This window comes from Antechinus flavipes, chromosome 2, assembly GCF_016432865.1.
Source record: "Antechinus flavipes isolate AdamAnt ecotype Samford, QLD, Australia chromosome 2, AdamAnt_v2, whole genome shotgun sequence".
Lineage (NCBI taxonomy): Eukaryota > Metazoa > Chordata > Mammalia > Dasyuromorphia > Dasyuridae > Antechinus > Antechinus flavipes.
Genome location: NC_067399.1, coordinates 655,922,643 through 655,993,086, shown reverse-complemented (window position 1 = coordinate 655,993,086; position 70,444 = coordinate 655,922,643). Strand labels below are relative to the sequence as shown.

At 44.0% G+C, this 70,444-nt stretch overlaps 2 protein-coding genes across 4 annotated transcripts; both read left to right on the top strand.

Annotated features, from left to right (window-relative positions):
• The first annotated feature begins 15,901 nt into the window (after window positions 1-15,901).
• On the top strand, window positions 15,902-35,883 carry VPS26A (VPS26 retromer complex component A). 2 transcript variants are annotated; one of them, XM_051982558.1, is made up of 9 exons: window positions 15,902-16,004; window positions 22,223-22,372; window positions 25,743-25,818; window positions 26,971-27,127; window positions 28,351-28,515; window positions 29,497-29,603; window positions 30,520-30,588; window positions 31,672-31,814; window positions 34,230-35,883. In XM_051982558.1, exons 1-9 carry the CDS (start codon window positions 16,002-16,004, stop codon window positions 34,341-34,343), a joined length of 984 nt encoding a protein of 327 aa, XP_051838518.1. In that variant the 5' UTR covers window positions 15,902-16,001; the 3' UTR covers window positions 34,344-35,883. The 2 variants fall into 2 exon arrangements, with proteins under 2 accessions (XP_051838518.1, XP_051838517.1); XM_051982557.1 differs by lacking the exon at window positions 15,902-16,004 and adding an exon at window positions 16,056-16,180.
• Window positions 35,884-44,398: 8,515 nt separating this feature from the next.
• SUPV3L1 (Suv3 like RNA helicase) lies at window positions 44,399-62,211 on the top strand. 2 transcript variants are annotated; one of them, XM_051982555.1, is made up of 15 exons: window positions 44,399-44,921; window positions 49,529-49,606; window positions 50,538-50,645; window positions 51,349-51,463; window positions 53,579-53,747; window positions 54,872-54,983; window positions 55,641-55,718; window positions 55,965-56,056; window positions 57,117-57,297; window positions 57,635-57,728; window positions 58,296-58,515; window positions 59,834-59,914; window positions 60,273-60,449; window positions 60,708-60,856; window positions 61,470-62,211. In XM_051982555.1, exons 1-15 carry the CDS (start codon window positions 44,660-44,662, stop codon window positions 61,891-61,893), a joined length of 2,340 nt encoding a protein of 779 aa, XP_051838515.1. In that variant the 5' UTR covers window positions 44,399-44,659; the 3' UTR covers window positions 61,894-62,211. The 2 variants fall into 2 exon arrangements, with proteins under 2 accessions (XP_051838515.1, XP_051838516.1); XM_051982556.1 differs by lacking the exons at window positions 44,399-44,921; window positions 49,529-49,606; window positions 50,538-50,645; window positions 51,349-51,463 and having other exon boundaries at window positions 53,636-53,736.
• The last annotated feature ends 8,233 nt before the right edge of the window (window positions 62,212-70,444 follow it).

The window sequence follows — 70,444 nt, the reverse complement described above, 5'->3', positions numbered from 1 at the left end:
CTCTGATCTAGAGTGAAGATAATGAGGTCTGTTGTGTATATCTTGAGGTGAGAGGCCTCTGGGGGGGGTTCAAGTGGAGACATCTTTCAGGCAGAACTGAAATTCACAAGAGAGATTTAAAGCTATACATACAGAATTGGGAGCCATCTGCATATGGATGATAATTAAATCCAGTAGAGCTAATGAGATAAATTATCTCAGAATGATTTCCTATTGTTGCATCTCTCCTTCCTCCCCCACTTTCTCTCTCTCTCTCTTTCTGTGTGTGTGTGTGTCTGTCTGTCTGTCTCTTTCTCTGTCTCTCTGTCTGTCTGTCTGTCACACACACACACACACACACACACACACACACACACACACACACACGATGCATTTCTCAGAAGCCCACAGGCTGGGAAAGCTCTCCTATCTTTTCTTGCTTTTTTTAATTCCTCCTGTGCTTTTCTCCTTTGGACAGCTGGGCAGAGCTATTGACTTTACCCGGAGCTTCTTCCTGCTGCATCAAGGAGAGGGTTGGGCTGCCACAGAGAGAGACATTTGAAGGCACTACTGCAGCTGCATTGGCTGATACTCTGCAGCTATATTAAGCAGAATCGATCCCAGCAAACTCCTTTGCCATTAAGAGAATCATGCACAAAGTATTTCCATCCTTCATTGAAATGTTTTTAGGGTAAATTAGTCCCATTCCCATCTCAGGGAAAAAGTAATTGCTTTCATTCTAATATCCTAGTTGTTAATGTTCTTCCCTCATCCCCAAATCTTTTTGCATTTAGACTGTATATATTTTATGTTTGTTATTTCCTTCCAATTGAATGCAAGCTCTTTGAGGGCAGGAACCAATCTAAATTTATTTTTGTATCTACCCCTAGAAGGCCCTTAATATGCTTGTTGAATTGAACTGAATTGAACCTAACTCCAGGTTTAGTGACGGTGTATACATTGTTGGAATATATTACATTAGCACAATGCCAGGCCCATGGTAGGTACTAAATAAATACTTGAATGGGATCAAATTGAATTGATTATATACAATCAATCAACTAACATTATCAAGTACCTTGGTAAATGTTACACACAAAAGGGATAAAAGATATGTATGTGCTCTTCAGCACCACCAGCCATCAGTTTCTCACCTGTCTGCTATGGCCCCTAGGAAGCAACACATGTGAAGTAGAAGTTCCAGCATAATTAATCCCTGGTCAGCACCGTGGGCTTCATGTAGACAGTGATAGCAATTAAGACAAACACTGCTTTATACTCTGGAGGATAAAGCGAGAAGCCTTTTCCAGGTACAGTCTTTTGAATGAACCAACAATTAACTAGAATATAGTTAACGAGAATATAGACATATGTAAGTTTTGCAGAGTTCCTTTAGTGCCATAGAGGAGGCCCTCATGGATCTATCACTGATTTGAGCTGATTCTATGTATTGATTTCCTTTTCCATGTGGGGACCAAGAGTCAGGGGTCAGACTAAACCAAATGGATTTCCCAACCTTATGTGTCTCTCTTTCCTTCTGTTTCTTCTGGCAACGGAAGCCACTGCTCTCTGACTTCCATTCTTCATCCCGTCCTTCTCTCCCTTGATAATTGCTCCTTGTCAATGACTTGTCCTCTGGCCCAGTTGGTCTGGTTAATGAAGACTCAAATGCTGTTTTCATCTACCAGTGAAATGAGAAACCAAGTTGACCCTGCTGGCATGAAAGTGGACACTGGCAACTTAGCCAGTTTTCTTCTCTATTCTAAAAGGGTGAATTTCACGTTGGCAAAGAAGATAGGCATCAAGACTGATCCAGGTACTTGGCAGCTGAATCATTCTGTTGAGACACTTCTGTCTGCTTCTGGCAACCTAATCCTACTGTTCTGACTTGCAAAAAAAAATTATTGCAATAATTCTGCTTAGGTCAATTCTCTTGGTGTTTATTTCCGTGGTGCAATGAATGACTGGGCAATTGGATCAGTAGAGTAAAGGTAATATCCATGGTATTCATCATCAGCCTTGGAGCCTGGGACAAAGCTGATCTTACTGACAAGGAAAGGTTAGTAAATCAACTCCTTTAGTCCTCTATAATAATCCAGTTTAGCACTTATTCTCCTGGTCAATCATCTTGGAAAACTGGATCTCCCATGAAGACAGGGCCAGTCCCCTTCTCCATCACAAGAGAGTATTCTTTCATGTTTCCATTGTCCACCCACCCCACTCTACCTTTAAACTCAATGGTCTCTGTATTCAACATTTCATCTCATACTTTCATGCTTTTGCACTCATTTCCCATTTCTGGAATGCTGTCTCCCTTCATCTCTGCCTCTTAGAGCCTTTAGCTCACTTCAAGGATCATATTAAGTACTACTTACTTTAAGAAGACTCACCTGATTATTAGTGCCTTCCATTCCTACCTTCTATCCTGAAACCACTTGTATTTATTTTCACATATATCTTATATTTACTTATTTGTGAACATATTGCATTCTCATAGTAGCTTGTAAACTCCCTGAGGATATGGACAGTATCACTTTTGTCTTTGTATTTCCACTGCTTAGCATATTACTTGGAAAATAGTAAATGCTGAGCAAATGTTTGCTGAGTGATTAATGAATGGATTAAACAAGGAACCAGAAGTAATTTCTAAACCTAAGTTAGAGTGAAGCTTCTCACAGAGATTCTGTTCTTAGCATCAAGGAAGTGCTAATTTTAAAAACAGCAAAAACAATAAGTCTGAGAGTACTATTTAAATTGTTCTATGAGCCAAAGAGCTTGTTCCCTGGGATAAATGATCTTTTGAAGGGGCAACAACTTTATAATCACAATGCTGAGAACAGAAAGATCTTCCTAAAATTAGGGGAAAAAATGGTAAGAATTTTTCTCCCTAATTTAATATGAGGGCTCTTTTTCTAAGAAATTGTTATAAAAAAAAAAACCCAAAAACCAAAACAAAAAACAAACCAAAAAAACCAAAACCCTAAAAGAAAGATAGCGGAGCCCTGTCTTCCTTTTGTAGGGAGGAAGTAGCATCTTAGCTGATAACTCCAACTGAAGCCAAAATCTGGAGGTACAGTGGAGCTGTCCCTGGTAGAGATTAGAGATGATAACAAGATTGCCCAAATCCTACAGACAAGGACTACTCCTAAGAACATCAGAGAATAGCATCCCGTGGAAGTTTATTAGCATGCTCACAAACCTGGCAAAGATAGCAAGCCCCTCAAGATGAGGAACAGACCCAGTAGGATTCATACAGTGGTATTTCCAGAAGACAGCCACAGCATGGCAGGATCAGAGGTACAAGTTACTACTTTACACATGAACCCTGATCATACATGTTTCCTGCTCATGTATCTTCCCTTTTTATGTCCATTCTTGTTATTTGGGGATGATTCCCCTCAAGTTTATGGGGAAAATATTTTATTATTTTTTCTACTATGCTATTTCATGGAGTGTCTTTCCTTTTTAACTCATTTTGATGAAGCATAATGAGAGTTAGAAGTGCTCCTTGGTGCTATATTTTCCTCCTATCTAATAAGAATAGAAACACAGTAGAATATAAATTCCTTGAGGATAAAAACCATTTATTTATTGCCTCTTTATTCCTAAAATCCTAAGACAGTTATTTTGTATACAGTAAGACTTAATAAATACTTGCTAGATAGTATTTTGTATAGAATAGGCACTTAATAAATACTTGCTCAAGTTACTTGAATTAAACCTACTGCTTTATCATTTCCATGTAAAACAAATATAATTCTTTTCCTTGGAATAGTTCTTCAGATTGCCCCTAACTTTAAAAGCAAACAAACAAACACCACCCCCCTCCCCACCTCATGAGACAGTATTTTCAGATTGACATTAATCTTATGGATTTGAAGAAAGCCAGTTCAGCAGTCTGGTGCTTCCTTGTGCACTATTCTCTCTAAAAAAGCTTCAGTGAGACAAAGTTCTTCCATTCTTGTCATGAATAAAACATTAATATGGTTCTACAAATGTTTTTGAAAATGCCTGGGTCCACAAAAATTGCCTTTGATATACACAGTATTTTTCAGCCTCTTAGTTACTCATACTTAGTTAAGCATGCATGGGCAGCTTAACTCATGGTCTTCAAGGCTAAGGACATAAGGACATGGGTGAGGGAGTGGACCTGTGATCAATCACTGGTATCAGAAACTCCCAGAGGAGCAAACTCCTTCTGCCAATGTGGGTTTAAAGCTCTTTTTTTTTTTTTGTCACAAATGTGTTATATCATTGAAGTTCTTTTCCCTGCAAGCCTCTCATTCCCATTTCTTTGAGTTTGTTTTTCTTGGAATATAGTCAGTAAACAAATATTGTATTTAAATAATACAGTAAATTTTTTAAAAATTGAGTGTACACACTCTCTCCCTGTCTCTCCCAAAGAATTTAAACTACTTGAGGGCAAGTTCTGCTTTTTTTGTCTTTGTGACTCCAGCCCCTAGGACAGAACCTGGCATGTAACAGAAGCTCAATTAATGCTTATCGAATTGAATTGAGTTGAATTAACTGGCAGGAAAAGTTTTGGATTGGGAATCAAACCAGTTTCCAGCTTGGGTTCAACTATAAATCAACAAGACTTTATTATGCACCTACTATGTGCCAGGTACTTTGCTACATACAAATACAAGGAATATAATATTAACTCATTGTGTGATCATGAGTACCTACCTAATCTTTGGGCTTCCGTTTTCCCAACTATAACGAGAAGGATTTGGGTCTGAAGATACCAGAAGTTTTTTCTAGCTTTTAGTCCTGGGAGTCCTCCCATCTGTTTATTGCCCCTCCTGAGAAGCCCCCAAGAGTCAGAAATGCTGGACCAATGACCAGAGGACACAGATTTAGAGTCAAAGGGTATCTTGGTGTTCATGTAGTCTAACTTCAATGATTTTTACAGATGAGAAAACTAAGGCCCAGAAAGGCTTGTCTCTATTCACAGAGCTGCCTCTTAAATCCAGTTTCTTAATGGCCTGTTGTGATAGTTTCACTCATCATATTGCCATCCATAATTATTTATCACATAAAATGTGGGGAGCAGAGTCAATAATATGTGAGTGAAGAGCCAGGAATTCTGGAAAACATATATAATGAGTCTTCTCCCTCCTGCTGCAGCCCTCTTAATAGAACAGTGTGGGGTAAAGGAAATGTCCAGTTGTTTCAATTATGTCCAACTCCTCATGACTTCATTTGGGGGTTTTCTTGGCAAAGATACTTGAGTGGCTTATTATTTTCTTCTTCAGCTCATCTTACAGATGAGGAAAGTGAGGTAAACAGGGTGATATGACTTGCTCAGGATTACACATCGAGTCTAATATACGTTTGAGGCTAGATTTGAACTCAGGAAGCTAAGTTTTCCTGACTCCGGCCTCTGAACTCTATTACATCACCAGTTACCCCAGGGATAATGGAAAAGGCCTAGTATTGGAAGTTAGCAGATGGCTTTGAATTCCAACTCTGTTTCATACTTCTGGGACTCTGGGCAAGCTTTTGTGATGACTTAGCTGCTACTAAAGCATAAGCTGCATGAGAGCAGGAGCTGTGTCTTACCTAAATATTGTATACCTCTTAGCATCAGGAACTCTGCAGAGGCACATGACAGGTTTTTACTAATGAATGCTTGTAACATTTTATGACAGAAACTGAATGGAGCCATTATCTTTCTCCCAAATTCTCCTCTGTTCCAAGCCTTCTCCTTTCTGAGGGTATTACCATCCTCTCAGTCCCCTAGGCTAAACGTCTCAAAATCATCCTTGATTTTCTCTCCCTTTCTATTAGAAATCCAATGATTTCTTAGTTCTCATCTGATCTTTCTAATTTCCTCTTCCTCAGTTTCCATAAAACTCTTCTTTTTTTTTCCAATCTAAATTCTCCCTCTCAGTCTCTTTTGTTAGATCATTATCTATCTCCTCCCCCTGCCTAAATGTGATATTTCCCCAAAGCATTTTCCTCTTTTTCTCCACACTCTCTTCCTTAGTAATTTCACTTTGACAGCTGTGTGAAGAATAAATGAAATGGGAAGATACTTGAGGCAGAGAAATCATATAGGAGAAATGTCAATAGTAGAAGGGAGAATGGAAAAGGGTTATTTGAGAAAAGAGAAGGAAGGAAACAGATTCAAGAGATGTTATCAAGATGGAAGTGACAAAATTTGGCAACTGAATGAGGAGTAAGGGTTGAAAAATATTGAGGTCTCAAGCCGAGGACACTGGAAAGATGATGGTGGTTTCAAAAGAAACTGGGAAATTTGAAAAAGGCGTAATTTTGGGGGACAAGGTAATGAGTTCTATTTTAACATGTTGCATTTGAGATGTCTCTGGAACATCCACTTCTAAATGTCTAATAGACAACTGAGAATGCAAGACAAAGAGAAGCCCAGAAGACTCGGTAGGGAGATATAGATCTTGGAGTTGTCTACATAAAAATGATCATTAACCCCATGAGAGCTGATGAGGTCCTAAGATAGAAGGTAAAGAACAAAGGGAAGAGAGGCCAGAACAGATCCTTAGAGTGCATCTATAGTTAAAAGGCAGTATTGTGTTTCATGGAATCTCAGGAGGAGTAGTCAGACAGATAGAAGGAGATCCGAAATACATTGTCACAGAAAGCCAGAAAGGAGAAAATGTGCAGAAGGGGGAGGCAAGCTGGCTCTGCTAAAAGTAGCAGAGAGCTCAATAAGAATGGGGGCTGAGAAAAGATTCTTCAGATTTGTCAATTAACGAATCATGGGTAACTTTGGCAAGACCTGCTAACCCCCAAGAGCCTCCAGATCCCAGAATTCTTCATGAGATATTGCCTGATTCTCCCAGTTGTTAGAATTCCTTCTTGTTCCAATGTTCATTGTATAGTATTTGTTGGCGTTCCTGTGTCTCCCTCTCTCCTCCACTAGAGTGTAAGCTCCAGGAATATTTCATTTTTGTTTTTGCAAATACAGCGTATAGGTCAGTCTTTTGCATAAAGAAGTACAGAATAAATGGTTTGGGCTTGTTTAATTAAGGTGGTGCCTTCTCATCCATGAGATATCTTACAAAGTGGTCCCCTACTGCTTTCAAGATTGGGTCATCTCCAGAAAGGAGTACACTTTCTTCTCAATAGTTCATAGAACCTATACAAAAACTGACCATATGTTAGGACATAAAGACCTCAAATTCAAATGCAGAAATAGAAAATGCATCCCTTTTAGATCACAATGCAATAAAAATTACATTCAATAAAAAGCCAGGGGAAAATAGGCCAAAAAGTAATTGTAAACTAAATAATCTCATCTTAAAGAATGATTGGGTGAACTACACACCTGTCAGATTGGCTAGGATAATAGGAATAGATAATGCTGAATGTTGGAGGGGATGTGGGAAAACTGGGACACTGAGGCATTGTTGGTGGAATTGTGAACGAATCCAACCATTCTGAAGAGCAATCTGGAATTATGCTCAAAAAGTTATCAAACTGTACATACCCTTTGATGCAGCAGTGTTACTACTGGGCTTATATCCCAAAGAGATCTTAAAGAAGGGAAAGGGATCTGTATGTGCAAAAATGTTTGTGGCAGCCCTTTTTGTAGTGGCCAAAAACTGGAAACTGAATGGATGCCCATCAATTGGAGAATGGCTGAATAAATTGTGGTATATGAATATTATGGAATATTATTGTTCTATAAGAAATGACCAGCAGGATGATTTCAGAAAGGCCAGGAGAGACTTACAGGAACTGATGCTGAGTGAAATGAGGAGGACCAGGAGATCAGTATGTACTTCAACAAGAAGACTATATGATGATCAAATCTGATGGACGTGGTTCTCTTCAACCAAATCAGTTCCAGTTGTTCAACAATATAGAGAACCAGATACACCCAGTGAAAGAACTATGGGAAATGAATATGAACCACAATATAGCATTTCCACCCTTGGTTTCTGTCCACTTGCATTTTTGATTTCCTTCTCAGATTATTTTTGCCTTCTAAGTCTGATTCTTCTTGTGCAGCAAATAACTGTATGTATATATATATATATATATAGTATTTAACATATACTTTAACATATTTAACATGTATGTGTCTGCCTGCCATCTAGGGGAGGGGATGGGGGGAAGGAGGGAAAAAGTTGAAAAAGCGGCTTTTAGCCATGCATATATCTTGTAAATAAAAAGCTATAATTAAAAAAAAAAAAAGAATGATTGGGTGAAACAGCAAATCATAGACACAATTAATAATTTCACCCAAAAGAATGACAATAATGAGATGGCATACCAAAATGTGTGGGATGCAGCCAAGGCGGTAATAAGAGGAAATTTTATATCTTTAGAAGCTTACTTGCATAAAATAGAGAAAGAGAAAATCAATAAATTAGGCTTCCAACTAAAAAAGCTAGAAAAAGAGCAAATTAACCCCCCCAATTAAACACTAAACTTGAAATTCAAAAAATAAAAGGAGAGATAAAATTGAAAGTATAAAAACTATTGAATTAATAAATAAAACTTTTTATGAAAAAAGCAACAAAATAAAACCCTTGGTAAATTTGATTAGAAAAAGAAGATTGAGTCATCTCTGCCTCTAAGCTCTTCAGTGTGGATTTTGCTTATTTCCCCAATGTTATCTTATCATATATCATTTTTTCTTTGCATGACACATGAGGGGCTGAAGAGTTCAAGGTCCAAATGTGGCTGGTTATCCTCTGCTGCTGGTTATGAAAATAGAAACATTGAAAAACTGGTTCTAGTTTTACATCTATCCTCTTGACAATTTCAGGTATGATAGATCTTAGAATGATGTGATTCATCTGGTTCTAGAGCTGCTTCAATTTCATTGTTTCTCATAGTTTTCTTTTTTCTTTTCTTTTCTTCTTTTTTTTTAATCTTCCTTCTCTTTCAGTCAAGAAAAACTGGGTTCAAATCCCACCTCAGGTACTTGGTAACTATGTCACGTTCAGCAAGTCACTTGATGTTTCAACACTTGTAAATTGAGAGGGTTGGATCTTATGGTCACTGGGACTCCTTTCAGTTTTAATCCTCTGATCCATGATTACAAGATTTTATAGATGAGTTTGTATTGCAAACCTATGTGGTCCATGACTTCCCTCTTTCTCCCCAGCAAGGAATCCAGTTTTTGCTGGCTAAGAATGTTACATACACCTTTCTAGACACTCAAGTTTGCAACCTTGGGGTCCTCCCTCTACTTTACCTTCACTCCACGCCATCTAATTAGTTGTCAGATTCTATTTTATTTCTATACCTTCTCCTTTTCTCTACTCATAAAGGCACCATGCCAGGGCATTTTTTTTTATATTACCTTTTACTTAGACTATAGCAATAGTCTTTTAATTGATTTCCTAGACTTAATCTCTCCCCTCTACTATCATCCTCCACTAAACTGCCATTCCTAAACTCATTTCCACAGCCCTTGTCTAAACTAAAATTTCAGCCAGTTCCTGAGCCTTCCAGGATAAGATACCATTTCCTCTGTTTAGCATTTAAAGACCTTCACAATCTACTTCAATCAACTTTTTTAGGCTTTATGCATATTTCCCCTTGTCACTCCAACATTGCTATCATGCTTATCATTATCATAGCTAACATTTATATAGCATCTACTATGTGTGGGGCACTGTACTAAGCACTGTATAATTATTATCTTATTTGATCCTCACAAAACCCTGCCAGATGGGTGCTTTTATTATCCCCATTTTACAACGAGGAAACTAGGCAAAGAGAGGTTAAATGAATTGCATGTCATACAGCTAGTAGGTTCTTCCTGACTCCTCACAAAGCTGCTTCTGTAGGTTACTTTCCATTTTCTACCTTCATGCCCGCAGAGCTGCTCCTCCATTCTTAGAATACATTACCCTCTATCTTCACCTCTAGAAGCCTCTTGTAATTTTTAGCTCCTTTCAGGATGCAGCTCTTGGTCCCCTTCCTACTAATTGTCCAGCTATTTCTATTTTTCTTCAATCCTTGCCTCCTCAAACTATTTTGCAAACATTTAATATTTACATACTTATGTAAACATTATTTATTGAAGACAAGAACTTTTTTTCTCTTTTGTCTTGGTGTTCCCTGGTACTTAGCACAGTACCTGGCACCAAATAGTAAGTGCTTAAACAATACTTATTAAATTGACTTTTTGGACGCTTTTGGCATCCAGATTGTGATGACTGTTTTCCAATGTTCAAACTTTTACAGGAAATGGGATAAGAAAAGTTAACATTTTTGTTTTTCTTCCATTTCCTAATTTGAAGCACCAATGGCTCATTTGAATGAGTCAGAGTGTAAGGTTGCTATTCCTCAAAAAGCTCCAATTGTGTCTCTTCCTTTTTCTCTTTTATTCTAGTTTGATTTTAACTTTGGCCTCTGCTCTAATGGAGATGGCATGTTAGCATAAAAACAGCTGATTGTGATAAGATTTCTCATATCAGTAATCAGTCATTTCCTGTCCTTTAAAATATAGTCAAGGGATCACAAAATCATAGCTTTAGAGGAGCCATAGAGGACATCTAGCTCAACTCCCTCATTTCATTTTTTCAAAAATAAAATTTTATTGCTATCTTTTGATTTTCTTTCACCTGCATTTCCTATGTATCCCTTCCATCTTCACTCTCAGAGAGTTATCCCCCCTTTTTATTTATTTTTTATTATATAGCTTTTTATTTACAAGATATATGCATAGGTAATTTTTCAGCATTGACAATTGCAAAACCTTTTGTTCCAATTTTTCCCCTCCTTCTCCTCACCCCCTCCCCCAGATGGCAGGTTGACCAATACATGTTAAATACGTTAAAGTATATGTTAACTACAATATATGTATACATGTCCATACAATTATTTTGCTGTACATCCCCCCTTTTTAAAAAGAGAGGAAAAGAAAATTCAACAGAACTAACATGCAGGGCTCTATGCCCATAGGTCCCTGCCTCTGGTAAAGAAAAGGGAGATAGAAGGGACTTTCTCATGTCTCTTCTTTGGGGCCAAGAATGCTCATTATCATTTACAACATTCAATTTCAGTTATTGTTCTTTCCATTTATGTTGCTGTTGTTAATGTGGATAGCACTTTCCTGATTCTTTTGATTACACTCTATATCAGTTCATACAAGTTTTCTCATGCCTCTCTATATTCATCATATTCCTCATTTCTTACAGCACAGTAATATTCCATCCCCAATTGATGGGCATCTAATTTGTTTGCATTTTTTTTAAACTATAAAAAGCACTAGTTTGGTGTATGTGGGACCTTTCTTTGTGTCCTTGATCTTGTTGGGGCATATGCCTGGCTCTGGGTCAAAGGATATGGCCATTTTTTGTCACTTATTTTGCAGAATTCTAAATTGAATTCCAGATTGTCTAGGTACCTGATTTTTAAGAATGAGAACTGAGGTTTGAGAAGTTAAGAAGCTGGCCCATGATCATGTAGGGAAGCAGAGACAATGAGAATTTGAATCCACATCTTCTGCAACCAAATCCACCTCTCTTTCTATTATACCACCCTATTTTCCCTCATCTAATTTTTTTCTCCTGCAGCACTATTCAGAGTTCACTACTTTCAGGGTCTTTCAATTCTTTTCCAGAAGAAAAATATCTGACATCTAGACACAAGATTTTCAAATAATCCATGAATCCCTTCACATCTTTCGTTTTTCAAACCAGAACTGTATTTTCCAAGATGTTATTATTCATCACTAACCTCTTCCTATCCATTGTGCTACCTTTCATCTTCTTCAATAGAGGTTTGTCCGGAAACTGTAATCATCTTCATGTGGATCTTTTCCCATGTATTTTGCAGATATGTATTTTTTACAAAATATCCACATATCTCCTGACTGAATGTTTCTTGTTACTTTTGGGTACACAATGAAATCCACTCTCTCAATGCCTTTCCTTGAAAATCTAAGAAGAATCCATACACCATCATGCTATTTTGCTACAACTTATTTTTGCATTTTGGATTTTTTTGGGGGGAGGAGAATGGCAGAGCTCGGATTTCACATAAATAGTTGATGAACTCATGCTATCAATGTAATTTTCTGTTGAGTCATTTTTCAGTCTTTCCTAACTTTTCTTGATCCCATTTGGAGTTTTCTTGACAAAGATACTGGAATCCAGTGGATTAAAATAGAGTTAAAGTGACTTGTCCAGGGTCACACACAGTAAGTATCTGAGACCAGATTTGGTTCAGATCTTCCTGCCAGAATCATCTAGAGGTGTTAGAGGTGATAAGATGTACCCAGGTTCTCCCGACACTGAGGCCATCTCTATCCAGTAATTATGAGAACATCCATCTTGGTGATTAATTTTTCTATAGTATCCATTCAGTGATCCTTGGATCATGGCCTTTCAGAGCAAGATTTCTTTCCTTTTTTCTATTCTTTTCTTTCCTTTTTTCAGTTTCAGAGCCCAATATGGCACCTGAAATACAGTGGATGCTTATTAAATGCTTGTTAATGGATTAAGACAATTAATTTACTATTAAATAATGAGATTTTGTGCATAGATTCTCATATTTTCTTCAAAATTTAGCTCAGAGGTCACTTCCAAAAAAACCCAACACTTTCCTGATCTATCCCCACTGTCCCACTCTCTACCCCACAGCTGTTAGTTCCTCTTCTGACTTTACATTTATTTTGAATACATAAAATATATTCTAGAAGTACATAACTGGATACTGGTCCATGCACAGAACCCAGCAGCTTATTCAATTATCCATATGGAAAAGCTAAGGAGTCTGCTTCTAGGAGAGTTTTCATGATGGAAGTGCCTTTCTATGACAGAGCCTGAAAGTCTGGCTAAAAACCTGGCCAAGAACTGACTGGCTGCAGGGGCCATTCCACAAGACAATCCATCCTGAAATGCTCTCCCTGCTCTGTGCTAACTATTGATCTTCCTAGCTTCAAGTCCTTCCTAAAATCTCATATTTTACAGGAAGTTTTCCACAACCCTTCTTAATTCTGTCTCCCTTATGTTATTTCCTATTTATCCTGTATAGAGCTTGTCTTGTATATATTTATTTGCAAGTTATCTCCTCCACTAGATTGTAAACTTTTTGAGGACAAAGACTATCTTTTACTATTTGGGGTTTTTTTTCATCCCTAGTGCTTAGCACAGTGTCTGCACATACTAGACACTTAATAAATGTTTATTGATTGAAAGAGGCAAAAAATAGCTGCTTTTTCTTTTGCTTATTCACCCTTGGGGTACCTTAGTGACTACTGCTGGGAGCTTCAGCTGAGAGATGGGGCTATAAGGGGAGAAGCTTAAGGAGTCTTTTTCCCTCTGAGGCCCTAAAGTATCTGTTTGTATTCTTTTACATTGTAGGTGAATGGAGTGGAGCCTCCAGCAAGTTGTGGGTTAGAAGCTGCTCTAGGATCTGAAATGCTGGATGCTGGAAGCATGCCAGAGTCTAGGTTCCAGAGACATTCCAGGCCCAGGGCCAGTGGTAGCTGAAGCATGGCTTGATCCAGCAATCATCCATCTATTTGAGCATAAAATTGGTGAGTTCCTACAGAGCTCAGCTAAATCACTCCCAAATGTTGAGGAGAGAGTGTTGGGAGAAATGATTGGACATTCTTTCCCTAACTTTGGAGTAAATACCCCTTTGTAAAAGTTTAACAATGGTAAGTGGTTAATGGAATTGGAACAGTAGATACTGGCACCTAAAAATAAGGGAAATATATCTGGCAGAGACTCTAGTCGATACCAATAGATACCCCAACGTCTTGAGGTTACCCCTTGGAATCATGAGGGGCAGATGTAGCATCCTGGCTCCAGGTGAGAAATCCAGAGCATATTCACTACTCATACATGTCATTTCCCAGATAGAATTAATAGTTGGGAAATATTCTGTGTTTGCCTGTCTCCTGAGCATTCAACACAGTGTTTGTTACTTAACAAATAACTTTCTAATTGATTTGTATCTTCTTCCTTTGCTGTCACCGAGGAAGCCCGAGGACTTATTCCTTTGGTTTATAGTACTGAAGAATCTGAGAGTGAGAAGAGATCTTGGCCATTATCTGGCCCAGTCCATATGGGAAAGGAATCCCTGCTCTAATATTCCCAACACATAGTTCTCCAGCCTCTGCTTGAAGTCCTTCAAGAAGTGAGACCCCCATCATCTCTTGCTGTCCTCCACTGGACTCTCCGACAGTTCTCATGGTGAGAAAGCTTTTCCTGGGGATGAGCCTAAATTTGTCTGCAGTGAAGTACTGGTTCTGCTCTCTGGGTCAACGGGAACAGATTAAGGGCCTCCTCCTCCATCCCACCGGCTTTCAGTTCTTGAAGACAAGCGGGCATTTTACCTCTGGACCTTTTCTTCCTCCAAGTTAAACCATCCCCCGCTCCAGCCCATCCAAATGTCATGGACTCCAACTTATTGATATCCTTTCCCCCCTTTCTTCAGATGTCCTTGATAGTTAATTTGGGTACTTATGATAATCACAATGACTTATTCACTCAAAGTCATTCTTATAACAATATTGCTATTGCTGTATACGATGGTTTCTTGGTTCTGCTTATTTTGCATTATTTTGTGCACGGTTTTCCAGGTTTTTCCAAGATCAGTGAGCTCATTTTTTCTTGCAGCACAGTTGTATTCCACCCCGATCTCATACCTTAACTTGTTCAGCCATTCCTCAGTTACAGGCAGCCCTACAATGTCCAGTTCTCCATCACCACAGAACATTTGAGAACATACGGGTTCTTTTCCTTTTCCCCTAATTGTTTTTGGATTCAGACCCAGTAGTGATATTGTCGGGTCAAAGGGCACAGGCTAGTTTAATAATTCTTTGGGCACAATTCCAGATCGCTCTCCAAAATGGTTGGCTCCGTGACAATTCCGCCAAGATGAACTGGTGCGTCCCAGTTTTTCCACATCTCCTGGTTTTGGGTAACAAGGTGTCTCAAGGCCTTCTTTCTCTGGTGGGCGATTTGGAACATTCTTTGACCTCCACCACAGCCCTTCTAAGTCGCGCTGCCGGAGGCAGACTCTGTGCGCCCCTTCTGTTCTGCCCCCCTCCCCCGCCCCCGCCCCCTGCCTCCGACTTCTAAAGCACGTGTGACGCCGCTGCCCTTTCTCTGCAGCACCCCGCGGGAGAGCAGTGACTGCGCTCTGGGGGGAGGGGTTGGTTTCTTGTGCCCCTAGTGCCTAGCACGGAGCCTTGCACACAGTAGGGGTTTAAGAAAGGGATTGGAATGGAATCTTACCGAATTGAGAGGGAGGGCCAATGTTTACTCCGAGAACAATCTTCCCCCCAGAGGAGGAGAGGGAGGCAGGGGGTGAAGAGGCGAGGGGAACGGGAAACACTGTCTCGGAGGAGCTGGATTCGAATTCTGCGACTTTTAGCAAGTCTCTTCACCTCCCTGAACCTCGGTTGCCCCTTCTAGCTCTAGAACCTACGCTGAGGGGGACCTACTTTTCTCGGGAGGAGAGGTGGGGGAGGACTCACCTACCCCCAGGGGAGGGAGGAGTGGAAGAGGTGTGTGGGGGGGAGGCCGAGGGAGCTCCAAAGGAAGGCGGAGCAAGAACCGTCCAGAGAGGCGGACGGACAAACAACCCCTAGTCCCACCTCCCCCCGGGGGGAGACCTCTAGGGCAGGCGGGGAGGGGCAACAACTTTCTTCCCAGGGTGGGGCAGGGTTAGGGAGGAGGAAGCCACATTTCCCCAAGGCGGGGCTGGAGGAGGGAGGGCCTACGCCAGGCGCGGCCCCGCCCCCGGCCCTGCGGACGTCAAGTCTAGCCCCGCCTCAGGCCCTGCGGACGTCAGCCGTGGCCTCGCCCCCGGCCCTGCGTTTGCCAACCGTGGCTCCGCCCCTGTTCCTGCGGACGTCAGTCCTGGTCCTGGCTCCGGCTCCGCCCCCCAGCCGTGGGAGGCGTGGCTAAGGACTCCGCCCCCGCGCAGCCTTCTCCGGAGGGGTCACGTGTTGGCGGGGGCGGCCGGCGGTCACATGACGGGGGCGCCGCTGGGCGGAGGGAGCCGGGGCTCGCGGTTTCCGTGCGGGGCGCGCGTGCGGAGCGGTGGCGGGACTGACCATGGTGAGTGAACGTCGCAGCCGGGCGCGGGGCACGCGGGACCAACGGCCGCAACTTAGCCCGCGGCGGAGCTGCCCATGGCCGGGCCTCCGCTGCCCTTCCCGGGCCGCTTCTGGGCCCCCTGGCTGCCCGCGGGCTCCCCGCCCCTGCGGGCCCTCCTGGCCGCCGCCCCCCCCAAGGTAGCCCCGGGGGCAGGGAGGGACCCCCTCCGGGACTTCTCCGCTGGTGCCTCTTTGGTGTAGTGACGGGGGAAGGCACGGGCGGATCGGGCAAAGCTGGAAGAGCCCCGGGACGGCGAGCACTCCGGAGGTGCCTAATAAGTGCTTCCTGGATGGGGCTGGGACCTTGGAGTCCTCATTCCGAGCTGCGGGGTGCCTCGGACCTTGGTCCTGGCGGATTCTTGGGGGTCGTCGAGCAGTCTGGACTGGGAGGAAGCTGAGGTCGTGGGCAGGGCGCATCCTGGGGTCCTGGGCTTGGGGCTGCTAGGGAGGAGCCCAGCACCTGCCCAGCGCCCTGGCGCCGCTTTAACCACTGGGGACCGAAATACACGCGTGCACACGGGAGGAGTGCGTGCGCTGCCGAAGCGCGGCTGCTCCGGGACCTTTGGGACACCCCGTGCATGTAACAATTTGGCAAACCAACCCCAGATGTTTGAGGAAGGCACCAGCCGTTGGAGCAAAGGATCGAGAAAGTCCTGGGCTAGGAGGTGTTGCTTGAGCTTTGAAAGAAACTAGGGTTTAAGAAAAGGCAAAGGTGAGGAGGGGGCGCCGTGCAGGCGTTAAAGCGAGGCCCGGAGACGGGCGGGGAGATGGCCCGTGTCCCGGAGGGGGTAGGTGCGACGTCTGGCCGAGCTGGGGGCCACTGACAGCGGAGGAGGGAAATAGGCTAAAAATTGGAAGCAGAAGCCTTGCACCCGAGGGCCAGACGCGTTTGGCGAAGGCTTTTCCGAACAGATCTCCATGGCCCACTTGTGTGAACTGAAGTCTGGTAGGAGGAAATGGCTCCAAAGACGGGGACACTTTCTTTCCCCGAGAAAGCTTCCTTGGTTGTGGCTCTGCTTTGAGGCGGGGCTGTCTTATCAAAGGGCTTGGTATTTGTATCCATGGGCAGCAAAAAGGATACCGGGATGCCCCAAAGGACTTAAAAACTGCCTGTTTAGCTGGCTGTAAATTACCTGCCTTCATAATGTCACTGCTTGAATTTTTCTGTTAAACTAAGATAACGTAATCGTTTACAGCTTAAACCATTTCATAAATCAAAAACTGAACTGTTGGTGGGAGGTGATTTCCCCAAAGTCCTCGGAGGTGGGATTTGAACCCAAGGCCGCCTCCTTCGGCTTCCCACCGTGCTCGTCTACTTCTGGGCTTGGCTTCCTCCCCACCTTCCTACCCTCCTTGTCCTTAAATTGCTCTGTTGTGTTTTAAGAGTTCTCCCTCACCTTTTCATCCTGTAAACATTCAAACTGTAAACAAGTATCTAGTACTTGTGAGCCACAGTGCTGAGTTCTAGGGAGGCAAAGAAAAGTACAAGACAGCCCCTGCTCTCAGGGAGCTTACAGTTTAGTGGGGAGACAGCGTGTGAACAGTGTACTACACAAACTGTGCAGATTTCTGCCAGAAATTATCAGCAGAAGGAAGGACCCTCCAAGAAAGGGGGATTGGGAAAAATTTCCCATGGAAGGTTGGGATTTTTCTGGAATATCCCTTTTAATATAATGACTAAGAGTGATAGGTGTAGGGTTTTTTTTTTTTTTTTTTAATGGCTTATCAAATACAAAACTTTATGGGCACTTGATGGCTCAGTGGATCGAGCAAGGAGTCAGAAAAAGTGAGTGCTAATCAGGGCTAGCTGTATCACCCTGAGCAGTCACTTAACTGTGTGCCTCAGTTTTCTTCTTCTGTAAAATAAGTTGGTGAAGGAAATGGCCAATCTCTCCAAGATCTTTGCCAAGAAACCCCAAATGGGGTTGAACATGACTGAACAAGAGGACATGCTTATTCCCTTTTATTAAATATTGAAAATGATAGTAAGGTAATGCCTATAAGTCTTAATTTCAAAAAAAAAAAAAAAAGTCACCTAATCTTGTCTTTATACAATCTTGTTTTATACAAAACATTCTCACACACATCTGACACACATCTGACCCTTTAAGAAGGTACATTCCCTGAAGGAACGATTGGATTACTATTTGTCCTTGAGCTTTGGCAGGATGGTTCTAACAGTGACTAGGACATCCCAGAAGTCTCAGTGCAGTGTTAAGCTTACTATTTCCTGAATCTCTTGCCCCCCCCCTCTTCCCCCCTCCCCCCCTGCAAGGGGGAAGGGGGGATTACTGCCTTTCCTTTTCTACTTTATTCTCATTCATTCGGTCCTAGAATGTTTCTCTTTGGTCCAGTGTTCCTTCTCTTCAAAGCCCTACATATAGCTTGCTTTTAAAAACTAAACTTTGAAGCTTTTAAATTTTGAAAATTTTAAGATCAGCCCTTTTGTTTTACTAAGTAAATTCAGTCTACTCTGTGACTTTTGAGAGTTTTTCTAATCTGTCATTTTTCATTGGATGGAGTTCTGAGGACTCACAAATTCAGAAAGCTAAAATTGAGCCTGGGATGGTGTGTCTGCAAAATTGTGCGGGATAGTGGGCTTCAGAATGAGGTTCATGAGTGAGTCCAGTCATTGATTTGGGTGTAGTTTGGGAAGAGACTTGTAAAAGTGGCTCCTCTCCAGGTACTCTATTTAATAATACTTTACATTTATTTAGAACTTTATTGGCTCACCACACTTTCCTGTCCCTGCTCATGTTTTATCTGCTCTCTGAGTTACTCTGTCTTCAAGTCTGGTCTTGCTTCTGAAAGCTGCCTCCTCTGCTGCTGACAAGCTTGCTTAGGACCAGTACTTACTTGGAAAGAGCTGGCTTCGTCTGGGGCCTTTGTATAGTTTCTTTGAGCTTCAAATAGGATCTCAAAATAGCCTTCTGTAATTTCAGCAATAGTCTATTAGCCTCTAATCGGTCTGCATGGAGGCATCCGAGCCCATTTAACAAACACAATTTCCACTTAGTTTCCTTCCTCAATTCCTTACGCACAGATCATTTTGTTTATCCGTTCTCTTACAGAGTGTTTACATCTCTGGAGAGACAAGATTGGTTCTTCATCTGTCTACCAAAATTAGACTTTCACAGGAAAATTCAGTCAGGCCCTCCATTGGCTCTGATTGGAGTTAGACAGAATGAACTTTAAGGTTCCTTCCAGCTCTGAAGCCCATGATCCTATTTTTGGAGAGGTGCATCTCCAAAGGAGTTCTAGGAAAAGCTTGATGAAAAGATTCTTTGGATCAGGAATTTTTTCTTGCAACTCGGAGCTCTTCGGGGCTCCCACTCTGTTATGGGGGAGGAGGCAGAAATGAGAACTGAGCTTTGAAATGATGTAGATTTTAGTTAGCTTCTTTTTTTCTCTTAATGTCTCTCTTATAAGCTCTTTGTGATTTGCCCAGGGTCACACAGCTGCATGTGTGAAAAGCTAGTGACTTGGAGTGGGGAAAGCTGGTTTCAAGAGAGGCATCAGTGCTTCAGACTGTTTTAAATTTAAGGTTTGCTATGCTACTTAACAGCTAAGCTATGATTAAGTAGAATACATCCTTTTTCATATGAAGAAACTGAGCAATTAAGTTCCTTGCTCAGGATCACTCAGTTAACATATATGAAAGGATCCTAAAGCTTAAGTCTTCAGTACTGTCTGTCCTCCTGGATGTGGCCTCAGGAACAGACAATTTCTTTGAACAAGACTAAATCCTGCAACCTCCCAATACAGACTGGGTTTTGGAATTAGAACATACATGCAAATCGGAATATTTTGCATTTTGTAGATGCTGAATTTTATTAGAGTGTGGAGAAAATTCTACATACAAGAAAATATGTATTCTTGCAGGCCTTGTATGGGGAGTCCCTAGCATAGGTGCAGCCCTGGGCAAAGGTTCTGGTCATTTTCATGACATTGTCAGTTTTCATACTTTTTACTGCTCTAGAATTTTATGTGTGAGGAGGCGAGAGAAAATTCTTTCAGAAAGGACATTGTGGGGGTGGGGTATATTGACAGCAACATCTTAACTAATTAGAAAGTTGGCCAGGCTCTTGAGGTTTTTAAGGTGTCATTTTGATTCATAACTAGTTTATGTTAATGTAGTTTATTTACTTTTACTGATTGAGTACTTAGTGAACTTTGAAATCATATATCCAGCTACAAATGTTACCAGAAATCTTAAGAAAGGGAGAAACAATTTGTAATTATTTAGTTTAGGTTTATGTAAAAAAGTGATTGTAATCTCAGCTTCCCTTGTAGTAACCAAAGCCAAGATATTATTAGAAAGTACAGGTTACAATGTTTTAAATACCAAGAATACTTTGAGATATGTTTTAATTTGGTTAGTAAATGAACAGTTTTCATTAGTGTCTGGTTTTGAAAGAAAAGTTTTTAAAGAGAGGCATATCTCTTATTGAAAGGATGTGTTTGTAAAATTAGTCAAGACAAAAAAATAGCTATTGGTCATCCCTATATATGATTTTGGAAGTTGTAGGAAGACATCTTGGAAGTCTTTCAGAATGCTGCTGCAGAGAGTTTGAGAGCTTAAGCTGTGTGTGTGTGTGTGTGTGTGTGTGTGTGTGTGTGTGTGTGTGTGTGTAGGTGCTGAAGGAACCTGGGTTGTGTCAGGGACCTGGGATTGAGAGCTCATCATTTTATAATTTGGGACAAGTTATATAAATATATCCCAGGTCTGTTTTTCTTCCCCAACAGAAGGATATTGTGACCCTTGGGGTCATTTTCAGCTCTAGAACTGTGATAGGATCTTCCGAACTTCATCACAACAAAAAGTTGTCAAGTTCATTGGTCAGTCTGATGGAAGGAAAGAACTCTTGTGACATTTAGGTGTCACCTTATGTTTTTATGTGTCTTTGAACTGGTTTCCTGTTTAGATTGTTTGCTTCTTGAAGATAGGGAATGACAGGACTTTTTATCATCCCAGTACTGGGCATAGTCTTTATATTCCTGAAAATATTTTCTGGTTAATAGTTGTTAAACACATTCATTTCTTTAGTTCTTGGGTAACAGCACAATTTTCATGAAAATTCACATATGGTTTTTACTTTAAAATGTTATCTTGGAATGTAGATTTATTTAGAAAGGCTCTAGCTAGCATCACAGAATTCTGGTGAAATTTTGTCAACTTGCAACCTAGAACTGGCCTTCCAGTTTCCATATTAAAATAGAGCTGGCTCATTAATAGGGCATAATGCTATAAGCTGGGACTGAGGAATCTTGTGAAATATAGGGAAACCTTGTCATCAGTGTAAAGGAAATATGTAGGCAGAAATAATGCTGTGAAAGTAGCATTTATTCTTTTTGATCCTTACCTACTTAGATATAGAGTACCTTTCTGTAAACTTTACTCACATGTCTTTTATGATGCTGCATAAAGATAGGCCGTTTCAGCGTTTTATAGATGAGGAAACAGGTGACTTTCTTTGGGTCGCATAACTAGTTACAGGGACTAGAATGCTATTTCCTGTCTCCCAACCCCAGACTTTTCCCATTATGCTGCTGTTACTTCCTGTGAAGAACATTCTTCTTGATGATTGTTTTTATGTCTAGTTCATTGATTTTTCTGTTATTGGAACACAATTGTTTTGCTTTCAGTTTTTACCAATTTTTAAAAAAATAACATCTATAGACAAAAGGTTTTAAAATCTCAATTGAAAGCCAAGAATCAAAAATGATGAATAGCTCTAATGTTGTTTTCATTTCCCACCAATATATTTTGACACCCAAATGTCCATGGGTATTAATTTTTGACATTGGTCATCAAGTAAATAAACTTATACCCTCTGTATCTTTTTAAAAAATGTAACCCATGAAAGTAAATTAGTCCTACTTTACTCAGGATGCAGTTTTATTTACTTTACATAGTAATATACAACTCTTGATGTTCCCTCAATAAGAAAAGACTGACATATAGATACATTTTATTTAAAAGTTTCAGTTACAGCATATTTGTTTTATTTAATTACAGATTTCTATTTCTCACCAGTTCTTTAAGCTCACCCGCATAAATCTTAATCTCTGTGGTACATGGGGGTGATGGATAACTTGATCCAATTTGAATTATGAACTTTGCTAGTGAGAGAAACTGTTCATTTGTTAGTAATTAGGATGATTTTCTTTTCATTTCAGAGTTTTCTTGGAGGTTTTTTTGGTCCCATCTGTGAGATTGATGTTGTCCTTAACGATGGGGAGTCACGGAAGATGGCGGAGATGAAAACTGAAGATGGCAAAGTAGAAAAACATTATCTCTTCTATGATGGCGAATCTGTTTCCGGAAAGGTAAATCCTTGGGATGGGACCAGAATTCTACTCACCATCTGGTAGAAGGAGGATATTAGCATTTATAGTTCCATGTTGACTGTAAAAGATTTAAAAATAGTGGAATTTTGAAGTGCGTTTGAAACCTTTTTATTTTTAAGCACAAATTTTACCCTTTTTTGGTTAAGTTGCTTAGAGTAAAATAGTTGAAGGGGTTCATAGGAAAAGGACATCAAAGGTTATCTAGTTTAGTATTCTTATTTTACAGAGGAAGAAACTGAGGGCTTTATTCTTAGGTTCTTAGGTATTCTTAAGATTCTTTCTCAAGGTTCTACAAACTACTGAAGCAGAATTTGAACTTGGGTCCTCTGACTTCCTAGCCTGGCCCATTAAGCCTTATTTCCACAAGATTTGGGTTACTCCTTGTGGTATGCTCTCTGTGTTATTTCTGTTGGTGCTTCCTTTTCTCTCTGTTTTTATCAAGGCTTAGCTGGCATTCCCTTTGTCCCCACCCTCCCTTCTGCAGTTACCTTAGTGTTCAGAAACAGGATCACTTCTAATCCGGGATGACGGGCGAGGGATGGTCAGGACACACATGACCAAGTGCCAGAATTGGCTCAGTGATCCTCATGATCTTTTCTACCAGTACCACCTATAGCCCCATCTAAGAAATGGAGGAACCTGCAGAAGAGCAAGCAACAAAGTCAGGGGGTGGGTACTAGATCTTGGTGTCGGGAGTCAAGCCAAGGCTATTGAAGTCTGCTCCTGGAGGCCCAACATCCAGGAGCATCTCCCTGACTATAAGAGGCCAGCCTAGAGAAGGCCCCAAATGCAGACAACTGCGTAGTCATCCTTGGTTTGCAAATGAGAAAACCGAGGCCCAGGGAAGGATTCCATCTAAGACACTAGGTGTCTGCTTGTCCGTCTTCTCTTCAGGAGATGCTGGAGTGAACCTTGTGGAGGGGGCACAGGGAAGGGAAGTGGTTGAATTTTCAGTGGGTTGAACAAGTATTCTTAGAGCGTGAGTTTTCTCTTTCTTCTCACTTGTGTTCATACAGAATCTTTCATGATAATGATTCTTGTCAGGTTCCTAACTGCTTCCAATATGGTTTATTTTAAAATTGTTTGCTTTGATGCCCTTTCTTTTTTTCTCACTATCATCTCTAAATACCATCTGTCTCTACTCCTCCCTTGAAACAAAGGTGTTCAAGCAATGGCTACAGTGCCAGTGACTTTTCTCCTATTATCTGTTCTCCAGGATCATTGGATTTTTAACTGACTCAGAATGCTGCTTCCTTTGTTTAGTGATCTTTTCATTTCCATTGTTGTAGGCGGAGCTGTTCTTCAGGATCTGCTGTCTTCATTCTGCATCAGTCCATACATCTCTTCTCATGTTTCTCCATATTTCTAGGATTGATCATTTCTAACTGTACCAATAATACTCTGTTCCATTGCCTTCCCGTCATTTGTGCTCTTTCCCAGTTGATGGGCACACATTTGTTTTTAGTTCTTTGATACCTCACTGCTACATATATCTTGGCACGTATCTGACCCAGGAATGGGACCTCTTGTCAAAGGGTGTGAATACTAAATAATGTGAAAGTATGTTTTGCATGATTGCACATATATAACCTTGTATCAAATTGCTTGCAGCCTCGGGGGGGATGAAGGGGGAGGAAAAGAAGGGAGAGAATTTGTAACTCGGCATTTTAAAAAATGAAATGTTAAAAATAGTTTTTACATGCATTTGGAAGGAAAATATTCTAAAAATGGGCAGGGGGAGTGGGGAAGTGCCAGGGAGGGACTGAGAGTGAAGCGTTTAGTGGCACTTGCTGGTTTCCCAATGATTTTAAGAGTGGCTGGACCAATTCGAAGCCCTGGTAGGGGACTGAGTGTGCTCGGCTTCCCTTCTATCATGTCTTGGGTAGTCTTGGCTGATTTTCAGGGAGTGGTATGAGGAAAGCCACCCAGGTTCTTTTAGTTCATTGAACTGTGAAGCGTGGCTTCATGTGGCATGAGGGAGTTTTCTTCTTCTGAGGATGGTTCTTATTTTGTCTAAATCTTTGGAGTGGTCCAGAGGACTAAGTCCTAGATGAGAGGATGGGCAGTTAATGACGGGTGAGTTTAGCTCTTCACCAAAACAAGAAGCAATCTTATTGCTTCCTTTATTAGGGTGATCAGGGTTAGTGCTTTTGGGGTAATGATTTGAGATTTAGTTTGGAGATCCTGAAGCATTAGTCAGAAAGCATTTATTAAGGGCCTGCTAGATGCCGGGCACTGTGCCGAGGGCTGGGGAAGCAACGAAAGAAAATTACGAGGTAATCCCTGCTCTTGAGGAGCTTATAGTCCAATGAGAAAGACAAGATATGTATGACCATGTACATATAAGCTGAATGGGAGGACTGGGAAAATAGGCCTTTAACTGAGATCTGAAAGGAGCCAGAAGCAGAAATGAGAAGGGAGAAAATGTTATAGACATGGGGAAAGCCAGTGAAAGTGCTTCGAGCTGGGAGGCACTCGGGTGTGGGGAAGGCCAGGGGTGCTGTATTGAAGAGGAGGTGTAGGACTGCAGAGGTGTGGGGGGGTGGGTTGGGAACACCAGCCATAGAATTTCATCTTTGATCTTGGAAGGTAATTAGGAGCCACCAGAATCTATTAAACGGGTTGTCCAATGTAGAGTTTGGTATTGTGTTTTTGTCTTAATTACTTTCCAGAGGGACCTTTCTCCCTGTATAAATCCCAAGGATTGAATACACCTTAGAGAGCACTGGATCCTGGGATCAGATACTGGCTCCGCAATTTATCATTCTTGACCTTGGCAAGTCTAACCAGACTTGTTTCCCCTGTAAAGTCAAGGAGCTGCACGAGATGACCTTTGAGGCCCCTTGGAGCTTTAAATCCCTTATTCTATATGAGAAGTTTCATAAATAGTGTATTGAGCGATGAGCTCTTTTCCTGATTTGTTAGAGCAGTGAATGTATTTTATATATTGATCTAATGTGGCAAATTCAGCCTAACGGCAAAAATCCCACGGAATTGCTGATGCCCTATATTGATAGTGTCACACACACACACACACACACACACACACACACACACACGGAAACCTTTTACATGGAAGTGCTTAATTATTATTTTATTTGCCCAAAGACTGGGGGCCTCATCTCCCCTTTTCTCTGAGACTGGAAGGAAGGAGGAAGATGCTGGTGATAAAAAAGCAAGTTGGATATTTCTGAAAACAGTTATATATTATGAATAGGTACAAAGTCTGCTGCAGACATGGAATTGAATTTGGTATTAAAAGAAATGAAAATGAATATGTTCTTGCCCTGGAAAAAGCTGGTTGTGATGGTGTCCCCTTAACATTTATTAAAACATTATGTCTTGGCAGGTAAACCTAGCCTTTAAGCAACCTGGAAAGAGGCTAGAACACCAAGGAATTAGAATTGAATTTGTAGGCCAAATTGGTGAGTTTTAAAACATTATCTTTTGTTTGTTTTTGTTTTGTTTTGTTTTTGGTCATTCAAGAATGAGAGGAGGGTTTATGTTGGAATTTTAAGTGACCGATTTCATGCTTCTCTCAGTGGAATGAGAATTGATGTTGTGGAAAGAAGATACAGATTGTAATGTGCTAAATATCATTTTAAGAAGAACAAGTCTTCCTAATCCTGGTCTTAGACTTGGAGATTAATTTTTGGTTTTTGTTACTGAAAATGAAACAAGGTGTTTTCACCACCAGCCTTGAAAATGGGACATTAAGTAACTTACTAAAGCTTTACAACAGCCTCCCCTTACACTTGCTCCCCATGTTGTTTGGGCTCGTCACCTCATGTTTCCCTGGAACTCAGATTTCCCCGGTTTCACCTAACACAATTGAATAGGCAAGATTCAAAAGAAGAGGTTTTTTTTTTGACATCGGCCAAATTTCTTAAAAGCTGGATTCTAAAGTAGTATCTAAACGTTTATAGCTTGAAGCTGTGTCCGCCTGTTTTCCCTTCCAAATTTCTTATTTATTGCAGTAGCGAATCCTTGAATTGATGCCGGTGGTAGCAGCTGTCACCTCACTAGCCCTATTCATACCCAGATCCCAGTGGCATTGTGTTGTGACATTTGACTTGGTAAAGCCCCTCATACTTTTAAGTTACAATTCCACAATGTAATGGACCTTTTTATATTGTTAGTTCTTAAGAATAAAAATTAGAGATTATTTTCCTCCCTGTTTGGTATTTTTAACTACAAGAGAAAAATTATATTCCTGACCTCTGTGGCATCTTGTTCGTGGTATTGAATATGTAATAGATTTATCAAGGTTGTCTGATTTCTTGAGGAACGCCATTTGTGACCTGAAAGAATAACTTCAGATAACTACTGGTGATTTTTTCACGTTATCACAATATGAGATCCCTGGAGGCATTTTTACATAGTGTTGGTCATTAAAATTTGTGCAATATGAATAAGATTTTTTTGTTAGGCAGTTATTATAGTGAAGAAGAATTTGATTCAGATTTTTGTTAAAGTGGGGAAAGACCCAGTGGACTGATTGGAGGTAACACTTGTAATCTTTATGAAGTTGGTGTTTAAAATAATGTGGTTGCTTTCTTTTTTTCTTAATTTCTTAGAACTCTTCAATGACAAGAGTAATACTCATGAATTTGTAAACCTAGTGAAAGAATTGGCCTTACCTGGAGAATTGACACAAAGCAGAAGTTATGACTTTGAATTTATGCAGGTTGAAAAGCCATATGAATCCTACATTGGTGCCAATGTCCGATTGAGGTATGGATGTCGCTGCACGCCTGGGACTGGGCGAGGTCTTAAATCTGAGCTCCTATTAATTAAAAAAAAAGTCAAAATCAGAAAGTTATCTAAGGCCAGTCTTTTACACGTCTTTCTCTCTCTTTTCTGCTATAGTCAAACAGTTATGGTATACTGATAGAACATGCTGTAGACAAGGCCTAAGCTAATACAGCTCAAGGGAAGGAGGAACTTGTTCTATCCTGAAAGCTTTCAGAATCACAAACCCAGTACTTCGAATTATAGTTCAGCTCTTTGGTTGGGAAGGTGACAGTTTGGATTGAGTTGTCATCCTTGGAGCACGAGGAAGGAAGTCTTAGGACCTTTCAGACACTGTATTCCATTACATAGTGAGTTAGCTCCCAGGAGAGCACTGATTTAGAGCCTAAGTGGACCCCAGAAGGTCATCTAATCCAGCCTCTTTGTCTTAACAGAGGAGAAAAGAAACACAGTAGCATGGCTAAAGTCACAGGCTTCAAACTAGACCTTCTGACACCCAAGACCAGCACTTTTTGTATCGGGCTGTGCTTAAAGTAACTTAGGGAATTTGTTTTCCCAAGAATTTGTGCAGGCCAGGGAGACAGGGAGATTGAAGAGAGGTTTAGGGAAGAAATTGGAGATGTGGGGAGAGACCTCCTAGATCTCCAAGGACTACGTCACAGAGAGGAGCCGCCATGCTTTTGGCATCCTAATCTGGAGGTGGAAGCCCAGGAGTTGCTGGGTTCTTACGTTATCTTCTGCTTCACAAGTGTTTCTGATATGGCTGGTGATAGGGTGGTATTTCATATTGTCTGATAACTTGTCCAATTTTATTCCTTTGTGTTGTTCTTCCTCCATAAAATGAAAAATCACTCCTCTTTTGTGTGACTGTTTTGGTTTTAGCTTCCCAATTTTGTTTCTGATTCAAATTTTAAACTTTTTCTTTTTTTATTCACAATTTTTCCTTACTCAGATTCATCCAAAATGTTAGAAACCTGAGTTAAGGGAAGATCTGGATAGGCTACAGAGGGGGTGCTATAACTCAGTTTTTGGAACCATTAACACATTATTTTGCATAAATTCTCAAGTTAGAAATTCTGTTAAGCCTAAAATAATTCTGGCAAGATTTGGGCATAAAGGTTGAATTCCCATCAGTGGTTTTCTTGATTCAGAATATTAAAATGACTCCTAGGAAATGTTAACTCATTTCCCCATTTACTTTGTAGGTATTTTCTTAAAGTGACAATAGTCAGACGACTGTCAGACTTGGTAAAAGAGTATGATCTTATTGTTCACCAGCTGGCCACCTACCCAGACGTCAACAACTCCATCAAGATGGAGGTGGGCATCGAAGACTGTCTGCACATAGAGTTTGAATATAATAAATCCAAGTGAGTGTCTCTTCCCCAAAAGTATGCTGCCACAGAATTCATGACTTTTGGGGTACATGTCAGTTATCAAAGGGTGAAATAAAGGATTGGGAACTATTAGAAAGCTAGTCAGACTCTGGAGGTATAAACATGTTAATGTTTAGAAATAGTAAAGAGGAGGTTTGGAGCCCTGATTTTAAGGTGTTTTATGTGATGCTTCTTTTTATGCAGAGATGTTTTAGTTTAATCATGAAAGTACTTGTAATATGGAATTCCTTGAAGGAAAAATAATAATGGAAGAATAGTAATAGAAAGAAAAAGGCCCAGTGGAGCTGAGTTTCTGATCCTAAATTGTTTTTGCAAAAAAAACCCAAAACCAGTAGATTCAACAGCTGGGCAATCCCAATATGGTACTTTATTAATTACTATATAAATACTCCAGAAAGAGAAATCATCTGCCTTCCTTGGACCTATGTTCCTTTTAAGTTACTAAGTTTTCTGAAATAAAAATCATTTGAGTATAGATTTAGGTCAGGAAAATTGAGGCTACCCTGTACCTTACAGATAAGAGAAATGGAGCACCAAGATGGGGTGACTTGCCCAGAGTCATACAGCCAGCCAGCAGGGCCAGCTTAGTGCATTTTGAACTACGTTTTTCTGATTCTTAAGTCCGTTGTCCTGAATGTGGCAGTATGCTGCCTTCCATTAAAGCAGCTTTGTGAATTTAAATATTAAATATCACTTAACATTATCTTCTTGGAGATGAAATGAAATGCTCTCTCCTTGTTGCTTTATGTATGAAGTATTATATGTTTAAATATATGACTACATAATTTTATTTGCTGTAGACTGAAGAAGACTGAAATTTCCAGGTTTGAATTTGTCAAGACAAAATGTGATAACAGTTTTTCATTGGAATGATAAAGATATACCATAGAAAAAGATTGTTAACACTTAAACCTAATGTCTTAATTATAAAAATATATCCTTTCCCTCCCAAAGGTATCATTTAAAGGATGTGATTGTTGGAAAAATTTATTTCTTATTAGTAAGAATAAAAATTCAGCATATGGAATTACAGTTGATAAAGAAGGAGATCACAGGAATTGGTAAGTTAAAAATACTCATCAGCTAAGTGTCCTGCCAGATCTGATAAGTGTACAATGCATATTTCTTAAATGTGGTTCATTTACCGTCTTAACAAAGGTAGCCCAAAGATTAAAATAGAAGGATCTCGGGTAGGCTTTTCTGTTTAGATCCTGCCACTTATACTGATGACTGTAAGCTAAGTCATCCTTAGACTTTTAATTTGCTATAAAGTTCTTTGTAGTTTTTCCTCTCTCTGGTTTGCTGTCCTCCTGAAAAAGAATGGGAGGTAACCCTGTCACACTTTTCAAGAGCTGTAGTTATAATTCCAGTTTCTTGCAGGTCTCTTGTTCTTATTTTAAGCAGATGGAACCTGTCCTGGAAAAGTTGTGATTTAAAATCAAACATTTAAGTTGAATGTTATGCTTCTAGGTGTCCATCTTTAGTTTTCTAAGTCTTGGTCCTTATAGTGTAATGTCAGGGTTCAGAGACTTATTTTTTGGGCAGATAGGAAAGTGAGATGGAAAACTTGGCATAAATCAGAGGGAACTGAGTGTTCAAATTGCAGTGGGACAGTTTTCCTCTGTCAGAATAGATATCTCTTTGAAAATCTGAGGGAAGATGGCTTTGTGTGTGGAAGGGAAATTTTAGAATAGTTCTTATCATTTCTATATGACTGCTTGCATAGCGATAAGAAATGTTAATAGTAGGAAGGAAAGATGTATTGACTTTTGGAGCAAAACACAAATGATCTCATTAGCAGATTAATTGCAGGCCACATGTGGTTATTGCCCAAGAATATTGTCCAAGGCTGGCTCCTCCTAAAATGAGAGTGCTGACTTGTCCGGATTAATTAAAATAATGGGAAAGTGTGAGGCAAGAGGCGGGGTGTATGTCTTGGAGATGTTCAAATTAATGCCTTTGCAATTGTGTGACCAGGGCCCAGCACCACCACCGAAACGGAAACCATTGCCAAGTATGAGATCATGGATGGGGCACCAGTCAAAGGTAACTTGCTTCTCTTTTTCTTCATTTTTCTTTTGGCTACAAACAAGGAATGGTAATGATTTTATTATGATTTTAGCATCTACCTCAGACCTGGATTTTGAAGTAATCTTTGTTTTTACGTCAACTGGCACAAAGCTCCTGAGAGTCAGTCCTGGATTGCATCCTAATTCCCTTTCCTATCCATAAGAGACTAAAGATGAAGGGTGACATGTGAAGGGCCAGCACTCTGCTCATCAGTCTTGTTCAGGTGGCTGTGTGCTAAGCATTATGATGGGCATTTGGGGGCTAGAGAATTACTTGACATCCTTGAACCCCCTTTTCTAAGGGTTCCTTGAGCAGCCTAAGATGATCAGACAAGTCTGCTGGTGGCTCAGTCAGCCCTGCTCCCAGGTACCAAGAAGTGTCCAGAGCAAGCTGGGACTTAGGGCAGGGAGAGATGGACCTTTTTAGGAAGGGAGTGTCTATTCTGTGCTTGGTTGGTCAGTCATGGTGCCGGGATTCCCTCCTTCAGCCTGCTGCAGTGCTAGGTCGTGATGGGCCGTCTGGGTCACTGTAATGGACCAAACCAACCGCGTCAAGTCAAGCTGAGAATCCACTACTGGCAATGGCCAAGCTTCCTTCTCCCCGTGGGGAGGCTGGCACCTAGAAGTGGGAGCTGCCCAAGGAGAACATTAAGACACGAATGCGGGGGGGGGCCGGGCTGGAGCAGCATGTGACACATGGATGAAGCATTTTCTCCTTTATCTTGGGCACCAGTGCAGGAATAAAGTAGGGGCCTGATATGCTTTTGATGGGGAGCCAGGAGTGTGGGTGACAGCCCCTCCTAGAAGCTAGCAGCTGGCTGCCCTGCTCTCCTGGCTCGTTATAAGGGTCATTGGACCCTCAAAACCAGCACAGAGTGCATATGACATTTTGGTTCTCCTGTTTAAAGTAAATTTAATAGAAACAGTCTCAGCCTGCACATGTGTTTCATTTGGTATTAGTACCGTGGGAGGCACCAGTCCTGGGTGACATGTGGCTTTATGTCATAACATTATTCATGACTATTTTTCTCCAACAAAAAATAATTATCTTTTTCTTAAGGTGAATCAATTCCCATAAGACTTTTTCTAGCGGGATATGACCCAACTCCAACAATGAGAGATGTGAACAAAAAATTCTCAGTACGCTATTTTTTGAACCTGGTTCTCGTGGATGAGGAAGACAGACGGTACTTCAAACAGCAGGTACGGTATCTTGTTCATGGTCATTTCAGAGGGAGGGGGCGGTGGGTTAAGTGAACATAGCACTGCGGGGGCCTGCACTATGCCATGTTCATTTCATTCAAAGTAGTGCAGGTTCATCCATCCATTCAACAGAGTTTTGACTCAGATGCTGCCACTTAAATCAGGGACTTTATTTTTCAGTGTAGAAATGAAGCTGTTGAATGTGTGTAGCTGCAGTTAGTTCAGGTGGTGGATATATATCCATCAGATGTATTTTTCAGCCCAGAGTAGAGCGCAATCTTGATGGCTGGGCTTTTATTTCAGCCATAAAATGGCTAATTTCATAGGTGTATGTTTTTAGTCTGAACCCTAAATAGGCTTTCTCCAGATTTTTAATAGTGAAAATTACTTCACGTGAAGTGAATTATATCTGCAAATACAGAGTCTATCAATTGGGAATTGTAGTCTTTTATGAAGACAAAATGAACAAGTATTTATTAATCATCTAATATGGGCGAGGAAAGGGGCTGAACATACTGCAAAGGAGAAGAATGAAACAAGTATATGACAAATGAATGCTGGCTTCTGAGAACGTCAGAGAATTTGGGAGGACAGTTACCAGGGCGTCAAGGCCGTTGTGATATGAGAATGCCTTTAGCCGGCACCCCAGGTGTGAAGCTTTGCTGGCTGCCATTGCTCAAAAAGTCTTTGAAGCCCCAATTTGGAAATTGCCTTTAGAGCATGAACAGTCTCAACACTAACAGTTTCCATCTTTTGAGGAATGGATTGGACTCGGAGAAAAGGCTAATAAGTCAGTCAGTCAAGAAAGTTTTATCAACTGTGGAGTGATCTAACTAGTCAAGATGGCAAAATCTAAACAAAAAGTAGCAAAATTGGGTTTTTTGTGGATGGCTTTCAAGCTAAAATCAGTTCTAATAAAGCAGCAACTCCAAAAATGTTTGTGTAATGGCAGTATTCTTGGAGTGAGTCCCTGTGCTGCCTTTGAAGGCCAACCCTCAGGGAGTTGTAACTTGTTTAACAAATGAGCCTTATCATCTACATGGTTCTAAGTATAAATAAATAATGAAAGAGTTCAGAGCTGGAAAAATCAGCATAGTCTAGCATATATGTGAGATTTTATGGATGAGGTAGGATTTTATTCCCTGATATAGAGGATTGAGGTAAGGGAAGAGGTCAGAAAGTCTGGGTAATATCTGGGGACAGCAAGTAAACCAAATTGGCTAAATTGGAAGGGTAAGTGTTGAGAAGCGATAAGAGATAATGCTAAAAAGGCAGGTAGGAGGCTGGATAAAGAGGGCCATAACAGGCATGTTGTTTTTTAAAATTAGTTCTTTTTGATTTTATGTCACTAAAGTTGGATTTAAGCTAATGGTAGGCTTGGTGTTGAAGACGAGATCCCCTTTCATCGTCTCTGGCAAATTGTCTTCTCAATCAGTTACCCTCCTCAGCTAATCTTCAGTCTCTTCCCTACTTATTGCTTCTTTCCTCTTGACTTGAATTTTCCTACCTTTAAATAAATAAAAAAAAAAGACCTTTCTCTTAACCATCCCATCTTCTCAGGCTTTCACCGGCCTCTTGGGTTTCATTATTATCTTTCTGCAGGTGACTGGCTCTCAGATTTGTTTTTCCACCCCTGACCTCTCACTCCTGAATTGCCCTTTGGACACTTCTAACTGAATGACCTGTACATGTCCCATGCTCACTGTGTCCAGAACAGAGTTCTTTCTTTTCTCTCAGACCTATCATTCTTTCCATTTCCCAGCCTAAGTCGTCACCTAATTGTTATCCTTGTTTTTACTCTTCCTCAGTCATATAGTCAGTTGACAAATCTTTCCATTTCTATGGCAACATCTTTCACTCAAACGCTTCCATACAACTACCACCCACTGGTCTGCTTCAGGCCTTCCTCACAGCTACCAGAGATTTCCCTTCGGCACAGACCCGACCACTCCATCACCCCTGTCCTTCATCATCCCCACTCTGGTTGAGTTCCATGTCTCTTCCCCCTTCTAGAATCCCTTATAACTCACTTTGACCTTTGGCCTCCTCAGACGTGGCTCCTGCTAGGATGCTTCCAGACTGGCTTCCTTTGGTTCCTGGCAGGTGACATGCCAGCTCTGTCTCTGTGCCTCTTCCATCCCCAAGATGGAATGTGCATCTAGCTGCCCTTCCTCCTCTCCTCTCCGCCCTCCCCCTCCCTCAGATGTATTCCATAGTGTTGATAGTCTCCATGGCTCAGTCCTCTCCATTCCCTTGAACGTGAGCTCCTACAGAGGAAGGACCATTTCGTTCTGGGTCTTTGTCTCTCTGGACAGTGCCTGGTATACAGTAGATGCTTCATAAATGCTTGGTGATTCAGGTAGAAAGTTGCCCCCACAGCGTGCTTATGCTGGTGTTTTGTCTCTTTTTGACCAGGAGATCATCTTATGGAGGAAAGCTCCAGAGAAGCTGAGGAAGCCGAGGACAAACTTTCACCAGCGCTTTGAGCCTCCGGAGCCGCAGGCATCTGCTGAGCAGCCGGAAATGTGAAGGGAGGAGGAGAAAGGGGTTGGGGCAGGGGAGGCTGGTGGGCTCCAGCGGTGGCAGCCTGCGCAGGACAAGGCTGAAGGCCCCTCCCTCCGCCCCCGCTCCCCTCTTCTGTGGCACTACTAACCGGTCTCCAAGGTGTACATCGTTAAAAACAAAGTGCTTTCTCTGAAACACTGGAACTTCCTCGAGCTGCCGTGTGTCTTTTTTTAAACTTCATACTTTGATTTGATCACATGCACTCAGATATGTGTAAGCTTAAACATTAAGAATGTCCATGTGTAGGCTGGCATTTGGTAATTTTCTTTTTCTAGGCTAGATTAGGAATCTTCCCGCCCATCTCCATGTCATTGGTTCCCTCTCATTCTCTGCAGAACACGGGATGGGCAGATGGTGAGAGAGACTGAATGGCCGAGAAGCTTTGGGGGCTGCTCGGGGTGTAGCCATCCCCTGGGGACCTTTGTTCAGTCCTGAGGGTGTTTGTCCTGAGACTGCCAGCCCCGGGGCGTTCTGCTCACTTCCTTACAACCTTTCCCATTAGAGAGATCCGTAACAGGATGGGGTGATTGCCATCTTATTCCCAGAATTTTCTTTTTTGCCATTAGTCTGTTCAACTCTTGCATCGGCACCACAGTAGTTTTTCTGCAGTGTGTTTTGTTTGTATTTTAAAATTTCTAATTTTCATATGATTTCTTTTTCTTTCCCCCTTCTCCCCTCCCGCCTCCCCCGATTCTTTAAGGCATTTTATTTTAAGTTTTAGGGAAATTTTGGCTGTCTGTGCAGAGAATGCTAATTCCCAAACTTCCCAATCGTTGGGGTGGGTGAGCTTTGTATCGTCTCTAATCTGTAGCTGGTTAAACGTCCTTCTGTCAAGCTGCAGCTTTGGCCAGTCAAAACTCAGATTTTACAAGCTGACTAACCTCTCTAGGAAACACATACAGTGTCTGTGTCTTAATTTTGTTTCATGTTGAATTTGAGTCCTCCTTGGTTCCAAGACTCTCTAAGGTTGTGCACTTGGGGACTGGGTTCGGTTTCTGATACATCCACGATATATCCACGTGGCGGAGGCGCTGCTCTTGTCTGAGCCACAGAAGCCACCTGCACTTAAGGGTCACGAACCACCCGAGACTTTTGACAAACGCCAGTGCTAGCCTTGTCAGTGGACCAAACGCAGTCCCTGGTCGTGCTGTCTGAGAACTGCTTTCCTCCGGTGTCACTTTGACCACCTTCTCTTACTGCAGAAGATGCTCTCTGGGTTCCTATGCTCCAGAAACATCTCTTTTCAATGTAGATGTCTGGGGGTGGAAACAGATGGATTTTTTTTTTCCTCATGTAAGTGCCTGTTCAGAAATTAAAAACAAAAATTAAAATGCCAAATATTTTCATGGTCACTTGCATGTAATAATCTAGAGACTGTTTGAAAAGATTTTGAAAACTGATTGTATTTAACCAGCCTCAAATTGTGCAACCATGTATAATAAAGAATTTGAAACTGATATTGAGCTGCTATTTGAATGATTAAAAATAGCTGTATTCTCAAGAAGCCTGGTCTCCTTTGTTAGCTGTTGCGGGGCTTGGTCAGTACTGTGTCTTAGATGGGAGCTCTGAGTTTGTCATGTTGCTGAGATTGCCCGAATTCACCCCTTTCTGGGACAATGAGTAATTTTATTGAAATGTTTGTGAGGACTAGAAAAAAATAACAAAGTTCATCTGGAAGAAAAAAAGATCAAGAATTCCAAGGGAATTAATGAAAAATGCAAATGAAGGTGACCTAATTGTATCAGACCTAAAATTATGTTATAATTATATATATATAATAAAAATTATAAAGTAGTGGTCATCAAAAGTGTTTGCTAATGGAATAATAGTCAATGGGGCAGCTAGGTGGTGTAGTGGATAGAGTACCAGCCCTGAAGTCAGGAGAACCACAGTTCAGATCTGGCCTCAGATACTTAACACTTCCTCGCTATGTGACTGGGTGAGTCGCTCAACCCCAACTGCCTCAGCAAAAAAAATAGTCAATGAATGGAATAGGTTCACAAGACATAATAGTAACTATAGTAAAATAATGTTCGACAAACCCAAAGACACCAGCTTTAGGGATAAGAACTCACTATTTGACAAAAACTGCTGGGAAAATTGGAAACTAGTATGGCAGATACTAGTTATTGACCCACATCTAACACCATATACCAAGATAAGGTCGAAATGTGTTGATGATTTAGACAAGAGTGTTGTTATAAGCAAATTAGAAGAACATAGGATAGTTTACCTCTCAGGTCTGTGGAGAAGTGTAATGATCAGCCTAGCTCTCTGGAGGATCTTGGGACCAGCCCCAGTCCTTGGTCTTTAGGAGAAGTGATGAAGGCAGGAGAGCCACCTTGAGGCTGGTCAAGTCTTCTCCTCTGTGGCTGAGTTTATCCCCAGTTTATGTATTCTATTACAATTAAATCAATAGTTCATACTGAGTATAAGCCAGTCATATCACTAAGGAACCATTATTTGTTGTAAGATTAAATCAATTGTACTGAACTAAAGAACTATTAATCACCACACTAAACTAGACAACCATCATCTCATCAATTCCACTGAGTTAACACTTTGTTGTAAGAATCTTTGCTGCAAGTATATTTCTCTATAGTTCTGGCCCATTACAGAGAAGAAAAGAATTTGTGGCCAAAGAAAAACTGGAGTTCATCATTGATCACAAAATCGTTTTGATTATATTAAGTTAAAAAGTTTTTATACAAACAAAAACGATGCAGACAAGATTAGAAGGGAAGCAATAAACTGGGAAAACATTTTTTACATTCAAGAATTGTGATAAAAGCCTCATAAATATATAAATTGACTCAAATTTGTAAGAATTCAAGCCATTCTCCAAATTATCAAAGAATATGAACAATTTTCAGATGAAAAATTGAAACCATTTCTAGTCATATGAAAAGGTGTTCCAAATCATTATTGGAAGAGAAATACAAATTAAGACAACTCTGGGATACTATACACCTCTCAGATTGCCAAAGATGACAGGAAAAAAATGACAAATGTTGGAGGGAATGTGGGAAAACTGGGACACAATACATTATTGGTGGAGTTGTGAACTGGTCTAAACCATTCTGGAGAGTAATATGGAACTATGCCCAAAGGGCTATCAAACTGTGGCTTTGATCCAGCAGTGTCTCTACTGGGTCTGTATCCCAAAGAGATTTTAAAGGAGGGAAAGGGACCCACATGTGCAAAAATGTTTGTGGCAGCCCTTTTTGTAGTGGCCAGAAACTGGAAACTGAGTGAATGCCCATCAGATGGGGAGTGGCTGCATAAATGATGCTATATAAATGTTATGGAATATTATTGTTCTGTAAAAAACAACCAGCAGGATGACTTCAGAAAGGCCTTGAGACTTATAGGAACTGAAGCTGAGTGAAATGAGCAGAACCAGGAGATCATTGTACACGGCAACAACAAGACTATATGAAGATCAATTCTGATGGAAGTGGCTCTTTCCAACGATGAGAAGATTTAGGTCGGTTCCCATGGTTTTGTGATGAAGAGAGCCATCTGCATCCAGAGAGAGGACTGGAGGAACTGAGTGTGAGTCACCAATAGCATTTTCATTTTTGTTGTTTGCATTTTATTTTCTTTCTCACTTTTTCCCTTTTTAATCTAATTTTTCTTATGCAGCATGATAATTGTAGAAATATGTATAGAAAAATTTCACATGTTTAAATATATTAAATTGCTTTCTGTGTAGGAGAGAGGGTGGAGAGAAGGAAGGGAGAAAAATTTGAAACAAAAGGTTTTGCAAGGGTCAGTGTTGAAAATTATGCATATATTTTAAAAATTAAAAGCTTTAATAATAAAAACATTAAAAAATACAAACCAAAAAAAAAAAAAAAAACTGGGTGGGGGGGCAGAAAGAAATGTTTTTGTTAAGCAATGGGCCCATTCTGTGGCGGGTCTTCACCTTTGACCAAAAAGGTGAGGGGACCAGCCTTCAAAGTTCTGACCTGCACAGTCTGGCCAAATTTGGAGAGACTTATCAACAAGGCTCAGCACAGGTTGAGTGACTTTGGCCACAACCACTCCAGAAGAACGGCCAAAACATTCTCTAAGACTCGGAACAAAATCAGGGATTCTTGAGGTTTCACTATCACTTGAAACCACATATTAATGAGCTTTTTAAAAACTTTAAGGATTATTTACAAAGTACTTATTCACCTTTTGACATCCAACTTAAAAGGATGAAAAAATTTTATTAATTTAATAAAAACTGGGCTAGAATGGCTGTTAAACTGTTTTCTGGCAGAGAAAAAATTGGGGAGATGATTGGTGCCTATTTATGTTGACTTGTAAAAAAAAAAAGGGGGTCCATACTGAACTCTTTTTCTTAAATATATTTTTGATTGAAGCTTTTTATTTTCAAAACATGCAAGGATAATTTTTCAACATTGACCCTTGCAAAAACCTTTGTTCCGATTTTCCCCCACCCTCTCCTCAGATGGCAAGTAATCCAACATATGTTAAACATGGTAAAAATATATGCATACATATTTATACAATTATTTTTGTTACACAAGAAAAATCTGATCAAAAGGGAAGAAAAATGAGAGAGAAAATAAAATTCAAGCAAACTACAAAAGAAATGAAAATGCTATGTTGTTATCTACATTCAGTTCCCCCAGTCCTTTCTGTGGATGCAGATGGCTCTCTTCATCATAAGATCATTGGAAGTGGCCTGAATCATCTCATTGTTGAAAAGAGCCACGTCCATCAGAATTGATCATCGTATAATCTTGTTGCCATGTACAATGATCTGCTTCTGCTCATGTTAGCATCAGTTCACGAAAGTCTCTTCCTGCTGATCGTTTCTTACAGACCAATAATATTCCATAAATTCATATACCATACCTTATTCTGCCATTCTCCAACTGATGGGCATCCATTCAGTTTCCATGAAATCTACTTTTGAATTTTGACCTCCCTAACATTTATACAGAGCTTTGAAGCTCACAAGGCATCTTCCTCACAGTGATCCTGTGTTTTTCTTTGCTGCCTGCCTGGTGAAGGTAGGTCCTGTGAATAATAACATCCTCATTCCACAGAGGAAGAAACTTGGGTTCAGAAGATGGAAGCTTGTTCATGTGCTTAAGGTCACACACACCTGGTAAAATTAGTCAAGGCTTGAACTCTTATCTCCTGACTTGCAGGGGCAGCAAGCCGTCCCCTCTGCAGCTGACTGGATAAAAATCTACATTGCTTAGGGTCACCTGATTTTGCTATGAATACTCATTCACAACTGCTTTATAATGATTTAACAACCACCACGACACAAATGGTCTCCAGACAGCACCAACACTCGCTCAGCTTCCAAACTCTGGGGCATCTTGACCATTTTCTGTCTTCATAAAAAAAGTCAGCAGTCTGTCAATTCCTTTGGCCCATCTATCCATCCCCCTTTCCCATCTTAAAATCCATCCAGCTGTTCACTGTCAGAATTGGATTCTTTGATTAAGATTATGTAATTGACACAAGGAATAGCTTCTTCTCCCTGTCCACAAAAACAAATAAAATTCAGGGAAGGGAAGGATTTTCGGGATTTCAGGACCCCAACAATGACCAATTGGGGTTTTACTGGGATCTATTGTTGGCCAATCAATGAGAGCCAGAGTGATTTGGGTATAAGGCATGGTCCTCTTGGAGAGTAAAGATCAAGAGTAAAGATCCACTGATGCCCCGTCTGTGGATACTCTGCTGCCCCAATGTGAAACCGGTGACGGTTTCTGAGAAAGGGAATGTCAGGCAAATGCCTCGGAAATGGCCATCCGAACCAATGGTAACCCCATAGTAAGAGTGAAATGGAGAGTAAATGGAATGGAAAGCGCAGATTTATCGGAGACATGGGCTAATAGTGCCGACTTTCGTTTGGACAGGGACCCTGCTGGTGTGCAGAAATTCTCTGCACCAATGCAGATACAGATAGGCAATAGGCAATTCAGTTATGTTTAAAGCCTTAAAGAGTAAGAGTTTTTAACTGGAGAGGTTAATGAGCATAAGAAAAAAAAGATAAATTTTCATTTTCACTAACTCTGACATTTGTCATTTCCCTCAATTTATCTCATGGTATATATTCATGTTTGCATGTTGTTTCCTCCAATAGAATGTGAGCTCCATGAAAAGCAGGGGCCATCTTCTGTCTTTCCTGAAATCAGAAAGGACTGAATTCAAATCCTACCTCGGATACTTATTTGGCTGTGTGATTGTGGGCAAAGAGAGTCGGTAAATGGGAATAATAACAGCACCTACTTTATAGAGATGTTACAAGGATTGAATGAAGTATTTGAAATGTGCTTTGCAAATCTTAAAGTGCTACATAAAAACTAGCTATGAGCTATTATTTCTTTGTATCTCATGAGTTTAGCACAGTGCCTGGTCCCTGTTAAAAATGAATTCTTAGGAGAATATGACTCCTTTTAATGCCATTTTTGTGATTTTCTTTATTTTCTGTGACAGAGTGTACTGAATGTCTTCCTTGCGGGGACAAGAATGTCTCTTCTGGTGCTTTCCTTCTTTTCAAACACTTTTCAAACATTTACAAAAAGAAAATTCAGATCTTAGACTAATTTCAGGAACTCTTCTTTTGCTAAGGCCCACAGCAGGAGCTAATGTTAATTAACTAAGTGACTGACCAAGGAGCACTATCTATTCTAAATGCCTTGGTAAATGCTTGAGCCTCTTTTTTTATTTTCCTAAAAATGTACCATTCTTACCTAAACCCTTTGGATCTGGTAGCTCAGGAGAAAAGACCATCACTCACAGAACTGAGGTACAAATGTCTATCACCTCTTGATGTGTGGGTCAACCTGATTAGACAAAAAAAACTGCAGTGAATCTGTATCTGTGTCTTATGCAGACTTCTTTGTGCAGCCGGCAGCAAGGATCCTGAAAATTCCTGTAACTTTGGCAATCACAGATTTTCAATTTCAAGAGATTTCCAGTATGTGCATAAAAAGTGATTTTTACCAGTTGGACTACTAGAGAAAAGGAATACAGAAAGCGCATGTTTTAGCAAATTTAAATCAAAAAGTTTCACTTTTGTTCTCTAAGATGAGAAAACTACAAACAGGTTAATCTGTTGTAGTTGTGTATTGTCTATTTGCCTTATTTCTTGTGCTTGAGAAGACTCTGTTTCACCTGGAAGGCATATTTTATTTGTGTGAAATGGTCGGTAAGACTAAGATTTTTCCAAACCCAATGCCTTTTCACCTAGCTTTCCATGGACAAAGAAACAAGATAATCGTCTGTCTCATTGTCAATCTGTCATTTGTTAAGATAACCCTTCCTATCTAAATTTTCAGTTTGGTTTCTAAGCTAATGTAAAATTCAAATAGGATTCTCATCATAATGATATAAGGCTGACACAAACTTCAATTCCAACTTAGTCAGCAATCTTAATTATGATGTACTCTTATTCCCTTGCCAAATAATGACTCTGCCATCCAAATATGGACATAATTCGGACAGAACTCGAGTAGTTGTCATAAGTGAAATAGTCAGTAGTCATTATGGGCTCTAACCTGTTCTGAAACTAATTAGGCCCAGTAGGGCTTTTGTTGGTAAATGGTAGGAGTAGGAGTGGAGGGGAGAGAATCTCAGGAAAGATTGCTCTAAGTCTGTGCTTATTGGGAGTTAACTATCTCTAGGGGCATCAGGTGTTACCTTTTTACAATTTCTTTAAAAAGTTTATTATTTTATTTTCCCCAATTACATGAAAAAACAATTTTCAAATTTTTAAAAAAAGTTTCAAATTCTTTCCCTCCCTATCAACCCTTCTCGTTGAGAAGACAATATAGGTTATACATGTGTAGTTTTGCAAAACATTTCCATATTAGTCATATTCTTTTTATAAATTCTAAAGTGTAAAAGATCCAATTCTGATCCTAAATGCTCTTTCCCAATAAACAGGGATTTCAAAAGACCCTTTGATCTTTTCTTTAATGGGAGATAAATTTTAAGAGCAGGCAAGAGTGATTTCTTTTTTCTGTTGAAAACTTAAAAACAGTTCTTCCATTAGATTGTAAATTCCTTGAGGGCAGAGACTGGGTTTTGTTTGTTTGTTTGTTTTTGCTTTTTGTGTTTCTAGAGTTCAGTACATCCCCTAAGGTAGTAAGCGGTTTACTATTTTAAAATTTCAAATTCTGGCCAAGTTGGCAAGGCTAAGAGAAACAGATAAATGACTTTTTAGATTACAATTCTTTAGCATTTACTTTTGTGAAATTTATACACAAAAAGCACATTATTATAATTTCCTTTCTTCCAAAGAGTGACAATAGCCAGTTCTTAAACAGAATTGAAACAAGTGTAAAAATTTTATCTTCCATGCCTGGCAAGTAGTTTTTTGATTTGAAGATCACCTAGTGTAACTATCAACTCCTCTGTAGCCCAGAAGGAAAGTTGTTTAAATTTGAAAGACAATTATTTTCCCTTATTGCTGTTTGTTATGAATGATCTAGAACTTAATAATATAGGTGAATTACAAGATAAATCACCTAAAAGAACTGAGACTATTGTTAAATTGGAGCGATGGCAAAGAATTGGAAATTGAGGGGATGCTCATCAATGGGGAATGGCTGAACAAGTGGTTGAATATGATTGTGAAGGAATACAACTGGCTTTAAAAAACGATGAGCAGGATGGAAAAGACTTACAAGAACTGATGCAAAGTGAAATAAACAATCAGTGGAATGTTGCATATTCAGCATAATGATCTATTATGAATAACAGCGTCAAAGAGAAAATTCTAGAAAGTGGGTTTTTGGGAGATAACTGAACTCCGTTTAGTGCTGTACTGTTATTTTATCTGAATGTACTGAAAGATCTTTTTATTGCCTTTCTTCCTTCAATTACTTGACCAAAAAAAAAGTTTATTTTTTAAAAATTCAGGAACTTATCCATGTCTTTATCATCAAATACTAACGGATGAAGAAGATAACAGTTTTATTTAGTCTGGTGCGCCCAGCTGTCTAGGCTAAAGACTGCCTCTTTTTGTATTTTTATTTAACCCAACTCTCCGGGTGCAGTAGCTCGGGAAGAGACTAGACCTATAAATGTGGTTTGTGGCACTTTGAGACACGCATATTGGTCACCTGGTGACGGCTGTCACCTTAGTGGACAAATAAACTGCAGGGACCCTGCCTGTCCGCCTGTGGGGGCTTCCTCGCGCAGTGGCCGACCAGGGTCCCGGACTCTGTCCAAGCGCGCCAGCGGACAGAACGCTGGGACCTGGCTGCAATCCCCGCCTCAGCCCGCTGGCTGTGAGACCCTCCCTGCCTCAGTTTCCTCATCTGCACAACGAGCTGGAGAAGGGAAAGGTCAAACGTGCCCGTGTTTCTACCAAGAGAACCCCAGTCATGAAGTGTCGGACGTGACTGAGCCACAAACAGACGGGGCTTTTTGAGGCTTTCAAAGCTCATGCTCGTAGTAAACTCGAATTGTCACAACTGCTCGGGTGAAGAAACCGAGGAAGAAGCGCTCGCTGACGTTTTACAACCTTAACCGGAACATCAGTCAATCCCCAGACTGGGGAGGGGGCGCTTGCAGACTCTGGATGCGAATCCTGCTGCCTCTTAACCGAATCCCGGGGTGGGAAAAGTCTGAACTTGAGTCCTGGGTTCAGATCCCAGCTTTGTCGGAAGGGACCGGGGGGAAGGGGGGGAGGGGGAGGAGAGGGGGATCTTCTGTTTCCGCCGCAGTAGAGAGGGGAGCGTGGGGGGGTGCAGTGGGTTGCCGCGGCCCATGCAGTCACAAGGGAAAGAGAAAAGTCAAGGTCATTGCGAAGGGCAAATGAGGCTGACCCTTCTGGATGCCGGTGCCGGACGTAGGTCTCACTCCAGCTCTTTCTGACAGTCTGCCCTTGCTCCCCACATGCACCGCAGCACGTGTGTCCTCCCTCACCATGTGATGCGACCCTCTCCAATCCCTGACTCGCTGTGGTCGGAAGTCTCCAGGCCCCGCACAGGGCACTCTGGGACTCCCGGAAACGCCTGCTTCTTTTCCTTTCCGAAGGACCGCCGTCATAGAGCTGGATTTAAGGGAAGAGAAAGAAAACACATCTTTGCACATATCTTGCCCAGAAGTTCTCTTTTGTCCTGGAAAAACAACCTCGCTGGGATTTTTTTCCCCCGCCTGGTGTCAGGCACTTCCTGGGGCAGGCCGGAATCGATCTGGGTCTTTCTAAGGCCGGTCGCGGAAGATTGCGTCACGATCGCGCGCACGCCCCGGCCCTGATGGTGGTGGGGTCCGTTTGAGGCCGAGTATCCATGTCGCTGCCGCGGTACGCCCTGTGTTGGGCCCGGCTCCCAGCCCGGGTGGGTTCCGCTCTGCTGCCGGGCCGGGAGCCGGGATCTCGGGCCTTGGGCTGGCCCGGTGGGATCTGGTCCTCCTCGTCCTCTTCGTCTTCTTCGTCCTCGGGCGGCTCCAAGACTCCGAACACGTCCCTCTACGTTCCGCTGCCCGTGAAGCCGCTCGGACCTAGCGCCACGGGCGACGTGGGGGCCGAGCTCACGAGGCCGCTCAACAAAGGTGAGTACCGGTCCCGCAGGCCCTCCTCGGCTTCCTGCGTGCTTCCGTTTCTTTGTCTGCGCCCGGGGGGGCGGGGACTCGGCCTTCGGGCCTCCCGGTGCCTCAGTTTCCCCACCTGTAACCCGAACGCGTCGGACGGGTAGTTTCTCAGAACCTTGGTTCTGCCTCGTCATTCCCCATCCCCACTGCGCCGTTGGGGGCGAGTTCTCTCCGGGCCTCAGTTTCCTCAAGTGTTGGACCAGGTAGAGTTCGGTGAGCGCTTTCTGTGTAAAAAGCTCCTCGGTAGGCTGTGGGAACTACGGGCCCTCCCCCTCTCCCCCAGACAAGGCAGGCAGGCCTCTTTCCGTCCCCTGCCTCTGGCAGTGACCGCCGAAGGTAGCGGGGGCTTAACGGAGGGTTACTGAGCTAGGCGGCCCCTGCCCCCCAGGAGCTCCGGCTCGGGCGGAGGCCGATGTCGCTGAGAAGCCCGCTGGCCAGCGGCCTGGAGCAGCCGGGGGAAATCGAGGCAGGGGCTTCGGGTCTCCGCTCCCCCAAGGCAGCCCGCCTCTGTCGGGGAGCTCTGGGCTCCCGCAGCCCTCCCTGAAGTCCTTGCGGAGACAAGCAGCAGCGGCAGAGTGGAAATGATGACCCGGACGGGGAGCTCTTTGTAGTAGGAAAGGATTTCAGAAACGTGGATGGGCCGGCTGCCCTTGGCGCCTCTCCATCCCCGCCCCCGAACCCGGCTCTTCCGAAGGACGTCACTGCTCCCCCTCCCCCGGGAGACTGTCTCTGAGTCCGGTGTTAAGTTTTGCCCAAGAAAGCACCTGCTCCACAGGGTCTGACGTCTGGTTTTCGAATCCAGAGCTTGTCCCGCCGGGCCAGCGTCCCTTTGCCACGCCCCCGCCCGGGCAGAGCGCTCTCCGTGGCGCCCCTGCCCGTTTCCTGAGGAGGAAGTCCGCGTCCGGTGCTGGGGGCGCAAGGGGAGGGGGCCGGAAATGGGGCAGCGCGAGGGGAAGGACCCTCCCCTGGGGCTGCTGCGGCAGCATCCGAGCCTCCTCCAGGCTCTCTGGGGAGGGAGAGACCCGAGGTCTCGGCTTGTCTGTGGTTAAGGACGCCTAAGAATGGAGGCCTCTTTTACCCAGTCACCCAAACCCCCAAAATGCAGCCTGGGTGGGGAAGGTCCTCAGGGTCCCTGGCCAACAACAAGTGCGCTGAGCCCCTGGGGCCGAACTGGGCCTGCCACCCTGGGAAAGGGGGGGGTCCCAGGAGTTAGAGTTTGAGGCCGGCAGTGGGTCCCTTAGTCCCCAGGACCCTGCCTTCCCCCGGAAGCTTTCCCTCTGCCCTTCCCCGGTAATCCTGGGGGCTCTGGATGATCAGTGGTGCCCCAGTCAGATGGGGGAGGGGGGAAGGGGCTCTGCACCGGGTCACAGAGAACTAGGGACCCGGCTTCAGTCCAGCTGTGGACGCTGCCCCCTCCCCCTTTGTGAAGGGAGGAGCTTGGGTCTGGTGACCCAGAGTCCTTCCTGAGGACGCTTGGCCCATCACTTTTCCCAGCTTGTCCTGAGTGACCCACCGGCCTTCTGTTTCTTTCTCTGCCCCCACTGGACAGAAGCAGACCCCAGCCCCTGCAGCAGTACGCCCGTCAGTGGCCCCAGCCCGTCCACCCCTTGCCCAGAGACCGCTGGCCCGACCCCCGGGCCGTCCCCTCACTTCCCTCCGAAGCGGTTCAGTCCCAGACCGGCTTTTCCCACGGGCCCCTCAGAAAGCAGCTGCTCCCCGGCCGCGGGCCCCTCCTGGAGGCTGGGGCTGGGGAAGGCGTGGCCAGCAGGCTCGGGACCGTGTGCCCGCCATCCTGCCGTTATTATGGAAAAGCCTTGTCTTTGTGCTTTGTGTCCGGGCCCCTCCGCCCGTGAAGGAGGGTGGTGGGGAGAGGGTGGCTAGCACAGCGCCAGCACACAGTAGGCCCTTCGCCCGGTGTCCCTTAGGACAGCTGGGTCAGCGTCCCAAGTCCAAACCATGAGCGCCACTGTGGGAACGGGGGGCAGAGAGTTTGAGTGAGGACCATTCGCGGGGAGCTTGAAGGCCGGGCTCTTCCCGGTGGTCACGGGGGGCAGGGTCTCCCATCTCTGAACTCCGGCCACAGTCCGGCCTTGTGGAAGGCAGCTGTGCTGGGCCCAGAAGGATCCGTGCAAAGGGCAGTTCTCTGGGCCGGAGCCTTGCAGCCGGCTGCTCTCCCTCTCCCCAGCTCTGTCCCGCTTCTGGGGCCGGAGTTCAGTCCATCACATCTTCCCCCTGAGATCACGTCCCCGCTTAGCGTTTGCATGTTGTGCATCCCTGGCTTTTGCATAGTCCCTCCCATGGAATAAACTTCATAAAAATCTTAGTGGTGGGTTGAATAATTAGTGAAGTGACAGTTTAAAGCCCCATTGGGTTCCTTTATTTGGAGTTCTTACCCTTTAATTAAGAAAACTTAACTTACCCAGAATGAAGAATAAACTCATAGCCACAGGGTCGTATTGAAGTCAGCCCTGGGAAGGTTACTGCTAGTTAGTACTTGTGACTTTCCATCTTGTTTGGATTTGGACTGACAGAGGGAGTCTGAGTTAATCACTTGTTATTTTTAATGAGTGCTCATTATGTCCGGGATTCAGTTCATTCAGACATGAACAGTGAAACTGCCAGCATTTTTCTCTTAAATCATGATGCTCAAGAGTCCCATAATCAAAATGAATCTCTTGAAAACAAAGATCCAGTTATTGAAAAATTTTAAATTTAGCAAAGCATCAGTCTCTCTTTTTAAAATAGTATTTGATTTTTCCAAGTACACACAAAGATAGTTTTCAAAATTCACTTTTACAAAACTTTGGGTTCCCAATTTTTCCCTCCCCCTCAAGATAGGTAGGTTAAAAATTTGCAATTCTTTTAAGCATATTTCCATGTTCACCATGCTGTGCTAGAAAAATCAGATCACAAGGGGGAAAAAAGACACAGAAAGAAGAAAAAACAAGCAAACAACAACAAAAAAAGATGAAAATACTATGCTTTGAGCATCAGCTGCTCTCTAAAGAAAGTTATTCCCAGTATAGAGAATAAATAAATGTAAAGAGATTAGATGTCATTACTGAGTTGACCTTCTGGACTGGTCATCAGCCTCCCTTTGTTTTTTTCAGGGATTCTTTCCACTTGATTAACAAATAAAATATCCTGTTCCTTTAACTGTGATATTCAGCTGATAAAAGAGAAGAAAATTTAGCCCTGAAGCATGCTGGGGGAACACATGAGTTCTCTGTGTGGCTGCTGACTTGGATGACTAAAGGGATTGGGAAAAGGAGGGCATCTGGCTGCTGAAAATGGTTTCCCAAAGAAAGCAAGAAAACAACTAAGCAGAGTGGGCCAGGGCAGAGGTTTCAGGCTTAAGGAAGTAGGAGTCACCTTAGGTAGGTTCTGAAGCTGATTCCAGATTGGTTTGGGTTGGTGATGGAAGATTAGCCAGTCTGACTTGTGCGGGAAGCTTGAAAGAACTGGTAAGAGAGTTGGACACCAACAGTTGTGGGGTGCTGAGCCATGAGGGTTATGACCCTGATGGAAGCCTGGCTGCAGGGGACAGTGCCTGTTTCCTGCTCCTGTGGCCAGGGTCACCCTCTCTGAAACCCCCCATCTAATAATAAAGGCTCAGACCCCTAAGCCTTGGGGGAGGAAGTGAAAGGAGAAATGGATTTGGAGTCCACGGGACTTCTCATCCTTCAGATGAGAGAGTGAGACGCCTTCCTCCAAGCTCAGCTTCTGAAATATGGAAGCCAGCTTCGCCCAGCTCTTCAGTTAGGGGAGGAAATTTTGTTGACATACTTTTTTACATCACCTGATAGGTTTTTAAAAATTTACAAGCGTTCTTATTGAAGTAGAAAAGATTTGTTTTTTCACAGTAGACTAACCAAGCAGATTTCCATATCACCCATTACATTAACAAAATTTCCCCTTGTTTTCCTCTCTTCCCTCTTCTCAGAAACCCATCCCCTATAACAGAATATATTTTTTAAAAGAAAAAAGAAGTAAAGAAACAATAATTAGCAAAATGAAACGCAGTTTTGAGAAAAATCTAAAATACATATGTGATCCTGTAGCTCTTTCCCAAGCCCTTTACAAAGGAGTAGAAGGAGATGTCTTTTTGGGGAGATGTTTAACACCTCATCCCATAGCAATCTCAGTTGACAAATAATTTAAGGGAAAAAAAGAGAAAGCAAATAGCTAAGTGTGACAATTGTGTGCTGTGCTTTGTGCAGCAGGCCTGGCTTGGCAGTGCTCTTGCCCCTCTGCTTACTTCATTCTCTGCCAGCCTGGCCTTGCTAGGCTTCCTCGGATGCTTCCAGCTCAGGCCAGTCCGTGCTTTCTCGTCCCCACATTTCTCCAGGCGTTCCCCAAAGGATGCTGACTTTGTTTCCAGTTCTTTTCCTCACAAGCGTAGCTGTAAATATTTTGGTGTGGATGAGGATCTCTGTTTTGACCTCTTGGGACATGTGCCTCATATTAGGGATATGGCTTTTTATTTGCAGTTTTCCCTAGGTATATCCCAAAGAAAATGTGTCAGTGGGCAAATAATAGAACTTAATTATGTTTTATCTTTCTTGCAGGTGAAATCAGGAAGATTCTAGACAAATTTTACAAGAGGAAAGAAATCCAGAAACTGGGCACAGATTATGGTCTGGATGGTAAGGCCTGCTCTCTGACTAGTGGAGACCTAGACCCTTTTGCTTCCCAGGCACCCCACAACAGGGGGGATCCAAAAAGCACATCTTGGGGCCTTGAGCAGTTTGAATAAAGGGCAGGGGCCAGGGAGGTCGCCATGATGGGGTTGGGCTGCTCAGCCATATGGGACATCCACATGTGTTATTGGGGAAGCCAGGCCTTGAAAGCAGGATGGCTCTGGGATTCACAGGCTCCCGGCCTCTGGGGCTCACAGACTTCTCAGCCTTGCTTGCTTATTCTTTCAGTTTAATTTTATTAGTAGCTCCAAGTTCTCTTCCTCCTTCCCCCTCCATTGAGAAAGCAAAGAAAACAAAGCCCTCCACACACGCATTCTCACATTTGACCCAGGATTTTGTGAGCCTCTGTTTCCTTACCTGGAAACGAGTCACACTGCTTCTTATATTCTCTGGTGTGTGTTTTATACAAACCAAGGGCTGCATTCTATTGTTAACTTTAGATTCCTGTGGAGTGAGTTAGGAGCAGGGCAGCGGGAGGAGGCCCGGGCAGCGGGAGGAGGCCCTGGCCGCAGGCCAGCCAAGAAGAATTCAGATCCAGCCTCAGACTTTGGGGAATGGGGCAGGGGATGAGATTCTGGGCAAGTGTGCCTCAATTTCCTCCTCTGTAAAATGAGCCGGAAATGGCCTCCTCTTTGCCAAGAAAACCCCAGATGGGGCCATGAAGAATTGGACACAACTGAACCAGAATAAGTGGAGACTGAGGTGCTTTCAGAAATAAATCTCCACTCAGTAATTTTGAAACTCAGGTGCAAGCTGCTGCTTCTTCTTCGTCTTTTTTTTTCCTTGTTTTTTTTTAAGGGATCAAAGTTTTGGGGGGTTTTTTGTTGTTGTTTTGTCTTTATGTTAAAATTAACTTTATTTGCTTTCTGTTTTGTAGCCCGACTCTTCCATCAAGCTTTCATTGGTTTTAGAAATTTTATCTTGCAGTCTCAGTCCTTGGATGTTGACATTCACATCACATTGAACGATATCTCCTTTGGTGCAGGCAAGTAGCCAGGCTGAGCACAGGGTCAGGCCCGGATCTTCCCCAGTCACTCTCCTTGTGCTCCTTGTATATTTTTCTCCAAGAGTCCTTGGACTAGCCATGAATAACTTCCTCAGGAAACGACTTAGTGTTTCAGCTCATGGCTTAGAAGTTAAACTTGAAAGTCTAATTTTTAAAAATTAAGACCTTGAAGGGCAGTTGCTAAGCAACGCCCATCATGTCTCAGTTAAAATGAAGACTCCTAGGCCAGTCCCCAGCTTAGCCCTGTGGTCCCTGGGGGTAGCCCCGGTACACAAGGAAGGCCAGGCTGCTTTTGGGTGGGCAGCGGCATGGCCCGGGCTTGAGGCTGGCATCTGTTACAGGACGGGGGCTGCTTTATGGTCCGGCGAGTCTTGGGCAAACTTAGCTTTACCTGCCCTGGACCACCTGGGGAGATGAACTAGGCTCTTCTCTGAAGATCGTATCTCCCAATAACTTAGAACCAATTGATTTTACTCTTACCCTCCAAGCCTTCCATCATTCTCTGCACTTGAGTAGGCGCTCGCTTCAGAAGAAGCAGTGGAGTACACCAAGGACAGGGTCTGAGGGGCCCCTTGTCCTTAGATCCTTCCCCTGTGTTCCCAGGAACTTTTCCCCAGCTGAGAATGGTCAGGAAGAGCCTTTCTGTCAGCTCTGCCTGCTGACCCTGTGTCTTCTCCCACAGCTCACGTGGACGACCTTTTCCCATTCTTTATGAGGCATGCAAAGCAGATGTTTCCCATGCTGGCTTGTAAGGATGATCTTCGCAAAATCAGCGACTTACGCCTTCCACCCAACTGGTCAGTTCTTTGTGCCCTTCTGGTCTGGCAGGTGAAGGCCTCTGGGTCTTGGGCCTAAAATTCAGAAATGTGCAATTGCTTGCTTGCAAAAAGCACAAAGTTATAAGATGAAGGGATCTGTAGGATTGATCACAGTGCTCAGACCTTGTAAACTTATTCTGAGGGGAACCCTTTTGTGTTCTGTTAGCTTTTTAAATATTTCTTGGCCCTTGCCACCTGTTTCAGGTGTTGGGGAATACACAGATGAAATGATCCATCCTGAAGGAACGTGCAGTGAGTTAGGGAGGAAAGGAGCAATTGTGCTCCAAGGTAGCCATGTGCCAGCTGAGTACTAGGGAGGCAGATAGGAAGGCTCAGAGAGAGGGAGAGATGGTGCAAATAACAGGAGGAAACAAAGCAAGGAGGCTGGCCCCGATGTGGCCCTGGTGGCCATGTCCGCAGCGGAGCTCCGTGGGCTGCACCTGGGAGAAGAGGTCCCCAAGGATAGTCTGTTAGTGATGTGCATGGTGATGATGACAACAGAAGTGCCCCCGAGACTGGGCACTACAGGAGAGTCCCAGCAGAGTAGCCTGAGAGGCTCGGGTTGTATTTGTCTGCTTCATCCCCACTGGGCCATAGGCAGGGGCCATGTCTCCCAATCCCAGGCGCAGTCGCTGAAGCCTGATGAGGTCCTGGGCATCCCTTAGTGTGGAGCACCAAGAATCCCAGGGAAGCCCTGTCTGCAGAGAAAAGTGGGAGCCAGCTGTTGGTAAAGGAGAGAACACCCGGATTAGTCCTTTTCTCAAAAAGATTTTATAGATAGAAGTGACAGGAGAGATTGCCAGGCCTGAAGGGCCAAGTGTGCAAGGATGTGGAGCATGGCAGGCTGAAACCGGGAGTGACGGGCACAGCCCCAGCTGGCAGCACAGAGGGAAGGCAAAGGCGGGGTTGTGAGGGGGCATCCTAGGAGCCCAGGGTCAGCGCCTGGAGACTTGTGTCAGAGGGGGCCTTAGCTCAGTCAGGGGGCTGCGTCCTTCACTTGGGGACAAGCTGCCTTATGTTCTGTGTGTGTGTATGTGTGTGTATGTGCGTTAGACAATAAACTTTTTTTTTAACCTGTAGCATTGTAATAAATGTTTGTTTACTTGTTAATAGATTAATTGGGTTTTTTTTATCTGAATTTATTTTTATAATAATAGCTTTTTTTCCCACAATACATGCAAAAATAGTTTTCAACACTCGCCCTTGCAAAACTTAGTGTTCCAAATTTTTCTCCCTCCCTTCCTACTTCCCTTTCCCTAGACAGCAAATATATATGTGTAATATGTGCACATTTTCTAAACATATTTCCACATTTATCATGCTGAACAAGAAAAATCAGCTCAAAAGGGGGAAAAATGAGAAAGAAAAACTAGTAAGCAAACAAAAGTGAAAATACTATATTGTGATCCATATTCAGTACTCATAGTTCTTTCTCTAGAGGCAGATGGTCTCTCCTCACAAGTCTATTGGAATTAAAATCACCTCATTATTGAAAAGAGCCAAGTCCATCACAGTTGATCACTGCATAATATTCTTGTTACTGTGTACAATGATTTTGTGGTTCTTGTCATTTCACTCAGCATCAGTTCCTGTAAGTCTCTCCAGGCCTCTCTGGAATCATCCTGCTGGTCATTTCTTACAGAACAATAATATTCCATAAGATATCATAACTTATTCACCCATTCCTCCACTGATGAGTTTCCAGTTTTTTGCCATGAGAAAAAGGGCTGCCACAAACATTTTTGCACATGTGGGCCCCTTTCCCTCGTTTGATCTTTTGGGGATACAAGCCCAATATTGATACTACTGGATCAAAGGGGATGCACAGTGTGATAGCCCTTTGGGCATAGTTCCAAATTGCTCTCCAGAATGGCTAGATCAGTTCATAACTCCACCAACAATGTATCAGTTCCCAGTTTTCCCGCATCCCTTCCAACATTGGTCATTATCTTTTCCTGTCATCTTAGCCAATCTGAGGGGTGTGAAGTGGGACCTAAGAGATGTCTTCATTTGCATCCAGATTGGTCATAGTCCTGCTTACTAGACTGGGGCCACAAGTTGCTCTGATTAAACTTTTCCCTCCTTCTTTCTTAGGTACCCAGAAGCCAGGTCAATTCACCGGAAGATAGTGTTCCATTCAGGCCCTACTAACAGTGGGAAAACTTACCATGCCATCCAGAGATACTTGGCTGCCAAGTCTGGAGTTTATTGTGGCCCCTTGAAGTTACTGGCTCATGAGATCTTCGAAAAGAGTAATAATGCTGTCAGTATGTTAGCAGCTGTTCCCCTCCCTTCTTGTCTGAGACACTTGGGGGGAATCTCTGTGGGCAAGTCTGAGGCAGGGAGCTACTGGCAGCTTGTAAAAAGCAGGGAAAGAACCCTTTTGCAGCCACCTTTGATTGCTCCTGGGCTGGATGGGCTGACTCTGGTTTGTGATTCTCCCCATGTAGCCTCTATCACTTGTACTGGCCTTTCCTTCCCAGAGAAGACCTAGAATTTTTCTTCTCCTCCCTTCCTTATTCTGAGGGAAGGTGGGATCATTTTTTTTTTCAATTTTTTTTTTTAAAGTTTATTTCCCCAGTCAAATGTAAAAGAACATTTTTTAAAAAAAATTATACATGTATTTACATTCAGTCTCCTTAGAGAACACATATAGTTTTCTCTCTGGATGCAGATGGTGTTTTCCATCAAAGTTTATTGGAATTGCTTTGAATTACTGAATTGCTGAGAAGAACCAAATCTGTCTTAGTTGCTCATTCACAATCTGAGTGTTATTGTATACAATGTTTTCCTGGTTCTGCTTGTTTCGCTCAGTCTCAGTTCATGTAAATCTTTCCAGGCCTTTCAAAAATCAGCTTGTTCCTCATTTTTATAGAACAATAATTTTCCAATTCTTTGCCACTGCAAAAAGGGCTGCTATAAATAGTTTTGCACACATGAATCCTTTCCCCTCATTCTTGATCTCTTTGGAATACAGACCCAGCAGAGGCACAGCTGAATCAAAGGGTGTGCACAGTTTGATAGCCCTTTGGCCATAGTTGTGAATTGCTCTCCAGAATGGTTGGATCACTTCACCCCTGATGGGGTCAGTCTTGATGTGTATCCTGGGCTTTTGATCGTACTCTTTTTGTTGTTCTATCCCTTGTGTTTACTAAAAAATGCCACCAAACTGGTGGAAATCCAGTCCAAGCCCTCTCTGGTTCAGCCAGTGTCTTAACAACCACATGGTAGAATAAGTCTCACCCGTTAGAGAGAAGTCCTTCCTTGTCTGTTTAGTAATTGTCTTCCCTTTCCTCCCTCCCTACACCCCCTCCTCCCTCTCCCGCCCCCCTCCCCCCCAATCTGCTGTTTAGGAGGTAGAGATTCATTTCCATTTCACGATTGCAGGGTGTGCTCTGTGACCTGGTGACGGGGGAAGAGCGGGTGGTCACAGACCCAGATGGAAAGCCGGCCGCCCACGTTGCTTGCACTGTTGAGATGTGCAGCGTCAACTCTCTCTGTATGTATGAGCAAGTCTGACTGACGGAAGCTTTCGAATCGAGCATTAGGTTCTCTAGTTTGTTTGGGATTTGTCCCTGGGATTGGGGCTCAGTGTGAGGTGGAAGAAGCTCTGCTTTGGGCATCTAGTCCACACTTGTCTTGCAACCTTGGGAAAGGGCTTCAAGTCCAAGGCTCAGTTCATTTATCTGTATATATCTGTATATCTGAGAAAGTTTTATATTCCCTGTGATGCCCCGTAGTCAAATAGGTATTGGTTGTTTATTAAAGAAGGTGTTTCTGGTGAGAGTGCCCCAAGCAGGAACCCTGGCAGCTTTGGGGCAGCGAGAGCTGGGGGCACAAGCTCCAGGCCAGCTCAGCCCCTGAGCCACGGACCGGACACTAGCTTGGGGCCTGTTGGGGGCTCTTAAGGGAAGCCCTGACTCCCTCAGCCCAGAGGCAGCAGAGAATGACCTTGCATTGCTTTGGGTCAGTTATGGTTAAATGACTCCAAAGAGAACCAAAATGGGGGGAGGAAGGCCTCCCCTATGAAGAGAAAAGGGGGTGCTTGCTGCGACTTCCTCGGTGAAGGAGCAGGAGGGATTTGGGGCAGATCATCCTTGGCACGTGATGATGATTCTTTGTGCTCTGGACACTGACCCTGGCTTCTTATTTTAAGATGAAGTGGCTGTGATTGATGAGATCCAGATGATTAAGGATCCAGCTCGAGGATGGGCCTGGACCAGAGCACTTCTGGGTTGGTATCCCAGGGTTGGCCCTTGAGGTTGGTGGCGTCGGGCTCCCGCTCTCTGCTCTCCCCTCCCCTCTTCAGTTCCTCCTTTGCCCCTCCTCTTTTTCTCCCTCCTCCCTCTCCCCTCTTCCCTCTTCCTTCCTCCTCCTTCCCCCTCCCCATCTTCAGGGCCCCTGAAGTCTCTGAGCCTCCAGACCTGGTCACTTGGGCTGTTTTCCGCTGGCGTTCCAATGGTCCTTTGCTCCCTCCCAGGGCTTTGTGCAAAAGAAATCCATTTGTGTGGAGAAGCTGCTGCTATTGACATTGTGACGGAGCTGATGTACACCACGGGCGAGGATGTGGAGGTAATGGAGTCTGTTCCATCCTGCTGGCCCCCTGTGCTGGGCTACAGTGGGCAGAGCTGTCCCTGGTTAGGCGAACCCGGCTTCCAGTCCTGTCTCGGTGCCCCTGGGCGGGGCCAGTGCCCTCTCCCTGCCAGGTTGCAGACTCACCCTTGTTGTTGGCGCCTTCCTCTCCTTCACCCCACAGAGCGTGGCCGGTGCCAGTCTTCCTCCCCTTCTCTCCCTCGGTCTTCGTCCCCCAGTGCTCCCAGTGCTCCCGTCTCCCCTTCCGCTCTCCCCTGGACGCTCTGTGGCCAGGGTGATTTTCTTTGAGCGCAGTCTGAGCGGGCCTGGCCTCCAGGATAAGGTACCATCTCCCTTAGTGCAGGAGGCTCCAGGGGGCAGTTCTGGGCAGCGGGCACTCGTGCGACTTTGTGTCCAACTTCAAAATGGAGTTTGGGGGCTGTATCCCACTTTGGCTGGCCTCTCCTGCTCCCTGTCCCTCCCTGTGAATGCAGAAAATTGCAGAAAATGCCCTGGGGGCCTGCCTAGGGGGAGGGGAGCCTCCCACAGACAGCGGAGAACTTGGAGGCTGCTGGCTTCCGCTCTGCTTTCACAGATCTCTCTTGGGTCACAATTCCTCTGCTTAAAGGAAGCTGGCAGGGCCCTGGGCCATCCACCCCAAACCCTCGGCGTCCCAGGAGAGGGAGGCTGGGCTAATCAAGGCGCCCTCGACACCAAACTGGTCGAGACTGCCTGTCCTCCCTCCAGCCCAGGGAGGAGCTGGGCCCCTCCATCACCTCCCGAGGAGAGGGGAGCCGGGCCACATGTGACCCCTCCATCACCTCCTGAGGGGGGAGCCCTCCAGCCTGCCGGCCCCTCTGTTGCCTCCCCTGACGCTCTGCCACCTCCTGAGCTCCCACAGCTGTGAGCAGGGATGCCATCTGTGGGGCCGGCCCGGCTTCTCTCAGCCCCAGGGGCCCTGGAATCAGTGACTCTACAGCAAGGGCCCTCAGGAGCAGGGCTGGGCTGGCCCCCCCACCCCCTTACAGCAGGCTGGCCTCCTCTGCCATCTCGATCCTAGGTTCGGAAGTACGAGAGACTCACGCCCATCACCGTGTTGGATCACGCTCTGGAGTCTCTGGACAACCTCCGGCCTGGGGACTGCGTCGTCTGTTTTAGCAAAAATGACATTTACTCTGTGAGCCGGCAGATCGAGGCTCGGGGGCTGCAGTCGGCCGTCATCTACGGCAGTCTGCCTCCTGGTAAGGAGACCCTTGTGTCTGGGGGCGGGGGGGCAGGCCGAGGCCTTGGGGGGAGATGGTGGGGAGTCGAAGGTCAGCAGCCAAGGCCCCTGGCATGTCTCTGTCCATTATCAATCGTGGAAATGCCCTTAGAATTTGGGAGGAGTTTTCTGGGTCGGGTCTGTGCCCTCCAGAGTTCTTGGGATGTTGAGGAGTCCACAGAAGCAGGAGTAAAGAGGGCTTGGTGTGCGCGGGGGGCGGGGGGGGCGCAGAGGGCTTCTTTGGGGCTTTGGATAGGTGGGGAGAGGAGCGAGCCCCAGCCCGACATAACACTGTCTTGTGACTGATGCTGTTTTAGGGACAAAACTTGCCCAAGCGAAAAAGTTTAATGATCCCGATGACCCGTGCAAGATCCTGGTGGCCACCGATGCCATTGGCATGGGGCTGAATTTGTGAGTACTGGCATTTGAACTGGGGGAAGCAGGTGGTTTTCGGTGGGCTCTTTGACCAGCCTGCTGTAAGGGGGCGAGGGGGTCAGCCCAGCCCCGCTCCTGAGGGCCCTTGCTGTAGAGTCACTGACTCCTGGGCAGGCACAGGGGCAGTGGGGGATCCCTTCTGTTAAAGAGGGTCCCTTGGCCCACAGGGGGACCTCTAGGCAAGTCACCTCCTTTATTTGTGGCCAGTTGGTCAACTTTTATTTATTGACCTGCTATCACAGGACATGTCCATATCATGGGCGATATCTTGGGATGTCGGTGCACTTCTGTCTCATGGGGATGGTGTAAATGGGATGTGCTTGGTAGAAGGCTTTCTCATGAATTCAGAGGCTGTATAACTCTTAATAACCAGCCCCTACCCTGGTCGCCAGGGACTCTCAAAGTCTAGTTATTCAAAGGCTGCTCCTTGAAAGGGAAAGAAGGGAGAAATGTCCCAGGGTCCTGTCGTTCTCCTCTGTAAGTGATGCTGCACCTGAGCCGTTGAGATCATCCTGTGATCTCTCTTGTTTGACTTTGTTACAGGAGCATAAAAAGAATTATTTTTAACTCTCTCATAAAGCCCAGTATCAATGAGAAGGGGGAGAAGGAAATGGAGCCAATCAGCACCTCGCAGGCTCTGCAGATCTCCGGTAGAGCCGGCAGATTCAGCTCCAAGTTTAAGGAAGGGGAGGTTACTACCATGTACCCAGAAGACTTGAAGTTGTTGAAGGAGATTCTGAACAGACCCGTGGAGCCGATAGAGGTGAGCTCAGCGAGCGTCGGGGCTCCCTCCAGCTGCGGCCTGGAGGCCTCTCGAGGAGGAAGGTTCCCGGAGCCAGAGCCTGCACCGTCAGCTCTGAGGGAGATAGTGGGGAGTCCCTGGGGCCTGGAAGCCTGGCTGCATAAGCCTGGAGGGGCCTTGGTTTTTTAGTACATAAAATGGTATTAATGACCCTTAAACAGAGCTGTTGGAGAAAAGTGGGCTTCTGAGGCTGCATTTGGGGATGAGGGGGAGGAAGATGATAGAGAGGAGGGTCCAGAAGCTGGTCAGAACTGGGAAGGCGCAGCAGCATCGGTCCTTCCCAGATTCTTATTGCCAGCATTTCTCTCTGGAGCCATTTAGGATGGGTGGGGGCCACCCGGAGATTTGGAGAGAACTTCCTGTCGGTAAGGTAACGGCCTCAGAGCTAGGAAGTTGGATGAAAACATCCATCAGAAATGGAAGCCGTTTCCCTGTTTTGCTGTCAGTGACGTAGACCTCAAGTTTGTGCTGGCGGTGGATAAATGAGCCATGACTGAGTTTGTCAGTGCACAGAAATCCCCAAAGCTGCCCCAGAAATGTGAGCTTTATGTTTACTTGCTTAAGGCCAGGGTGGACAGGCTCTTGCTAGGGGGCCGCCATTTCACAGGCTGCTGCCCCATTGAGTCAGAGCAGTTGGAAGGGGCCTTGAAGGCCATTCAGTCCCAGCTTATTCCTTTTGTAGATTAGATGGGGAAACTGAGGCCCAGAAAAGAGGTCAGGTGACGTGAGGAGCAAAGCCAGCATTCAGTCCCTGGCTCCTTGGATTCCTAATCCAGAGATCCCTCTGCCCTGTCATGGTTCTTCTTCGCTCTCCCATCCCCTTTTTCCCTTTTGTCCTGTGTGCTTTACCCTTTGCCTGTCAATGAGCATTACTGGGCCCTGTGGGTCAAGTGGAGGGCTAAGGAGCTGCTGGTCGCCATGGTCTTTTTCCTGACATAGCCCTGGTTTTCCATCCCCACCGTTGGTCACTGGTCAGCAGTGAGGCTTGTGGACCTTTCCTTCTCTTGAGCACCTTCGGCTACGTCGGGCCTTAGAAATGTTGGGAATCTCCCCGTGTCACCGCTCTCTTAGTAACCAAATTATTTCTAGTGCAAATCACTGCGATTGAAGCGATGTGTCGGGAGCCATTTGGAGTCACCATTTTGTCTCTGAATATGAAATCCCGAGTTCGATTCTGCAGCTCTTGGGTGACCGCTGCCTTACTGCAGGAGGCGCGAGGAGGTTTCTCGTGTTACTTGGTTGATTCCTGAGTTTTCTTCCTTTTAATCCTCTTTAAAAGGCAGCCGGCCTCCATCCTACTGCTGACCAGATCGAAATGTTTGCATATCATCTTCCAGACACGACGCTCGCCAATTTAATTGTGAGTAGACGTCGAGCTTTGACCTTCCTCTGTCTTCCATCTCAGTGAAAACGTTAGCTGTGTGTCAGCCGCTGGTTCTCATCATGGCCGTGTTTGAGACAGCTGGATGTGTTTTAATGCATCATACAACTTTCTAGTGCTACAGGGCTGCAAGTCCTGTCTTGCAAATGTCACTTCAGGTTTTTTCCTTTTTCTCCGCTGTCACTGGGGCTCTGCTCCTGCAGTCGCCTCTCGGTGTTGGGGGGCAGAGAGTCCGCGCGGCCTGGATCCATAGAGCTGGGGGCCTGGGGGCTCCGGTGGTGTCGGGCGTGGGGCTCGGACCAGCTGCTTGGATTTCATGTGAAGTCTCCTCTCCCAGGATATCTTTGTGGACTTCTCTCAAGTGGACGGGCAGTATTTTGTCTGCAACATGGACGATTTCAAGTTCTCGGCAGACCTCATCCAGCACATCCCCCTGAGCCTGCGGGTGAGGTACGTGTTCTGCACGGCCCCCATCAACAAGAAGCAGCCGTTTGTCTGCTCCTCCCTGTTGCAGGTGAGTGTCTCCCTGCCTTCCTCGGGGCCTTGGGGTGGGGTGGGGAGGGAGAAGGGGGTTGGCCTGGAGAGCACTTAGAGCACAGGTGGAGAGGGAGGGACTAGAAGTGGGCAGAGCCTTAAGCGCCCCAGGCTCCCCCAGCAGGTCCATGTCCTGGGGCCAGGGGGGAGGGAGGGGCAGTTGGTGCCTGGGGGCCCCAGAAGGGAGGCCATGTGGCCAGCCTCTCCCCCTCCTGAGCCTTCATCTTTGTGCTCCCAGTTTGCGAGGCAGTACAGTCGGAACGAGCCGCTGACGTTTTCCTGGCTGCGCCGGTACGCCAGGTGGCCCCTACAGCCGCCAAAAAACATCAAGGACCTCGTGGAGCTGGAAGCCGTCCATGACGTTCTGGATCTGTACCTGTGGCTCAGGTAATGGCAGGGACAAATGGGAGAGCTTTGGGACGTAGCTGGGTTTCTCTCGGGCTTTAAGGGGGCAGCGATGGCTGTCATCAGTCTTGGAGGAGCCAGTGCAGGTGCCGGTGTAATGTCTGAGCTGGCCGGTGCCGCAACACGTCCAGCAAAAGTCTTTTTGAGCAGGTCCCTGGCTCCTGGGGCCGGGAAGATGGCGGCTTCTCCGCTTCTCTCCCCGGGGAACAGCTGCCGCTCCAGGTTACTGATTGCCGGCCTGGTTCTTGCATTGTGGGCCCCGTGAGCAGCTGCTTTGTGCTCTGCAAAATGGGGGGGAAGGTCTCCCCCTTCCTGCTATTTACCACGAATGGGCTCTCAGGGCCTCATCTCAGCCTCAGGAACAGCATTTAGCAGGCCCTGGGCTGAGGATCGGGGCCTTGTGCCCTTGGCCCAGGAGGCCTTCGCGCCCCCTCGGGGCCCCAGGGCTGCCTGGGCCGCTCCTTCTGGAGCCCACAGACTGAGCCCGGCTGGGCCTGCTGGGCTGAAGGCTGGCAGGGGATCCAGAGGGCCTTTTTCCCCGGTGCTGCCGGTTGACCCAGGCACCGGGGCCGGGCTGACGCCGCTCTTCTTTCAGCTACCGGTTCGTGGACATGTTCCCCGACGCCATCCTCGTCCGGGAGCTGCAGAAGGATCTCGACGGCATCATCCAGAAGGGCGTCCACAGCATCACCAGGCTGATCCGCATGTCGGAGTCCCAGCGCATGTTGAACTTGAACACTTCCTCGGCGGGGAAGCAGGGCCTTCCCGGGGCCGCCAAGCCCACCTCGTCGGACACGGCGGAGGCCCAAAGCCTGGAGGCCGCCGTGGTGGAGGGCCTGGCCTCCAAGTCGCTGGCCTCGCGGCTGGTGCGGCAGGGGCGGCTGACCCCACACATGCTGAAGCAGCTGAGGAAGGAGTGGCTGAAGCAGCAGAGCGAGGAGATGCAGGACAGGCCCCAGGACAGCGGCCCCACGGGGAGGCTGAGGTTGAGGAGGAGGGACGACCCCGAGGCCGACTAGGCTCTAGGTGCGAAATAAAAGCAACATTTATTTTGAAAACCTCTTTGTGAGTCGCTTGTGGTGCCGGCTGCTCTCCCTTTGGGGGCCGTGGGACAGCTGCTGGAGGGCTCTGGTCACTGCAGCCCCTCCCGCACAGTCCTAAGTAGCCAAAAGGCCTCCGACCGCCACAGGAATTGTTCCCCTTCACCCAGATCTTTCCGGGGTTCTCCCCCTTTCATCCTCTTCACACGTTCCCTGTTGCCAAGTGATGGGCACCCCCTTCTGGTCCAGGGTTGTGCTACTACATACAGAGCTGCTATAAATGTTTTTGTATCTATGGATCCTTTTCTCTCTCTTTTTTAGTATTGCTGGCTCAGAACAGGCGCTGCTTAGAGACTCATGGGCCTGTCTGGGCCATCTTTGTCCCTGCCAGCAGGGCGTTCGTGTGCTGCTTCCCTTCAGTCCTTCCAGTGATTGTCATTTTCCTTCTTGGCCAGGCTTGAGAGGGCTGAGAAGCTCGGGGGGCTTCTGGTTGCATTCTCTGATTATTGATTTTTTCCTGTGGCTACACTGTAAAAAAAAATATTTCTATAAGAGCCACAGAGCTGTATTGGCTGGTCAGTCCTTAAAAAGCACCTTTTACATTGGTTGTTTCAAGATCTGTTTCCTGGACCTCTTCTCCCAGTTTTCTGCAGCGTTTTCAGATTATGCTTTGAGTACTCTAGAATGCAATCCTGATTTACTATGTTGTATCCCTCGGGTAGCCAAGAAAACTGGTTCATTCCTAGTTAGGTCAGAGGTGAAATTGGGCTGATGCACGGCAGACCCTCAGCCTGGATCAGCCTTTCGCCCAATGAGGGAATAGAAGGGATAGGGGGTTGGGGCTGGATTCAGTCAGGAGCTCCTGGGGCCATTCAGCTGCCTTTCTGGACTTTGGTGTCTATCAGTCTGTATGTAGGGGAGGGGTTTGAAGTAGGTGAGCTCTGTGGCCCATCCCCTCCCGGCTCTCAGTCCTGAATCTGGGTTGGGCCCAGGACAGCTCTGGGCCAGCCCCCGTGGGTCCTCGGCCTGAGCCAGCCTGGGTTGGGGTGGACACCGTGCCCTTCCTGTGGATGCCATTCATGGTACAGAGGTTGCTGATAAGCCTATGTGATGAATGGTAATGTACTATTTAACCGAGATGACAATCTCTCCCTTCCAACCTTTGCCTTCTGAGGAACAAGGCGGAAATACGCCGCCTCCTGGCCTTGAACCATTTGGGGGGCTTCTGCCCTTCCGGGATTGCCGGCCTCCTCTGCCTTGGGCTTCATTTGGCTTCTCTCCCCGGCTTTGGAGTGGAAGAGAAAGTCGTGTTCTTCTCTCAGGAAAATTCCTACAACAGGATTGACCCGCCAAGCCAAAGATCCGAGCCTATTTTATTTCTTAATTGTTGTGATGGGATGCCCTTCTGAAGTAAGGGTCCTTCCAGGTCTCTTCCCGCTTCCCACACTGAGTTTTTTAGAGGTGGGGACTCATGCTGGGAGCTTGGGGAAGTCCTGAAGTCCCACGAATGACAAGGGTAGAGCTGGAGAAGCGGCCACAGAAAGGGTTTGGACGCAGTTGGACGTGTAGCTGGTCTTGGAGAATCAGGCAGCCCCTCTGTCACCTGAGAGGCAATGAGCTTGCTGCAGGAAGCGTCTCCCAGCCCCAAAGTTTTAAGGTGTGGCTGGGGGGAGGGTCAAGGAGCCAGGAAGCTCGCTGATCACTGTGGCCTTGGCCCCGAATAAGCCTCCTGTATGAAGCCCGAGGACCAGTCTGAGGGCAGGAGGTGGTATCGGTTGGAATAGAGACTTAAAAGGAGCCCCATCTTTGAAAGGAAAAAGGTAGAATATGTGCTGAAGGGATTATACTAATCGCCACATCAAGCTGTGTATTTTATATATGTTATACTAATCACCGCATCAAGAGATATATATATATATATATAAAATAGATATATTTGACTATGAAAGTTTATATTTAATTCAAATTAAAATGCTTTTATCCCTTTTTAACATTGCTGTCCTTTGTTACTTCACATTGTTGTCTCTGGCTCCACTAAACACACACTTGGTTCAAGATAGATTTGGGATGAAGCCCTTGCCACCTTCTACAAGGATGGCCGACCGACTCTGGGTGTTTTGTGCCTGCCGTCTGCCATGGGTCCCAAAGGACCTGGGCGTGCCTCTGGATAAGGGTGAGCTTCATGGCTGGTCCTGGGACCCGAATCCATTTATCAGTGGGGATAGAAGCTTTCTGCGGCATCATTTGGCTGCGTGGATCTGTGCTTATTGAGGATGACAAAACCTCTAGTCTATAGTTTCTGAGTATCTTGTGTCTGAGAAATGCTTAGAAAGGCAGAAAGAATCGGAAGGTCTTTCAAACTTGGCCGCTCTTCTGGTGAGCTGCAAATACGCGGAATGCTGGTCTTGGCTGGTGTGTTTGTATGGAGTCCTCCCACCCTTCCCGCATTCAAAGCCAGCCTTGTTCAGGAGGAGTAGCAGCCGTTTCTGGTTCAATGAAAAGTGAACCCGACTGCAGCTGTCCTCCTACATTCCCTTCAGAAGTAGTTGTTTATAAAATTAAAAGTGGTGGTTAAGTGTCACATGATTCAAGTCTGCTACTTTTAAGGAAAGTCAGACCGGAGATGAAGTAATTCCTAGTGTCTCCCACTATTACCCCAGCAAGTTGTATTTTTGGGTTTTTTTTTTGAGTAAAACTAATCTGATTGGGATCAAATATGACTCGTTTGAACTGTAAGCCTCTAACAAAATGTGTCATGTTTATAAAATGTCAGAGCTGGCCAACCCATCGCCAAGGTCCTCAGCTCCGACTCTGCATTTTTCCTTTGTTGCATAATCACTCTGGGACACTGGCCCTTTTCATAAGTAGGTGGGGGCAAGAAAGGACCTCACAAGTTATTATGTGCAGGAGTCCAAAGCTTTTTTGGTCCCCGTGGCCTTTCAGTAGCCTCGATTCAATGTGAAAGAAAGTAAATTCTAGAATTTACTACATAAATACAAATAAGTTTTTCAAAAAGAAAAGGCTAGAACATGATTCCAAAATTTGTGTCACTTCACTGATTGGAAATCAATTCTTAATAAATCCTAAATTCTAAATAAATATGTCCCATTCCCCCTTCTTGCTTCAACCCCTAATTTAGTTTATAGTCTTATTTTATCAGTAGGGAAACTATGTTCTAGGCAGAAGACAATGGATTTGGCATGGGTAGAATTAGGGAAAGAACTGGCATTTAAATCCTCCAGTTTCCCAAACCAATGGGTCTGGGCTCTAAAGTTAGTGTCATTTGCAATTATTGAGAAAGTATCTTTATTTAATTTAAATTAAAATGTTTTATTAGGACTATAGGGGACCTTGGAGTTCATGTAAAGATCAGATTGGGTTTTTCAAATTTTTTACATAATACTTTTATTTCTTTAAAAAAGTTTTTATTTCTATCTTTTGTTTTTATATAACCTATATATTTTCCCTTATTCTTTTCCCTCTTGTAATAAAAAAAAAAAATGATTTGAAAAAACAATAATTAGCACTTCAAAAGTGTGACATAATCATTGTTCCACAATCACTGATCTCTTTGCAAAGATGCAGGGGAAGGGGTATTCTCATCATTTCTTTAGGGCTAAGTTTGGTCATTATAATATTACAGCACTCAATTTTAATAATTAGCTGGTTCCTTCTAGTTCCATTGTCATCACCGTATAGATTATCCTGACTTTGCTTACTTCACATTGCATTAATCGGTTTTTCACTGCTTTTCTGAATTGAATTCATCAAAGTTCCCGAAATCTTGATTTTTTTTTCATGGTCTCACGTATGCTTTTTACATGGAACGATTTTAAAGGAATTGAATTGAGGTGAACTGAACATGCATAAAAGTAGGCTAGGCCATGGACGGTGCATTTGATTTGTGGACCGTTCCCTGATTGACTTCCCAGAATGTCTGACTGGAAATGAGCAATATGGGAGCTGTTTGGCCCCTGGCTGAGCGTTCAGGAACAACTCTGGGGGTAGAAGTGGGTCTACAATGAGGTCCCCTGCCAAGAAGTCTTTGGGAACTTACTGAGATGAACATTTCTGCTTAATGTGATGCCTGTTGCCATAGAGACACCATGGTAACGACTGGGAAAACTTTGGAAGTTTCTAAGCAGATTCTCTTGGGAGTTTTTCCTCTTCAGATACAAGTAAGGTGCCCTGCAATTTGGTTTATGTGATAGGGGACATCCCCTCATGGCTCCTGTAAAAAGGGATAAGAGCTCAAGGAAGCTTTCCTTCAGAAAGGAATCTGGATGTTTCCAAAGAAATCCTGGACCTGTCACTGCATTTCCAGGGAAAGGGGATAGATAGAGGCATTCTGTGGCTTCATGATTAAGTCTGGTGCTTCTTTCTAATTAGTCATTTAGAGGCTGCAAAGTTTGCAAAGCAGTTTACATATATTCTCATAACTCTGAAGTAGGGACAGATGGGATGTAGCCATTTTACAGATGGGGAAGCTAAGACAGGTTGAGTTACTTGCTTGTGGCTTAAGGTAGTGTCTGTTCTAAGAGGTAGGATTTGAATCCAGGTGTCACAGTGACAGGTCCAGACCTCGCTGAAATACCTCTTCATGCCCCTAAATATTATGAAATGGCTAAGTCTGACTGGAATGGATTTCTTGTATTTTTCAGCTTATTTCAATGCCCAAACATGGGTTTCTGGGTGGAAGAGAGGTGGGTGGGAAAATGATCCCAGATGTAAGGAACTTAAGATTCAAACCTCAGCTCTCTGTATTTTGTATTTGACCTTAGATCACTTGCTTTTCCTGAGCCTTGCTTCCTCAACTTTAAAATGAGGGAATTAATAAAATTCTGTTGTGCTTTAGAAAATGGTGGAAAGGACAGGGAGGTGGTGCGGGGGATGGAGAAACCAGCCCTAGAATCTGGAGGACCTGATTTTAAATTGCACTTTAGACACTAGCTGTGTGATCCTGGACAAGTCACTCCAGTTATCTCCCCAGAAAGAAGGAAAAATGGTGAAGGAAATGGTTTCAAAGAAATTGTAGAACTGATACAAAGTAAAGAGAGCAGAACCAGGAGAATAATGTATACAGTAACACTGAAAAGAAAAACATCTTTGCAAGACTTAGGAACTCTGATCAACGTGACAGCCAGCAATAATTCTAGACTACTGAAAATGAAATGGGCTGTTCATTTCCCAAGAGGAAATGAAAAGCAAAGGATTCAGGGCAGAATAAGAATTAAAAATATATATATATATGTTCAATGTGGACAATTGTTTTTCTTAACTACATGAGTTTTTAGTGGGGGTTTAGTTTTTCTTTCCTAATGGGGGAGCTGCTAAGTACAGAGTGAATTTTTGCTGCATTTAAAGCTATAACATTAATTTTAAAAATAAATTGAAATGGGGCAGCTAGGTGGTGCAGTGGATAGAGCCCTGAAGTCACAAGGGCCTGAGTTCAAATCTGGTCCCAGACACTTAATACTTCCTAGCTGTGTGGCAAGTCACTTAATCCTAATTGCCTCAGCAAATAATAATAATAATAATAGTAATAATAAGTAAATTGAAGCAGGTGGAGTAGATAATCCTATTCTAAACCTATAATTGAACAGAGCCAAAAAGGAGCTAGGTGATGAAAATGGATGGAGTGCTGGGCTTGGAGTCCAATGAGCTCAAATCCAGCCTCTGCTACTGGATAAGTCACAGCTCCCTCCTCAGTGTCTTTAATGTAAAATGCATAATAAGAGTCTCTTCTTTCCAGGGAGGACATTTGGAAAGTCCTCAGCACTGGGCCTGGCACAGCTTGTTCCCTCTCTGCCCTTTCCCTTGGGAGCCAAGGCTTCTTGTCCTGTTGCTCCCAGGGGACTCACCCCCAGGCATACTCAGATCCTGCCTCAGATGCTTGAGGATGCCAGACAGAACATGATCCTGCCCTCAAGAAGCTTAGCTGAGAGTCCGCTCTAGAACTGACGGGATCCAGAAGCTGTCCAGCGTGGGCCCAGGGACCTGCCTGTGGGAGGTGACTTTGGAGCCCATGTTCCTGACTCCAGAAGCAGAGTTCTTTCCCCTCTAGTGGGGAAGACAACAGATCCAATATGTGCACATAAGGTGATTCCATGGGGAGATAGGACCCGGGAAGTCTTCCTGTAGGAGGTGGCATTTGATTTCCACTTTGAAGGAAAGGAGACATCCCATGAGATAGAGCATTCCAGATCTGGAGAGAATGTGAGAAACGAGAAGAATACCAGTGTGATTGGACCATGGTAGATTGGAGCAGAGTATGAAGGCGTTTCAGTGTCATATAAAGGAGTTTGTCTTCTGATCATTTGAATTTTGGTTATATTAAAGGATCCCCTCAGGCAGTAAAACCTATGGATCCCTTCTCTGAATGATGGTTTTTAAATGCATAAGATCTTATGACAAATGAAATCAATTATGTTGAAATATAGTTATTAAAATATTAAAAACAAAAACAAATTCTTAGAGCTCTTGCCCCATAGAATTAACTTTTTTTTTTTTTTTTTTGGTATTCCCAGTGCTGAGCACCTAGCAGGTCCTCAGAGCTGATTGGATTGAATCCTCTAGGATGGATAGAATTCAGTCAGAGGCCTTGGGATCAAACCCCATCCCTGACACTTGGGAGGGTGAACTCATTTGAAACTCATCCCCCATCCCCCACCAAAACAAGTTCATTTTTTTTGCACCTAAAAGTGGCCTGAGCTTTGACAGGCTCTCATCTTGTCTACCTTCATTGACCTGGTCTGAGGTCAGCCAGGCAGCTGGATTCTGAAGGGGAAAATGCTTGAGACCCACTCACCAAAGAGATGGTGAAGGAAGAGTTTCTATGGAAAAGCAAACAGAGCTGTTGGAGCAACACATGGGTTCAGAGGCCAGGGTATCTGGAAACCTAGATGGAAGTGGAATAGAGGAAATCTTTTTATTCCCTTCCTCCCCTCTCTTCCCCTTTTCCAAAGCTGGTAGGCAGTTTGACATGGTTTATAATTGTGCTATCATGTAAAACATTTCCATATTAGTTACAGCTGTGAAAGAAGAAACATCAAAAGAAAAAAGCACAAGAAAGAATAAAGTGAATACACTTCGATCTGTATTCAGAGTCCCTCAGTTCTTGAGATATGGATAGCATTTTCTTTTGTGAGTCTTCTGCGCTTATCTTGGATAATTGTGTCTCTGAGAAGTGCTGAATCACTCATAGATGATCATCACACAGTGTTGCTGATATGGTGTGCAATGTTTTCCTAGTTCTACTCATTTAACTTTGCATCATTTCATACAAATCTTTCCAGGTTTTTCTGAAATCTGTTTATCATCTGTATTCCATTACATTCATAAACACAGCTTGTTCAGCCATTTCCCAACTATTTGGATATAATTTTAAAAATCATTAAGGAAAACTGCCCTGATATCCTAGAATCATAGGACTAAATAGAAATGGAAAGAATCTACTGATTATCTCCTTAGATCTGAAAATGAAAAGTGCCAGGAATATTATGGCCAAATTCCGGAACTCCCAGGTCAAAGAGCCAGAAAGTAAAAGTTCAAATATCGTGGAGCCACACTTAGACTCACCCAAGATTTAACAGCTTCTATATTAAAGATCCAGAGGGCTTGGAATAATATGATACTCCAGAGAGCAAAGAAGGCAAGATAACAACCAAGAATCATCTACTCAGCAAAAATAAGTATAATCCTTGGAGTTACAATTGATTTTTAATGAAATGTAGGATTTTCAAGGATTCCTGATGACATTCAAACACCAGACTCAAGAAAAAAACAACAACAAAAAAGATAAATAGGAAAGAAAAACTATAAGAGATTCAGTAGGTTTAAACTGTTTATATGAAGTTCCCAATAATTTTATATCATATATCAAAATAATATACATAGAGTGCATGGATGTGATTTGACTATAATAGGATATCCAAAAAATAAAAATTTCAGGGGTGAGGCAAAGGAATGCAATAAGGGGGAAGGGAAGGAAGTAAATAATAAAGTAAATGATCTCATATCTTAAAAAAATCAAAATAGCTTTCACTATTGAGGAGAGTATGAGGCAATGCTTGAATAGTACTCATCAGAATTGACTGAAACTGAATAATACACAATAAATTGAGTCTAGAAATATAACTTGCCTTCCAGGGAAATAGGAAGGGAAGAGGATAAAAGAAAGGGGCAGGGCTGATAGGGCAGATTGAGGGAGGTGGTATCAGAAGCAAAATATTTTTGCTGAGAGACAGAGTGAAAGAGAAAGAAATGGAAGAAAATAGAATGGAGGGAAATGCATATTAATCATGACTGAATGGATTGAACTCAATGATAAAATGGAAGTGGGTAGCAGAGTAGATTTAAAAACCCAAATTCTAGGGTGTATTGTTTACAAGTAACACTTGAAGTAGAAACACACATAGGGTAAAGGAAAGGAACTAGAACAGAATCTATTATGCTTTAGTTGAAGTAAAAAAAAAAATGTAGTAGTAATCTTGAGCTCAGAAAAAGCAAAAATCAAGAAAAGATCTAATTA

Excerpts from the sequence above, each read along its gene's own strand:
- VPS26A (XM_051982557.1), top strand. The coding sequence starts at position 16,079 with ATGGCCGGGCCTCCGCTGCCCTTCCCGGGCCGCTTCTGGGCCCCCTGG. Across the intron at positions 16,181-22,222 it reads TGGCCGCCGCCCCCCCCAAG|AGTTTTCTTGGAGGTTTTTT; the intron begins GTAGCCCCGGGG and ends TTTTCATTTCAG. Across the intron at positions 29,604-30,519 it reads GAAGGAGATCACAGGAATTG|GGCCCAGCACCACCACCGAA; the intron begins GTAAGTTAAAAA and ends TTGTGTGACCAG.
- SUPV3L1 (XM_051982555.1), top strand. The coding sequence starts at position 44,660 with ATGTCGCTGCCGCGGTACGCCCTGTGTTGGGCCCGGCTCCCAGCCCGG. Across the intron at positions 49,607-50,537 it reads CACAGATTATGGTCTGGATG|CCCGACTCTTCCATCAAGCT; the intron begins GTAAGGCCTGCT and ends TCTGTTTTGTAG. Across the intron at positions 51,464-53,578 it reads TTACGCCTTCCACCCAACTG|GTACCCAGAAGCCAGGTCAA; the intron begins GTCAGTTCTTTG and ends CTTCTTTCTTAG.